The 72089-nt window shown below is 45.8% G+C and overlaps 1 protein-coding gene across 1 annotated transcript; it reads right to left on the bottom strand.

Annotated features, from left to right (window-relative positions):
* Nucleotides 1-25701: 25701 nt before the first annotated feature.
* LOC144264992 (urea transporter 2-like) lies at nucleotides 25702-66624 on the bottom strand. Its single transcript, XM_077817075.1, has 11 exons — nucleotides 66475-66624; nucleotides 47215-47374; nucleotides 46281-46470; nucleotides 39642-39770; nucleotides 37027-37061; nucleotides 36869-36930; nucleotides 32209-32356; nucleotides 31212-31346; nucleotides 29180-29229; nucleotides 27456-28231; nucleotides 25702-25741 (listed from the first exon to the last, which is right to left on the bottom strand). Exons 2-11 carry the CDS (start codon nucleotides 47357-47359, stop codon nucleotides 25702-25704), a joined length of 1710 nt encoding a protein of 569 aa, XP_077673201.1. The 5' UTR covers nucleotides 47360-47374; nucleotides 66475-66624.
* Nucleotides 66625-72089: the final 5465 nt, after the last annotated feature.

Raw genomic sequence — 72089 nt, 5'->3', positions numbered from 1 at the left:
TCTGGCTTTTCAAGGAAGAATAAGGTTAGAATCATAGAATATCAGGGTGGGAAGGGACCTCTGGAGGTCATCTAGTCCAACCTCCTGCTCAAAGCAGGACCAATCCCCAACTAAATCATCCCAGCCAGGGCTTTGTCAAGCTGGACCTTAAAAACCTCTAAGGAAGGAGATTCCACCACCTCCCTAGGCAACCCATTCCAGTGCTTCACCACCCTCCTTGTGAAAAAGTTTTTCCGAATATCCAACCTAGATCTCCCCCACTGCAACTTGAGACCATTGCCATTAGGGCAGATGTCACTAGAGGCCAGTAGGCGTAAGCACAGGAAACAGAAGTACGAGGAAGCTGTGTGAGAACAGCAGAGGTTGGATATGGGCAGCAGAGATTAGAAGGAGCGGGAGCTTGTAGAAACAGGGAAGAATAAGGAGAGATGGTGAGGATGGGGAACATGCAAGGGAAAAATATTTTTTAAGCTGACGTGTCTGGGACAAAATATAGTTGCCCCAATGGCTTTCCCCCCACTTCCATTGCAATACAGTAGCACGGTGTACATAATAATTCCATCCAAAACCACGTACTGTGGTCTGAATTCTGCCCTGAGGTGCACCCCTGCAATCCCACTGAAATCACCCAGGAGATGTGATTTGGAAGACTATCAGTTTCCTTATTGTCCAATCCTTCCCAAGAAGAATGAGATAAATTCAAACATACTGTGGAGAAAGATGTGAAACAAGCTATTTCATGTCCTCCCAGAAAGTCAATAATGAACCTGGGGTGAGGCAAGAATGTGTGAAGTGGAGTGGATCTAAGATTGCTCTCTCCCATAGCCAAACTCCTCAGGTGACCTGCATTCAAAAGTCCTACAGAAGGGGCATTTTTGGTGACTGCCGCTTTGGCCAATACTGGGGATTGAACCAGAGACCTGCAGAGCTAAAAGCACAATTTGCTGCAGCTTAAGAGGAAGGTAAAACTTTAGGTTGTAACAGTTCCAGTTCCTCTGCAGGTCAGGCACAGAACGGGAACACAACACTGACTGACTGACCAGAGACGTACGTTAAAGGTGGGTTTTTTCAAATGGGCTCAGCATTGGTTTTTTTTCTCCACTCCCAGTGAAGTCAATGGGAATTTTACCAATAACTTCCAGCTGGAACTGAGTTAGGCTAATGCTGAGTGATTCTGAAAGTCCCACCTGAAAACTGCTACCGAAAGGCTAAGCTGCAGTTCAAGGAGAGCGTGTGTACAATTGTGACAGCAAAATTTTGTCTCATGCACGCCTGTAGCTCCCACATGAAGTGCTTGGGGTGCTTTGTAGCAGTAAAAAACCAATGCAATAAAACATACACAATACAACATAATGCAATGCAAGGCCAGTAAAATATGACACACGGGTAAAAAGCCACTGAAACTGGCACCCAAAAAAAAAATAGAGTGAGGGCAGTGCCTCACAACCTTTGCAGGAAGAAGGAGTGGCAGCTTCAGCCAGAGTGCTTCAAGAAGAGACAAGATGCCCTATGCACAGACAATTGATGACTAGGCTAGTGGTTTGAGGTTCTTGGCCTTTGAAAGGGCTGTACAGAAGGCGGGGTTTATGTATTATGTGATGAGTAATGGCTCTTTATTAAAGCAACTATTTGCAGAGCTGCTGTAATTGGAGCTTAGTGTTTTAGTCATAGAATCATAGAATATCAGGGTTGGAAGGGACCACAGGAGGTCATCTAGTCCAACCCTCTGCTCAAAGCAGGACTCGGACTAGATGACCTCCTGAGGTCCCTTCCAACCCTGATATTCTATGACCCTTTATGAGGAATCAGCTGCCAGGTAAAACCATTGATCTGTATGTTACAGACCTACTGTACTTAATAAAGCTAAGTTAAAGAAAATGTTCCTTTCCCAAGTGACTTTCTTGCATGAACTACAGCAGTCTTGATTTTTGTGAATGACTTTGTCTAGTAACTAGCACTCCTTTTCTTTCTGCTAGAATGTATTGTAGATCTCAAATGTCTTTGGGCCTGCCATGTGTAGTAGCATGAATGATTTCCCATTTCTGGTTTCTCTGTCTGTATTTAATAGGACACACATGAAAGCCCTCATATGGCGGGCTTCAAATCACTCGATTTATGCAGCATTATCATGAGGGGCTGGGCAATAAATGCTTGTGGCAACGATTTTAAGGCATATTGAAAAGCAGTTGCTAGGGTGTTGTGTTATCAGCTAGAGAGGCCCATTCTCCAGACCATAAATTGTGAATAATTTAGATTGGAACCACAGAGATTACTATCCTCTGCCAACTTCATTCATTCTTTGATGTTTTGGTGCCACACTTCCCTTGTAAAATGCAAACAAATAGAGACTTTGGTTTGTTTCTATCGGAGAAGAGACAGCCTCAGATTGTAAGCAGGAGAGTAACCCCTGCCTGTACTCCCAGTGTATACAAAACATTAAAAAATAAACTCTTCCACCATAAAACTTACAATAGTCTGTAATGAAAACCCAAACACCCAGCCATAAAACCAGTGCATCTCCCAGGTATAGAAACCATTGAAATATTCCAGTTCTGTGGTCTATTTCCAGCCAACGTACATGGATATCAATCAGGGTATGTGCGCTCAGTGACAGAGGAGAAAGAGATGAAGCAATCCATGTCCTTTTTTGGTCAGTTCTTTGCTATTCCACTTGCAGGCCCTAGCATGATCTCCAATTCATGGCATCTTTCTGTTCACCTTGTTAGCTGTTTATATGCCTGTTCAAGTGTTAGCCCCGGAAATTGATATTCCTGTGTATACCTCAGAACTTGACAGTACTGCGGTCAGCCATTTTGTACGTTCAGCCACTGCTGGCTGAAAACCAGACATCACATAGCTAGGAATAATCTTAGGCCTTTGTGAGACAAGGTCAGAGAGCTGCATACTTGCAGTTTGTTAATCAGAATGGGAGGATGGGACAGAAAGTTATGGAAGAGAGTGAGTGAAGAGCAACCTTGATTTTAGGTGCCTCTGACCTATTGTTATGGCTAGAAATACTAGAAATGTTTTAACATAATGAATAGTTTATTGAAATTAAAAGAATTGGTGACCTAGTAAAGGTTATTATGTTGACCCATTAGGAGTCACTATAGGTTATGTGTTTTGTTAAAGTTAGTTATAAGAAATTAGGTAAAAGTAAATACCTCGGAGCAGTCTGAGGGAGCTTTCCTTCTGGCAAGGAGCTGACATTTAAACTTCCCATCTGCCGGACAGAAAGAGGGCCCCTGAAAGTCCAGCTGGTAATTACTCAAAAGTACCTCAGACTGTAAGTAACTATCTCTGGGATGTCCTAAACCTAATCCTTATGTCTGTGTGCGCTTAATATCTAATAAATTGTAGATTTAAATAAAAGCATGCTTACTTCTATTAATTATTTATCAGGCAAAATTGCTGTTTTCCCATAGATTTATTCCTGACACCACCTGGACTGAAACAGTTAAGTACCACTATTTTGGGTTCTAAAAACCCCAGGTAACACCAGGGCTAATCAGGAGAGCTGGTTGGGGGAGATTTTTGCTGTTTGCCAGAAGCTGGGAATGGGCGACAGGGGATGGATCACTTGATGATTACCTGTTCTGTTCATTTCCTCTTAGGGCGCCTGGCATTGGCCACTGTCAGAAGCCAGGATACTGGGCTAGCTGGACCTTTGGTCTGACCCAGGAGGTCTGACCTGAGGAGTTCATCTAGTCCCAACCCCGTGCTCAAAACAGGATCGATCCCGACTAAATCATCCCAGCCAGGGCTTTGTCAAGCCTGACCTTAAAAACTTCTAGGGAAGGAGATTCCTCCACCACCACCCTAGGTAACACATTCCAGTGTTTCACTACCCTCATAGTGAAAAAGTTTTTCCTAATATCCAACTTAAATCTCCCCCATGTGTACACAGACTAGTCATGTGTACACAGACTAACTTCCAGGTGCAATTCCATTTTGCAAGATATGCTGCTCCATCCCAAATGCCTGCCTTTTTCACAAGAGCTTGCTGACTTGCTGTGGCCAGAGGACCCCAGTGCATAGCTCACCATGGGGGCATAGCCTTTACCTCTATCCCATTACAGTCTCTTAGACCTCAGAGTCCTTCAAATGTGCTGGTCTGCGAATGAGTCTCCCATTCCTTATTTGTGTTACTGCTGTTGGTGGAGGAATTGCTGCCACCCTGTGGCTGCCTTCTTTCAGCTGAGCAGTTTCCTATGGTCTTTTGTGTTGTCCGTAAACCCCATGCTGCTGGCTTTCCTACACCAGGCCAGCTGATGGCTGAGGCTCATTCTGAGTCATCCTCGTCCTGACCTGAGTCCCAGGTGCCAGGTGTCTGCCATTAATCTGCAGTTGTCATTGTTTTTTCCTCCACTGAGGTTCTGAGTCTGCAACTACCTTGTATGCTGCAGTTTGGACTGCTGCCTTTTGACGTTTCTGTATGCGGCTAGTAATCTATGGTTGGACCAAGACTGCTCCCTTTTGTGTCGTGGCCTCAGGCAGGTCCCTGGCTACTTTTGCAGCTTAACTTGGCATTCTCACAACTGCTTCTGTGTATTGTCCCTCACTCTTCCGTTGGGTTGCAGCAGACACTCCTTCATGGGAAGTGGTGTCTTGGTTCTCCAGCCAGTCAGTCCCTGTACTGGGCTACTATCTAGTTCTCAGGAGGCTGTATTGCTATAGTCCAGCCTAGCCAGGTAAAGATCCCTTCCAGGCTTTTCTGTCTTTGCCTTGTGGGGTCCTGAGTGGAAGCCATGAGGAACTCAGTTTGTTACGGTTTTGACATGAAATCAGGTAAAACCTAGTAATTATGGCTGAGTTTCATAGTGGGTTTTGGGTTTCACAGATCAGATCAGCTGTTCCTCCATTCTCTAGTGGTTTCTTTTTTAATTAGAGATAGTCCCATCCCTGGAGAGATGAATTCTTTACTGCACGGTCTAGAGAGAGATGGATAGGAACCACAAAACCCACTCCAGGCTCACTACTGGAGGGGACAGAGATCACCAACAAATGCAGGGACTTCTCCACAGCTCGTGTAGGAATAATCACAGGGAAGAAATCAATCTGCAAGAGGGATTTTTTTCACTGTCATACCATGGAGGATGGAGCTGATTTTTATTGACGTGACATGAATCCTGTGGTGGGTGAAGAGGATAATCTAGTTCATGCAGAGGCTCATGGGAATTATTTTTAAAATAAAGGGAGCGGGGAAGGAGGGCAGATGGACTTGACCCAAAACCCCAGCCCCGAGCAGCCCCAAACTTCATGGAAATTGGGTTCTAGATCTGAGCAATTAGGCCTTTCCCAGTTTCTATGACAGTTTGGTCCAAAACCTAAATTCATAGGAATATAGGACTGGAATGAGGGAGTCATCGAGTCCAGTTCCCTTCTATCGCAGGCAACCCCATCATATAATCCTGTTCATATAGTTATCTAGTTCCATGAAGTTTGTGATAGACTCCATAATGGATAAATTATTCTATGCTAATTTGTGTAACTAATTACTGGTGGTGTTTAGGAAGCAGAAGGTTACATCAAAAGCCTATTGCAGTTTACCCAGGTATGTTCAGGTGGCTGCTAAAAAGCTGTATAAAAGGCCATTGGGTTCTGATCCTGATATCTCAGATCTGGTTAACATTCATCCGGGGAAGTTTGAGTCACAAGATGAGATCCCAGTTCAGCTAGTACACCCTGGATATGATATTGGACATTGGACTATAACGTATGGACTAAATTCTAAAAGAACTCTGCAATTACAAAGCTCACCATCTCTGCTATGTATCTGAACCTCAAGAATTGAACTCCTGTCTCTATGTAAATTGATCTTTTAACCATAGTCTCTCTCAAATTTTAGTTTAGTTAATAAGAATTGGCTGTAAGCATGAATTTGAGTAAGATCTGGAATATTCATTAATCTGAAAGGTAATGTGTCTGATCCTTTGGGATTGGTAGAACCTTTTGTTCTATATGATGAAATAAGATTTTCAGAAATCTTCATCTTATTTGACCTGGGTACCTGGATGGAGGCCTGAGGCTGGGTTACTTTAATGGTTGTTGGTTTCTGGGCAACCAGTGAGGTAATAAAGAAGCAGTTTTGTGCTGGCTTGGTAAATCGAAGTATTGAAAAATCCACCAGTTTTGGGGATTGTCTTTCCTATTCTTTGCAGTTCACCCTAATTGAGTGACCTCAGCTGGCCCCCACTGGGATCCTGGTCACGGGATGGAAACTTGGGAGCTTGGGTCCACCTCTTAAAAAAAGCATTTAGCTCATCATTTTGAAAACTATAGAAAACTTCCGTGGTGCCAGATATTAGAGGGGCAGCCGTGATAGTCTGTATCCACAAAAACAACGAGGAGTCCGGTGGCATCTTAAAGACTAACAGGTTTATTTGAGCATTAGCTTTCGTGGGTAAAAAACCCTACTTCTTCGGATGCGTGGAGTGAAAATTACAGATGCAGGCATAAATATACTGACATATGAAGAGAAGGGAGTTACCTTAACAAGTGGAGAACTAGTGTGAACAAGGCCAATTCAGTCAGGGTGGATGTGGTTCACTCCCAATAATTGATGCGGAGGTGTCAATACCCAGAGAGGGAAAATTGCTTTTGTCATGAGCCAGCCACTCCCAGTTCCTATTCAAGCCCAAATTAATGGTGTTAAATTAGGAAATGAATTGTAGCTCTGCAGGTTTTCTTTGAAGTCTGTCTTTGTAGTTCTGTTTTTCTGTAATTAAACATCTTAGACTTGCTGTCTCTAAAGAGTGCAATCCTCTAGAGAAACAAGTGAGAGAACCTTGTTCTAAAACATCTTTGCACACAAGCATGCACAGGAATTTAAATTGGACCACTTTTGGAGGGGCACGTTAGAGTAGCGGCCAGGGGCTGGATCAGTGGTTGGGGCTGAGTCAGCAGCTGGGGCTAGAGCAGTGGGTCGGGGTTGGGGATGGGCCTGAATCTGGGGGTAGAGCCAGAGAAGTGGCTGGGGCTGGGTACCCAGGAGTGGCCAGGGCTGGGGCCAGAGCAGTGGCCAGGGCTGGGGCTGAGGCTGGAGCAGCAGCCGGGACTCGGGCTAGAGACAGAACAGTGGCCAGGGCTGGGGCCAGGGTTGAGTCAGCAGCCAGGGCTAGGTCCAGTGCCAAAGCAGCAGCCAGGGCTAGGGCTGGAGCTGGAGCAGTGCATGGCCAGGGCTCGAGTCGGGGCTGAGTCAGCAGCCAGGGCTGGGTCCAGGGCCACAGTGACCAGTGATCAACGATCAGGGCTGGAATAGCAGCTGGAGCTGGGGCTGGGGCCAGGGCAGTGACCAGCGGTCAGCGATCAGGGCTGGAATAACAGCTGGGGCTGGGGTCTGCGGACCAGCTGGGGCAGGGTCTGTACCGGAGCAGAAATACATATTTTTAAATGCATATTGAGGTGTGCCCCTGCTTGCCCCCCTTGTGCATGCCCCTGTTTGCACATATAAGAGTTGGGAATAGGGCGCTATCAGCTGATATGTTAAAAATAGAGATGGATGAAAATCTTCTGTCAAAACGTTCTTAAACCAAAATTTCTTCTTCACTTCAATGGAATTTTTCATGGAAAACATCTCTTTGCAATAAAAAAAATCATGTTTTCATAGAAAACTTGAAAAAAAAAAAACGTTTTGGCTGAAAACAAAAATGTTTAGGTATTTGTGAAATATTTTCTCTAGTCTGGCTTTCAATTGAAACCTCAAAATTGTGAACAAAAAATGTTGATGAAAATGAAACCATTTTCATTTTCATTGACATTTTGGGCAAGAAAAGCATTGCTTGACCAGCTCTAGAGTAAACCCTGACCTCTACTTATCTCTGAGACCCAACCTGTACAAGTTTTCCAGAAAAACAAGGAAGAGTCTTGTGGCACCTTAAAGACTAACAGATTTATTTGGGCATTAGCTTTCGTGGGTAAAAAAACCCATTTCTTCAGATAACAGAACACCATTGGCCATCACGTACAGCCCCCAGCTAAAACCTCTCCAGCACATTATCAACGATCTACAGCCTATCCTGGAAAATGATCCCTCACTCTCACAGACCTTGGGAGGCAGGCCAGTCCTCGCTTACAGACAGCCCCCCAACCTGAAGCAAATACTCACCAGCAACTACAAACCGCACCATAGAAACACTAACCCAGGAACCTATCCCTGTAACAAATCCCGTTGCCTACTCTGTCCCCATATCTACTCTAGCAGCACCATCAGAGGACCGAACCACATCAGCCACACCATCAGGGGCTCATTCTCCTGCACATCTACTAACGTGACATATGCCATCATGTACCAGCAATGCCCCTCAGCCATGTACAGTGGCCAAACCGGACAGTCTCTACACAAAAGAATAAATGGACACAAATCAGACATCAGGAATGGTAACATACAAAAGCCAGTAGGAAAACACTTCAATCTCTCTGGACATTCAATAACAGATTTCAAGTAGCCACCCTGCAACAAAAAATTTCAAAAACAGACTTCAAAGAGAAACTGCAGAGCTACAATTCATTTGCAGATTTAACATCATTAATTTAGGCTTGAATAGGGACTGGGAGTGGCTGGCTCATGACAAAAGCAATTTTCCCCCCTGGGTATAAACACCTCCTCATCAATTATTGGGAGTGAACCACATCCACCCTGACTGAATTGGCCTTGTTCACGCTGATTCTCCACTTGTAAGATAACTCCCTTCTCTTCATATGCCAGAGTATTTATGCCTGCATCTGTAATTTTCACTCCACGCATCTGAAGAAGTAGGGTTTTTTACCCACGAAAGCTTATGCCCAAATAAATCTGTTAGTCTTTAAGGTGCCACCAGACTCTTCGTTGTTTTTCTGGAAAACTTGTACAGGTTGGGTCTCAGAGATAAGTGGAGGTCAGGGTTCACTCTAGAGCTGGTCAAGCAATGCTTTTCTTGCTCAAAATGTCGATGAAAATGGTTTCATTTTCATCGACATTTTTTGTTTACAATTTGAGGTTTCAATTGAAAACCAGACTACAGAAAATATTTCACAAATACCTAAACATTTTTGTTTTCAGCCAAAATGTTTTTTTTTCAAGTTTACTATGAAAACATGATTTTTTTATTGCAAAGAGATGTTTTCCATGAAAAATTCCATTGAAGTGAAGAAGAAATTTTGATTTAAGAACGTTTTGACAGAAGACTTTAATCCATCTCTATTTTTAACATATCAGCTGATAGCGCCCTATCCCCAACTCTTATATGTGCAAACGGGGGCGTGCACCGGGGGCAAGCAGGGGCACACCTCAATATGCATTTAAAAATATGTATTTCTGCTCTGGCACAGACCCTGCCCCAGCTGCTGCCCAGACCCCAGCTCCTGATCGCTGATCGCTGGTCACTGCCCGAGCCACTGCTGTGGCCCTGGACCCAGCCCTGGCTGCTGACTCAGCCCTGACTCCAGCCCTGGCCATGCACTGCTTCAGCTCCAGCCCCGGCTGCTGCTTTGGCACCGGACCCAGCCCTGGCTGCTGACTCAGCCCTGGCCACTGCTCCAGCCTCAGCCTGAGTCCCGGCTGCTGCTCCAGCCTCAGCCTGAGCCCTGGCTGCTGCTCTGGCCCCATCCCCGGCCACTGTTGGGGCCCCAGCCCCAGCTGTTTCTCTGGCTACACCCCCAGATTCAGGCTCATCCCCAACCCCTGCCTGCTGCTCCAGCCCCAGCTGCTGACTCAGCCCCAATCACTGATCCAGCCCCTGGCTGCTACTCCCCTCCAAAAGTGGTCTAATTTAAATTCCTGTGCACACTTGTGTGCAAAGATGTTTTAGAACCGGGTTCTCTTACTCCTTATTTCTCTAGAGGATTGCACTCTGAAGAGACAGCAAGTCTAAGACATCTAATTATAACTGAATGTTTAAAGCCAATACCTGCAAATGCATCCAGCTCCTGGACTGAGTCAGGGACAGAGAGTGCTTGTAAATATCTGAGTGATAGGGAGCAAAAAACCAGGTGGTCTCTCTCTACAATGAAAATAATAATGAAAAAGCATAGAGACATGCTTTACTGTTTGTTTGGTACTGGGAGAGGATCCTATGCACACTGGTTTTGTTTCCACTGAGTCATCTCACAGTATACTGCAGCATGGAACAGATATGCAGACACAAGAATACATAGGCAGCTTGGCCTTCATTATGAGATAATTGTCAGAGTAGCCATCTACTATTGGTTATTTTTGTTATATAGCACTCGTGTAAAAGGGTTCTACAGGCAATTAAATGACAGGCTCTCGCCCTGGGGAGTTAACAATCTCAGGACCTACAAACACTTGCTTTACCCATATGAATAGTCTTTACTCATGATGAAAGTAGGCCCATTGGCCCTAGTGTCACAATGGCAGCTGCTGCGGATGAAACTAGCAAGGGATGTGGCACATCCCCCATGCCATCTGCAGCCCACCGATCAGGTAACACAACCCTCATATCATCAGAGATCTTCTGGAAAAACTCAGCCTGGCTGCTGTGAATCTCAGGTGCTAGGTCTTACATCTGAAAGGGAAGAAATCAGCGTGGATTTATTCTCCCCCCATCTATAAAAACAGGTGACATTTTATTTTTATGAGCAGGTAATTTTGTTTGTTTGAAGGGCAATAAAGACACTGTTTCCATCACCTAATTCTATTTAGATGGGCAAACAGACTTCCCATCTTTTAATATATTTCTCTTGCTATATCCAAGGGAACATAATATTCTACCTCCCTTTTCTTTCCTTGCAGGAAGAGACCTGTGTTGTTCAACACATTCATCAATGATCTGGAACAGTGAGGTGGCAAAATCTGTAGCTGATGCAAACTTACTCAAGATAGTTAAGGGCTCTCATAAAACTGGGTAACTGGGCAATGAAATGACAGATGAACTTTAATGTTGATAAGTTCAAAAATAATGCACACTGGAAAAAATACTCCCAACTATACCTACAAAATGATGGGGTCTAAATTAGCTGTTACCACTCAAAAAAGAGATCTTGGAGTCATTGTGGATAATTCTCTGAAAACATCCACTCTAAGTGCAGTGGCAGTCAAAAAAGCGAACAGAATATTAGGAGCCATTAGTAAAGTGATAGATAATAGAAAATCTATGATATGCCCACACCTTGAATATTGTGTGCAGTTCTGGTCACCCTATCTCAAAAAAAAAAAAAGTGCCCGTAAACCTTAACCTGCCAGAAGCATCTGGCACTGTCCACTGTCAGAAGACAGGATACCAGGCTAGATGGACCATTTGCCTGACCCAATATGGCTGTTCTTAGGTCCTCAGAGAACCCAAATCCTGAGTCACAACAGGAAACAAGATAGGGAGCAACATCACTCCCATCATTTTTAGGAAACTACATGGTTCATGTTGTTTTTATTTTTTCCTTTAGCACCTAGCGGGCCCAACCGTGCTCAAGGCTCTATTGTGCTAGGCATTCGACAGTCCCTGCCCAGAGCTGTTTACAATCTAAACTGACAAGACAGGCAAATGTCAGGAGAAAGGAAGCATTATTATTTGCATTTTACAGATGAGAAATTGAATCAAAGAGAGATTTGTCCAAAGTCATGCAGGAATTCTGTGAAAGGGCCAGGAATTGAATCTGGATCTCCTGAGGCTCAGTCCAGAGTCTTAGCCACAAGAACATCCTTCAGTTCTCTCTCATCTGGGGATTAGTCTTTGGGCTTTAGATGTGGATGCCTATTAATTATTAGGTTGTTATATGCCAAGTTCTGTGCTTTTTTGCAAGTGAAGTTCCTATTTTCTTGGGAAATTTAAAGGTATCTGATTTTCCATACCTTTTGCATAGAAGTACCTAATTGTTTTGTTCTATAAATATGATTCTCCACTGTCTTGTACCTTACGTGGCCATCCACATCTGGGCAACACAGATGTCAGATGCCACCAGGTCAGACTAGGGGAGGTTTTACATTCTGCACAAGAGTGAGGGTCAACACAATGTGAAAGGCTGTGGGGAATCAGGCCCAGGTGTTAATGTTCTATTCATAGTATTTAATAATTCCCCGTCAGCTTCCTATGGGGTATTTTAAAGCTTGGTTGTATTTTACAGGCATCCTAGTGTTTCCCTATTAGGTCTCATTCCAAATAAGTGCATATGGAATGGTAAATCATCTTCATAGAGTAATCGATGCAAGCTTTGCAGAAAGCAGGATTCGGAGAGAGACCTCTTAAAGGGCTGCTTGGTAGCCCAAAGGTAAGAAAGAGGTGTTTTTGTTCCTCTTGACTTACCTGTTCTTAAAATCAGAAGGAATCTGCTTTTAGAAGATCATTAAAAGGAGTTATACAATTCACTTAGAAACCCACAAATCCCCTTGGTCTTCTCACTTTGCAGACTTACTGCTGTCTCCAATATTTTGGTATTAACAGTGTCTCCATTTACAAGGCCTTTCTGGAGTGAACTAGTCTTGAATGGCTGCTTTGTTGTAGCAAACCTTTCTTATAGGGCTACCGTACTCCCCCACAGAAAACTTGTGTCTGAAAACACGTTTTAGAACAAGTTGACAATTTCCTTTGGTTCTGAGGCACTGAAACTATTTGCAAAGAAGGTTGGAAAATTCCATTCGTAAACTTTGCTTTTCCTTTCCAGAGCAAGCTGCCAAGAGTATGCTTTTCTAGCATTATTTTTTCAGTTATACTAATCAACAAATCAGACCCTGAACCCTGCTGTTTTCCTACTTATCTGATTAAATTGAGGTCTGATCTGAGATTAATCTAAATCTAGGAGCTTTTTAGTGCCAATATGTATTTTTCTCATTAATTTTCCAATGTCTATATTTTTATTTGGTGGCAAAAGATGGGAAAATGCATTTTTTCACTGAGCATGTTTGGGTTTAAGACTCTGATCTTGCAGAATGTGTGCATGTGCTTTACTTTACGCACACGAGTAATCTCATTCAAGTTTGCAGGATCCAGGCCCACAAGTGCAAATAATTGCTCTGATGCTGAAATAACTACTCACTCTATTCTGTATAGGTTCTTATGCCATCATCATCACTGAACAATACTTCATTAAGCCACACGACTGACATCCCTCACATGCTATTTGTTCTCTCATCCTTTCCCCAGGGAGTATGTGTGTGCAGTATTTTGGTTTGGAATTTGATTTTTTTAATGTATATACACACAGGTTGCTCCATGTTTGATGGAGAAGGCAAGGGCAAAGAAATGCACGTTGCATTTGGAGTGGAAAGTGGTGAGGTTGTCATGGTCCCCAACTCCTGAGAAAGCTCTATCTCTTGCACAGATGAGTTGTATCATTATGGTAGGAAGTTCCATTATGGTTTAGGAGTGGAGTGGTTGAACACAATCTTTATCCCAGAATTTTAGGTGATCTTTTAGCCCCAGGCTATTGAGCACCTTGAAGAAAAGGCCTGAACCTAGAGTGTTTGTACTAGTTTTTAGGCTCTAGTGTTTGTACTTGTTTTTTCATAGACTTCTTTAATGTATCAAGGTGCCATTTAGGGACGCAAAGTAACATGAGATCAGGGCTTTTGAGCAGGGGATTGGACTAGATGACCTCTTGAGGTCCCTTCCAACCCTGATATTCTATGATTCAAAGAGGCTCTCCTCATGGTATTTCAGTTCCTGGCTGGTGTAGGTATCGTGAGCAGACCACATGGGTCTCGTGCTATTTTGGCTCCATCAGTGACTCCCTGTGGAATTAAAAATACCCCACAAAAACCATAACCACAAACAAATATAACCAAGATTTGGGTTAACTGACTACTGCTGTGATTGGTTTGAGTGAGATAGCAGTGATTTAGGCACTTATGAGTTTAAAGGCTGGATTGTTAAAGGTATTTAGGTTCCTAAAGATGAAGATAGATGCTTGATTTCAATGGGTGTTAAGCACCTAGGCGCTTTTGAAAATTTCACTAGCATCTATATGCATTTTAGGCTGCTAAATATCTTTAAAGTCTAGCTCTAAGTCTCTTTGAAAATAAATGGTTTCAGAGTAGCAGCCGTGTTAGTCTGTATCGGCAAAAAGAAAAGGAGGATTTGTGGCCACCTTAGAGACTAACAAATTTATTTGAGCATAAGCTTTCGTGAGCTACAGCTCATTTCATCGGATGCATTCAGTGGAAAATACAGTGGGGAGATTTATATATACAGAGAACATGAACAATGGGTGTTACCATACACACTGTAATGAGAGTGATCAGGTAAGGCGAGCTATTACGAGCAGGAGAGTGGGGGGGAGGGGGAGATCTTTTGTAGTGATAATCAAGGTGGGCCATTTCCAGCAGTTGACAAGAACATCTGAGGAACAGCGGGGTGGGGGTGGGGGTGGGGGGAGAAAATAAACATGGGGAAATAGTTTTACTTTATGTAATGACCCATCCACTCCCAGTCTTTATTCAAGCCTAAGTTAATTGTATCCAGTTTGCAAATTAATTCCAATTCAGCAGTCTCTCGTTGGAGTCTGTTTTTGAAGGGTTTTTTTTGAAGAATTGTCACTTTTAGGTCTGTAATCGAGTGACCAAAGAGATTGAAGTGTTCTCCGACTGGTTTTTGAATGTTATAATTCTTGACGTCTGATTTGTGTCCATTGATTCTTTTATGTAGAGACTGTCCAGTTTGGCCAATGTACATGGCAGAGGGGCATTGCTGGCACATGATGGCATATATCACACTGGTAGATGTGCAGGTGAATAAGCCTAACCCACAGAGACCTTCCTACCAAGACTGCAAAAAGAAGGATTCTGGGTGGTCTCCTCCTGAAGGTCGAAACAACAGACTGGACTTCTACATAGAGTGCTTCCGCCGACGTGCACGGGCTGAAATTGTGGAAAAGCAGCATCACGTACCCCATAACCTCAGCCGTGCGGAACACAATGCCATCCACAGCCTCAGAAACAACTCTGACATCATAATCAAACAGGCTGACAAAGGAGGTGCTGTTGTCATCATGAATAGGTTGGAATATGAACAAGAGGCTGCTAGGCAGCTCTCCAACACCACTTTCTACAAGCCATTACCCTCTGATCCCACTGAGAGTTACCAAAAGAAACTACAGCATTTGCTCAAGAAACTCTCTGAAAAAGCACAAGAACAAATCAGCACACCCCTGGAACCCCGACCTGGGGTATTCTATCTGCTACCCAAGATCCATAAACCTGGAAATCCTGGACACCCCATCATCTCAGGCATTGGCACCCTGACAGCAGAATTGTCTGGCTATGTAGACTCCCTCCTCAGGCCCTATGCTACCAGCACTCCCAGCTATCTTCGAGACACCACTGACTTCCTGAGGAAACTACAATCCACCAGTGATCTTCCTGAAAACACCATCCTAGCCATTTTGGATGTAGAAGCCCTCTACACCAACATTCCACACAAAGATGGACTACAAGCCATCAGGAACAGTATCCCCGATAATGTCATGGCAAACCTGGTGGCTGAACTTTGTGACTTTGTCCTCACCCATAACTATTTCACATTTGGGGACAATGTATACCTTCAAATCAGCAGCACTGCTATGGGTACCCGCATGGCCCCACAGTATGCCAACATTTTTATGACTGACTTAGAACAACGCTTCCTCAGCTCTCGTCCCCCAATGCCCCTACTCTACTTGCTCTACATTGATGACATCTTCATCATCTGGACCCATGGAAAAAGAAGCCCTTGAGGAATTCCACCATGATTTCAACAATTTCCATCCCACCATCAACCTCAGCCTGGACCAGTCCACACAAGAGTTCCACTTCCTGGACACTACTGTGCTAATAAGCGATGGTCACATAAACACCACCCTATACCGGAAACCTACTGACCGCTATGCCTACCTACATGCCTCCAACTTTCATCCAGACCACACCACACAATCCATTGTCTACAGCCAAGCTCTACGATACAACCGCATTTGCTCCAACCCCTCAGACAGAGACAAACACCTACAAGATCTCTATCAAGCGTTTCATCCTATTTACTTCAGACCATTTCTCCCGTTTGTCCAGATCATTTTGAATTTTCATCTGATCCTCCAAAGCCCTTGCAACCCCTCCCAGCTTGGCATTGTCTCCACACTTTTTAAAGTTTCTCTATGCCATTATTGAAATCATTGTTGAAGATATTGAACAGAACTGGACTGAGAACTGATACCTGTGGGACCCTGCTTGATATGCCCTTCCAGCTTGACTGTGAACCTCTGATAATTACTCTCTGGGAACAGTTTTCCAACCAGTTATGCACCCACCTTATAGTAGCTCCATCTAGGTTGTATTTCCTTAGTTTTTTAGGAGAAGGTCATGCGAGACAGTATCAAAAGCCTTACTAAAGTCAAGATAGACCACATCTACCGCTCCCCCCTGCATCCACGAGGCTTGTTACCTTATCAAAGAAAGCTATTGGGTGAGTTACCATTATTATTGTCTACTTCACAGGTGTGTGCCAGGCTTAGTTAAACAATAATTCTAAGGTAGTCTGAGATCTTTGTATGAAAATCACTCTAGAAGTCCACGTTATGGATCTGATCCTGCAGCCCTCACTCAGGGGAGTTGTGTGTCTCATCGGACCACCCCACCGATTTTCAGGGATACCAAGTTGATAGACATCTTACAAGTAGCTAAATTAGACCAAATTAGAGGGATTATTTTAGGTAGATAGATACAATGCCCCTAGGTCCCACCCACAATACCACAATTGTAGGAGATGGGCCTTGGATTGCTCCTCAGGGCAGAGAGTGGGACCATGTCTTCCTGTCTGTTTCTACAGCTGTTTTTATTGCACAGTGGAGACCTGATCCCGATGGTGGCTTTCTGTGTTGATGCCTTCCTCCTCCTCTTCCCTCACTCCATGTAGGAAGTAGCATCTGGAAGGAGACTTTACAGCCTCCTGACATCAGCATTTACTTAGCTCAAGCTTGGACTCCGGATTCCACACCCCCCTTCCCGCTTTGCTATATTATCATTGGTTGCTGGCTCCCTTCATCCCGCCCCTCTCCTACCTCCACATCCCATCAGCTGCCCAGCCTTGTTCTCCTGCCCATTTACCTCCTGCACATCAGTTTCTCTCTCCCTTTACCCACCCCATCTCTTACTCCAACAATCCTTTCCTCCTCATCACCTGATCCCTAAATATCCCCTCAATACCCCTCCCTCCCTTCCCAGCTCCCCAAACTACACAGCTTAACAAATATGTCTGAAACCACCAAGATGCATCTAAAACCACCAAGTGCCACCCCTTGGCACTGTGCTAGTTTGTTGTATCCTCTTCTGTCACCCCCTCCTCAGGGGTTTCTTTCCAGATTGCAAGCTCCTAGGGGTAGGGACCATGTCTTCCTATGTGTTTGTACAGCACCTATCACAGTGGGGCCTCAGCCCTGACATGGGCTTTCAGGAGCCTCGTTCCTCCTGCTCAACTCTGTCATCTCTTTACAGTATTCCTACCCCTTATTTCCCCATGCTTGTATCATCTACTTTTCCCCACTTCTGCTCTTTGCTCAGACCCATAGGGTTTTTTTTAAGGCCAGAAGGGACCATTCTGGTCATCATCTGGTCTGACCTCCTGAATAACACGGGCCATAAAACTTCCCTGAATTAATTCCTGTTTGGACTAGAGCAGATCTTTTTGTAAAAACATCCCATCTTGATTTTAAAATGTCCATGAATGGAATTCAAGCTAATCTATTTCGGTCACAGCCCTGTGTCCAGCCAGCAATTCCATGTGCCTTAAACAATGTCCCAGTTGGCAGCTTCTGGCTGGAGCCTGCCTGTTGTTTGTTTACCTAACTTTATTGCAAGAAGTAATGTGAAACAGCATGGGCTGCCAGTTCCCATGAACTTTCTGCAGCCATTCCCAGGAATGAACTGGGCCATCAGTACCTCGGTAACAGGTTTGAACTTCCCTGCAAGACTCTAACTCTGCAATAGGTTAAATCAGAGGTGACTGTGGGGGAGGGAGAAGAGGGCACATGGAGGAGGGGGGTCACATGCCCTACCCTGCCCCAAGTTGCTGGTTGGCTTGTACTGAGCATGCTTGCATGGACTGAGTGTGCTCAGTAACATCTGCCAAAGCCACTGCCCTCACTTTGCCCTCCCACCCCCTATTGGCAGGTACGTGTTGTCTCTGGGTCAAATCAAAATACCTGATACAAACAGCCACAAGTTCTAGGGAAGTTGTGATCTGGATTGAAAGTCAGTGACTCAGGCCTATCTCTAACAAATGCAGGATGTGCACTTTAGCACCCAAATCCTTGAAACAGCACAGAACCCAAACTAAGAGGAAGAGATGGGTCTTAAGCCATGTTTATGTTGCATCGATTCCCACACATCCGCCTTCTTACAGAGGTTCTGAACATGGGATTCCCGAGGATACCCTATTGGTTTAAAAGTTCTGGTGTCCAGGTCCTGTGAACTAATGCTCCTTCTGGATTAAATCCATCCACTGATGGGGAGTGTGTACAACAATCCTGTTTATGCTACAGAGCCTCCAGGGTACTTAGGCACCGGGTGGGTCTCCCTGGCTTAGTAGCCATGGAGGCAGTCCTCCATATTCTCTGCCTGCCAGACAGAGGGCTACACCCTGACTTTGACATGCTAGGACAGAGAGGACTAGAGAAGAAGTGCGTGTGGGAGGGAATATCCCAGTTGGAGCCTTCCTTACACAACTCCAGTTCTAGGAACTGCCTGATAACAGGAACAGCCATTCTGAGGGCTGCACTGCCCAAGAGGGGTGGGTGGGTGTGTGTGTGTGTGTGTGCGAACGTGCGCATGTTTCATCACTTCAGCTGTCTAATTCCTTGAGCTCTTTGTGAAAGTTGAGTGTTCCTCTCTTTTATAGCAGTGCCGCTGCGGCCCCTCTATGTCCTACGCCGGCCAGACTCCCTTTGATTTTACTGGGAGTTTTGCACCAGGAGGAGCTGCAAGATTAAGCCCACAAGGGCTGGGTAATAAACCTAGGGCAGTGTCTGGGCTGCAGGGTAAGAGCCCTGTTGAGCTTGTGCAAGGGAACTGGGTGGTAGACCTACCACTGCTTCCTCTGTAGGCTCATGTACGTCTGTTGGGAAGCCCATCCCGCTATGAGGAAATTGCTGCCCTCCCCCATAATCCTGCTGTGGAGTGGCTACATTAAAGAAGGGTCAGCTCTGTCCCCCAGAGCCCTGATTGGCGAGGGCATGGGCAGACAGGGGAGCTGGGCCTAGAGGACAAGGTGGAAACACCACCCACTGACTTCTTGCTGCCCATTAGAGGGCAGAAATCTCTCTCCAAAACAAGGACAGGGCACTGGCTACAGGGCATCCAATTGGCTCTGGGTTAATTGGCTGGATCAGGGAGAGGGCTAGCGAGTGAACACAGATGCTAAGGTCTGAGCATACAGGGTGGTTGTTTGCTGCTGTCTGGGGGGAGCAGTCCCAAACGCAGCCTGAACCTGCGGGGAGAGGATCGGCCAAGAGAACAGACCGGGGGCACGGCTGCAGCTGGGCTGAGGGAGGAGCCAAAGCCCAGCACAGGAGTCCTGACCAACAGGTGACCGTGGGGGTGGAAGCCAGTCACTGCAGCATGGACCAGGCCTCGGTGCGCTGCGCTCATGCCTCAGGCAAGTGCCACCCACACTGCACATGCCATTTTATCACAAGAAAGACAGTTTTGGCTAGGGCCGGTCTCGCGGTGACGTGAGATGTTCCAGTCCGCTGGAGACTCTGGGCCCTCTGATTGGTTGCCCTCCTGGGGCAGAGTAACCAGTCAGAGCTGCAGAAGGAAGGGCTCGCTCCCCATAGCAATTTGAAGTCATGCTCAGAGGGCGGAGCAGGAATTGCCCAGCAGCTCTGGGCAGTTCTGCTCCCCCCACATCCTTTGAGCAACAGGAACAGCTCACCTTACCCGACCACTCTCATTACAGTGTGTAAGGTAACACCCATTGTTTCATGTTCTCTGTGTATCTAAAATCTCCCTCTTGTATTTTCCACAGTATGCATCCGATGAAGTGAGCTGTAGCTCATGAAAGCTCATGCTCAAATAAATTCGATAGTCTCTAAGGTGTCAGAAGTCCTCCTTTTCTTTTTAGGGACAGGACAGTTCCTCTGCTCCTGCCCCCTCCCCTCGCTGCAACATCCACCTGGGAAGGGGAATGAAGAGCCCCTGGAGCTGCCCCACCCTGGAAGGGGAGAAGGGTGTGATGGGATCCCACGGGGTGCAGCCTGGGACTGTGAGACCACTGTGCTCCCTTATCTCTCCAGCCTGGGCTGTCTCTCACACTGCTTTACTAGTGACAAGCAGCAAACCCCTCCACGCCCTGTGATCACTCAGCCACCAGCGTGTGGAGCTCCACGCACAGCTAGATTGTATGAATGCTCCCAGAGCCATTCATGAATCGAAGAGAAAGGCGCCAGCCAAATCCCCCTAGCTCCCAGCCTTGTACCCCAAGAAGGTACCATCTTGCACTGCTCAAGACGAGCAGTGCAAATTTATTAATAAGTTCACCACTTCATCAATTGAAAGTGGATAAACACCAGCCTTTGCAAACCTGAGTAGATTTACCACACACTTCGGGCAAACTCACTGGTAAAGAAGTTTATTTACTACAAAAGATAGATCTTAAGTGATTATAAGTGATAGACAAAACGTCAGAGTTAGTTACCAAAAGAAAAATATAAGCGCGGAGTCTAAACTCTCAACCTATTAGACTGGGCAACATCTAGATTAAGCAGTTTTTCTCACCCCACTGGATATTGAAGTTCATAGTACACAGGTTTCACCCTTGAAACCTGGGCCAGTCCCCTCTGTTGGAGTCTTCAGAGTGTCCTCATTGCTTGCAGTGTAGGTGGGGGAAGGAGAAAAGCCAAGTATGTGGCCACTGTGTTCTGTTTTATACCCTCAGTTCCATATGCTTGTAGAATACAAGTCCAGGCATGTCTGGTGGGCATTGCTGAGTCCCCAGGCAAGGTTGAAAAATTTCCCTGATGTGGCCTTATGCAGGTGAGTCACTGAATTGTAGCTCCCTTGCTGGACAATGGCTGTTCAGCATCCACCCGGGTGTTGTTTACCTCCCTTGTCATTGTCTCTGGAGAGCTAGTATCTGGGTACCTTCCAAACTCACAGCATATTTTAGTGACAACCATACAACACATTCTCATAACTTCATATGCATTGATGATATACATATTTAGATAGAAAAATGAATTTCAGCAGATCATAACCTTTCCCCTGATACCTCACACAGCCTGCTTTATATGCAAGATCAATTATATATAAATGAGGAATATGGGGGTTACAGAGCGCTCCCCCAAGGTATAGAATGTCACAAGGGGACCCTGCTATACCTCCCCCCTGGCCTGGGAGAGGGGGGTGAAGAACCTCAGAAGGAGCAGAGGTGAGGCTGTGGGGGAGGGGAGGGCTGAATGGATGAGGGGCAGCAGGTAAGCTGATCAGAGAGAGCCTGGGCAGGAGATGGGCAGATGTGGGGGTGAGAGCTCCTGCAGCAGGAGCTGAAAATGCCTTGACTCAATACATCTGGGCCTGTGGGCACCAGTGACTGGCAGCCAAACCCTTTGGAGCTGGGCAGGGGGAAGCTGAAAATCAAAAGACAGACCAAAAGAAATGCAACTTCAAGTTTTCTTTATCTTTTAACCTAAATTCATGATTTGTGGGGTCTGGCTCATGCCTTTTGAGCACTTGAGGTTGTCAACACTGCTTCTGTGGCCAGTTCTGGGGCAGAAGATGCACTGATTGGGGCTGAGAGACTGCGGCTGATGGTAATATGGACTCCTGTGACAAAGAGGGTCCAGACATCCCAAAGGGAGAACCCCAGGAATTAACCTGGTGAGGGGAGTGTTAAACCCCAGGAATAATTAGTTACATCAGCAGATTACATGTAGTGATTTTGTATTATTAAAATACATCAAGTACGGTCTTTTATGAAAGCTTGCAGTGTTCTGACCTGGATGGCCATTCGAAGCTATGTCTATAGACTGTGGTTAGGAACGGTTTAGTGAGCATTAACTTGTGTATTTGGGCACTGGGGACTGGGTGCACTGTGCTACTGGAGGGGGTGTATGCGTGACTCCCTATAGGGGCCCCTGAATCGTCCCTCACCTGGTCTCTGTTTTGATGAAACTGTTCTGGAAGCCTTTGTTTCTGGGGCTTATTCATGCCTCCCCAAGCATAGGCACGGGAAAGGGGGGGTGCTGCAGCATGCCCAGGTTTTATGCAGGGCCAGTGGCCCAGTGCCCCGCTTCCCTGGCACTGGCTCTTCACATAAAACCTGGGGGTGTTTCCTGTGCCTATGCCCTGCTCCCAGCCTTCTGCGCACACTTTGCTCCCCAACCCCTCATCTCGTCTGGGGCTCGGATCATGGCTGCCGGCTCCACCCCTGCTCCCAGGCCTCCTCTCCCAGGGCCCACCCCACTCCTGGCCCTGTGCCTGGGCCCTGCACCTGGCCCCACATGTGGGGTCCTGGCTGTCGGCCCCTGCCTGGGGCTCCGCTCCTGGCCCCACACCTGCCTCCAACTGTGGCCTCGGCCTCCTTTCTCCTGTCTGGGTCCCCCTTTCCCGAAGGCACAGCCCTGCTCCCAGCCTTTGGGGAAGGGTAAGGGGGCTGGCTTTCAGCACCCCCACTACTAAAAGTGTTCCGGCACCACTGTGACCCCAAGGGCTGTGGAAGGGTCCCAATGGGGTTCAGGCCAAGTCAGAGGCAAGTGGAGTTCTCAGGCACGGGGCGTGGTATCTAGGAACTTAACCAGCCTGGGTGGTTCCTGCTCTTCCAGTACTTCCCAAGGGGTAGATTCCTGCCCCAGCAGGCAGAGCAGGCTATTGCCTCTCGCCTCTCATGGCACGCAAAGCACTGGAGTGCTACCAAAACCCTAATCTCTGTATTCTCTGAGCCATCTGTGTTCCTTGCTGGCTCTGTACCCACTCAGGCTCAATGATGTTCAGTGCCTTCACCTGCCTCTTGAAATTTGAGGTGTGACGTTCCCCTGTGGTGTTATCTGGACCGGTGATCTGCTAGGTCACGCCAATCCGTGACTCTGGGAGCCAGCCTTACCCTGCTCTGCTGTGAGAACCCCCACTCCTGGGCTGTTCACGCACAGCCTCTGGCATGTAAAAGCTGCTCCTTGGATTGTGCAACCAAATGACACTATCCAATATCTCCGGTCCCAGATGCAACCCTAGGAACCTCCGTCTGGCAGTATCCAGTTATGCCTGCTGGATGCTGCAAGCTTATATGAGTTCATCAATTTAACAAAGAAATTGATATGTAACCAGGCTTGTTATCCCAAGGGGAGTCTCTGAGGCACTTCAAACCAAACACACGGCTTCAGGTAGAATAAACAAACAGATTTATTAATTATAAGGATAGATTTTAAGTGATTATAAGTCAAAACATAACAAGTCAGATTTGGTCAAATGAAATAAAAGCAAAGTACATTCTAAGCTGATCTTAACACTTTCAGTGCCCTTACAAACTTAAATGCTTCTCACCACAGGCTGGCAGGTTGCCCTTCAGCCAGGCTCTCCCCTTTGATCAGAACTTCAGTCGCTTGGTGGTGTGTCTGTAGATGGAGGTGGAAGAGAGAGGAAGAGCATGGCAAATGTCTCTCCCTTTTATCATGTCCTTTCTTCCCTCTGGGTTTTGTCCCCTCCCCTTCCGAGTCAGGTGGGAATTACCTCATTGCAGTCCCAAACTGACCAAAGGAAGGGGGGCAATTCCCTAGAGACTAGCAGATCCTTTTGTTGTTGCCTAGGCCAGCTTCCTTTTTTCCTGTGAGGGTGGGCGGGGTTTGTCCCATACATGCCCGGGTGAGGTGTGAACTGCCTCTCTGTTCTTGGAGAGTTTTTGCCTGGGCTGTCTTTAAGCCATGAGGACACATTTTCAGCCTCTTAACTATATACATGAAATTATAACCTATAACATTATTGTAACAATTACTATAACATCACTATAACAACCATGCCTTCTGAAGACACCCAACATGACAAACTTTGCACTGAATCATAGAATATCAGGGTTGGAAGGGACCTCAGGAGGTCATCTAGTCATCCCGCTGCTCAAAGCAGGACCAATCCCCAACTAAATCAGATACCACACAATCATTTTACAAGGATGAACATGGGGGTGCTGGGTGTTTCCCCAAGGTACAGAGCATCACCACAAGTGGAGTTCTCAGGCCGGGGTGTGGGATTTGGGAATCACTTAACCAGCCTGATTGGTTCCTGCCGTTACGGTACTTCCCCAGGGTACATTCCTGCCTCAGCAGGCAGAGCAGGCTATTTCCTCTCACCTCCCACAGCGGGCAGGGATGCTGCCAAAGGGCAGGGATGCTGCCAAAACACTAATCTCTGTATTCTCAGAGCCAGCTGTGTTCCCTGCTGACTCAGTGCCCATTCACACTCAATGACTATCAGTGCCTTCACCTGCCTCTTGAGATTGGGGGCGAGGGATGAAGTGTCCCCCTTCTCCTGAGGGAGGTTGGATGGTTGTTGAAGAACTGGCAGCAGGAGTGGTGATGTGCAGATGCAGATACTGGTTGGGGGAGTCACAAATTTCATTGATGTGGGGTTATTGTCCAGGATGGGATGCAGAGGTCATTTATGTGGGTCTGGGAGCAGGGTGAGGTCGCAGGGGTAACTGATCTGACAGTGCAGGCGTGCAGAATTAAACTGATGTAGGACTAGACCGGGGGGAACATGTGAGACTGAATTAGGGGACACACAATTAATTAATTGGCATCCATGTTTTTCAGGAGGAGATGGAAATCCTTTGGTCATCAAGCAGAACTTGATGCAAACATTCTAATTTTATTCAAATGTAACTTTTTAATGTAGCTTTAAAAACTGCTGGAGGGGTTTTGTGACATGATATTGACAGTTATGGGGGCTATGTAAGAAGGAGTAGGACAGAAAACGCTCAGAGTGAACAGCTCCCTCATACTGGAGACATTTCTCATAATCCCAGAGTTGCTCATATTTGAGTGCCAAAAAAATGAGAATGCAAAAGACAGCTTGAAAACTCGCACAATTTGTGAACTCCGAGTATAGTTTATTTGGTATAAATGACAGAGAAATGCAACAACATAGCTTCAATAATAAGGTAAGTTATTTCTGTAAGCAAGGATGGAGCTGTTTGTTATCCTGCGAAACCGTAACAAAATAGATTCATGTAGATACAACAGTGAATGGCAGGGATTCCTGGACAACATTTCTGTGATAAATTAAAGTCTATCTAATATGCACAGTGTGGAGTAGACTATTTGTCATAGTGAGACAAATGCCAGTTCTGTATTTGATATATATCGTCTAAGGCACAGTTCACTGCCAGCGACATACAGGATCTTATGAATGATTTAAGAAGACACTTCATCTCTATTTTTTTCTGATTGACTTGCTTCAGTATTGCTATAACAACCCCGATTCTCAGTGGGTATAAACTGAAATAACTCCATTAAAGTCAGTGCAATGAGGCTGATTTCCACCACCTGAGGATCAGGCCCTTAAAATGTATACGCCATATAATGCTCTAGATTTTGCAATATCAGTGAAATCTGGTCTTCTCCTGTCCTCTGTGGTTTTTACCTTCTCTGTTGCAGATTCCCTTGACAAGGTAGATTTCAGTTCAGACAGTGAGAGCTAACACTTTCCACAGGAATACAGCTATACAGAGAAATATAAACATGCACATGCTCAGGACAAAATATGACCCAATCCAATACCCACTGAAGGGACCTGTTGACTTGCAAGAGAATTGGATTGGACTCTTATGCCTTGATATTAAAGACCTCATCCCGGCCTCCGGGTCTGCAGGCACAAAACTGGGCCTTCAGTTACCTGTGCTCACAGCTGCAGGTGCAAAAGCGAGCACTTGTGCATCTACTAATTGATTTGTGTGGCATTGTTCTAATGTAGAGGCAATTAATTGAAGATGTAAATTTGCATGAGCTAAAATAGGGGCTGAGTTGTAAAATCAAACCCTAAATATTGCATCAGGCTTTGGTTACAGTCTCCTAAAAATCTGAAAAGCCACTGATTTTCCTGTTGCTTGTCTTCACATAGAACTTACGTCTTCAAGCTCTTTTTGGTCTGTTTGCTACCTTTAAGATCACTTAAACAATATGTACCTTTGAGAAAACTCTGTGACTAAACAGAGCAAGAAAATGCATATCTGAAACCTAGATGTGCTATTTTTTATTAACACCACAAAATGCTCTGCAGAGCTTTAGCAAGTAAAGCATGGCAAACGGTATCATTTTTCAAGTGATTTTTGAAGCATTGTTCATATTTAAATATTCCAGTTTGAAAAATCAATAAAAAATTTTCAGAAAAATACTGCCTAGTCACCTTGAATATTTCTCTTTTGGCACTTGACTTACTTGCGTTCACTTTCAAGGCCCTTCACAGCTTATCCTCACCCTACCTCGCATCTTTCATTCAGTTTCAAGATGCTGACTCTTGCCCCCAGTAGGCCCAAGGTATCAGCCTCCATTGCCCACTTGTTACATTTTCAATATCTTTTTGCTCTCTCCCATGTGGCCCCCCTCATACCTCATAAACACCCACCAGGTGTGGGGGAGCAGGTTCAGCCTGGCAGCAGGATCCAAGTGCAGAGGGACTTTGTGTGGGGGGATCCAGGTGGGGGTAAGAGAGTTCTCTGTGGGGCAATCTGGGTGTCAGTGGCTTAGTGGGAGATCTGGATGCACAGAAGCTCATTGCGGGGGGGTTCCGAGTGCTGGGGCAACGGGACTCTGCAGGGGATCCAGGTGAAGGTGTTTGGGGCTCAGCAGGATCGGGGGGGTTGGTGCAGGGGAGGTGGGGTTCATTTGGATGAGGGTCCAGGTGCAGGTGATTGGGGCTCAGTAGCAAGGGTTTCTGGGGAGGGGTGCATTGGGGTGGTACAGCTGCAGGGGAGGTGGGGCTTGTCAGGGTGAGGGTTTGATGGGCCTGCTGAACAGGGGAGCCCAGCTTCTGCCAAGGGGATGCCGCATGCTGGGCTCTAGCTTCCCCCCTGCCCCTGCTTGCCCCACCCCCTTCTCTTCCCCCTCCCATGCCCCTTCCCCACTGCTCCATCTCCTCCCCACCCCAGCCCTTCCTTCCCCACTGCCTCTTCCCCCCTACCCCCGCTTCCCCTATCCTTTTCTCTTCCCCATCCCATGCCCCTTCCCCCCAGCTCCATCTCCTCCCCACCCCACCCCCTTCCTTCCCCCCTGCCTCTTTCCCCCCACCCCCACTTCCCCTATCCCCTTCTCTTCCCCATCCCATGCCTCTTCCCCATTGCTCCATCTCCTCCCCATCCCACCCCCTTCCTTCCCCCCTGCCTCTTCCCCCCCACCCCCTCTTCCCCTATCCCCTTCTCTTCCCCATCCCCACTGCCCCATCTCCTCCCCACCCCACCCCTTCCTTCCCCACTGCCTTTTCCCCCTGCCCCCGCTTCCCCTATCCCTTTCTCTTCCCCATCCCATGTCCCTTCCCCACGGCTCCATCTCCTCCCCATCCCATCCCCTTCGTTCCCCCCTGCCTCTTCCTCCCTGCCCCCGCTTCCCCTATCCCCTTCTCTTCCCCATCCCATGCCCCTTCCCCACTGCTCCATCTCCTCCCCAGGCTTGGGGGGCAGGGGAGAAACCGCCCCCCAGCACGAGCCAGCGGAGCAGAGCGGGTTGGGGTCGGGTCGCTCCACTTCCTGCCGGCCGGCGGTTGCAGGGCGGGCCCGACCCCACACTCATGGGGCGTCAGGAAGTGGAGTGACACGGCCCCAGCCTGATCCGCTCTGCTCCCCTGGCTCCCAGCCTTGGGACTTGGGGGGTAGGGGGGAACCTTCCCCCAGCACTCACCGGCGGCGCGGCTGGGAGCCGGCAGAGTGGAGCGGGCTGGGGCCGGGTCGCTCCACTTCCCGGTGCCCGGTGAGTGCAGGGTGGGCCTGACCCCTGCTGCAGTCCCCCATGATGCATAGCTCAGGGAAGGGGGTGGAGTGTGGGTGGGGCTGGGGCGGAGCAGGGGTGGGAAGTGGTGGGGCGAGGGTGGAGCATGGGTGGGTGCAGCTTTCCTGGCCGGCTCAGCTGGCTGGGGGATCAGGCTGGCTGGGGCCCCTTCTGAGTCTGGGCCCGGTGCCATGGTGCCACTGGAGCTATGGTAAACCCGGTACTGCTTCTTCATTGTGAGGTAATACACTCGGTTGGCTTCTGGGTAAGTGGCTTTGGCGAGAGGTAACTTGTAGATGGCAGAGTTGTTTGTGGTTAGTAACAGAAAGGTGAGTGCAGACAAGCAGAAAGGCCAGGTAAATGATGGTAATCCAAACTGAAAAGAAGAGAATATTCATCATTTTAATCATTCTATGATCCTCCTTAACTTAATCCTCCAGCCTTAAACATAATTCAAAGCTAGGTGGTCCGCAATGAGCCTTCTCAGGGGAGTCTTGTTTCCCAAGTGGGTAGCTGCCTTTTTCCTCTTTACCAAAGCATAGCCATTTGCTTGTGGGATGGTAACAACATTATGGGACCGGTCACATAAATGAGTACGGGCTGCACAGAGAATGGTATATGACTAAATCTTTCCCTCTGTCACATCTATGCAACTCCAGTGAGGTCAAGTGTGAAGCAGGGCAGAATGTGGCCAGCAGGCTATAGATATGAATGCAGGAGTAGAAGCCAGAAAATTAACTCTGCCCTGGTTCTTGAACCAACGCCTTTTGGGGACCGGGGCCAGTTGTTGTCCTCATCATCATCATCATGACAAATCCCAAAGGGACCTGGCTTCCTTGCAAATTGAGGGCCATCTGGATCAATCTCTGGCTCGGTCCTTAAGGTGGTCTACCTGGGCAAGTCACTTAGTCGTATGTCCTCAAAGGCATTCAGGTGCCTAATTCCCATTGTGGGAGTTAGGCGCCTACATACCTTTGATGAGTGGGACCTTAGTGTCTTCAGCTGTAAAATATGGCTAATGATCCCTCCCTTGTGGAGATATTGAGGGACGATTAGTTAATGTAGGGCCTGCACTTTGAAGATGAAAAGTTCGAAGTTATTTATAATATATTTTACTGAGCACTGCAACTGTCCCATGTGGCAAAACCTGTTCCAGCTCTGGCGGGCTTGAGGGATGCCTTCTCAATGGGATGGATTGGCTCTATTCATATAACCTGTTTATACCACACTGGAGATTAGGAAACTAAATATCAAGGATTTAAATCTGTCTTTGGAAACACATCTCACTTCCCTATTAGTTGGCCCCGAGCTATTAAAAACTTACCACAGAAAACATATTGGCCACAGTTGCTCCCAGGTAAGCACAAAAGAATGCTGTGAAAAGAGACAGACAGACAATTCCTGATAAATAAGATTACTCACAGCACTGAAGAAACGAGTAAGGACAGCGGTTTTGGGCAAGACCTACCACTGCACTGTACAATCCCCTCCTCGTATCATTCATGAGAGCATAAGGATTAGTCTCATTCTGAACTCTTCTTTTCACAGAAAGTGTGTGCTCCTTCCAACCGTGCAAAAGGCACAATAGTTCATGCCCAGCAATAGAAACGAAACAACGAAAAGATCTAATCTACCTGGATTTCAGGAAAGCAGTCCCACATGGGGTATTATTTGTTACATTGGAGAAGATGGGGATTAATAAGAGAATTGAAAGGTGGTTAAGGAACTGGTTAAATGGGAGTCTACAATGGGTCATGAACTATCAGGCTGGAGGGAGGTTACTAGTGGAGTTCCTCAGGGATCAGACTTGCCACCAATCTTATTTAACATGTTAATTAATGACCTTGTCTCAGGGTCTCAGCTGACTGCTATATTTGGGATTGGGAAGGAATTTTCCCTCAGGTCAGAGACACTGGGATTTTTTTCACCTTCCTCCATAGTGTGGGTCACTTGCTGGTTTGAGTTACTGTAAATAGTGGCTTCTCTGTAACTTGAAGTCTTTTAATCAAGATTTCAGGATTTCAGTAACTCAGCCAGAGGTTATGGGCATATTACAGGAGTGGGTGAGTGAGGTTCATGAGGTGAGCAGTAGGTCAGACTAAATGATCATGACGGCTCCTTCTGGCCTTAAAGTTTACAAGTATGATGGGATAACATGATTTTGGCAATTAACTGATCTTTAACTATTCATGGTAAATAGGCCCAATGGCCTGTGATGGGATGTTAGATGGGGTGGAATTTGAATTACTACAGAGAATTCTTTCCTGGGTATCTGGCTGGTGAATCTTGCCCACATGCTCAGGGTTTAGCTGGTCGCCATATTTGGGGTCGGGAAGGAATTTTCCTCCAGGGCAGATTGGAAGAGGCCCTGGGGGGTTTTCGCCTTCCTCCGCAGCATGGGGCACGGGTCACGGGTCACTTGCTGGAGGATTCTCTGCACCTTGAAATCTTTAAACCATGATTTGAGGACTTCAGTATCTGAGACATAGGTGAGAGGTCTATTGCAGGAATGGGTGGGTGAGATTCTGTGGCCTGCATTGTGCAGGAGGTCAGACTAGCTGATCATAATGGTCCCTTCTGACTTTAATATCTATGAGTCTAAGTCTCAGAGTGTGACTGTGGAGAGAGAATCATTGGAAACATGTCTGCTGAAAATGCAAGGATGCACCACGAAGGCTGGTATGGAAAACACTGTTCCCCCCTGTATCTCTTCTGTCTATAGGATACAGCCAGACTATAATGGGTGAAGCCAGTGAAGAAATCAAATCTCATTTGTTGAATGAGAAAAGGGTCCATTCCTGATGCGGATATACTGAAACCTGACATGGAATTGCTTTATAAAGGCATATCAAGAACTCTGTGCTAACTCACAATTCCACTCTCCATTTAAATAGGGATAGTAAGTTGTGCAATGTAGTTTCAGGTAGAGATGGATATGGAGCAGTCTGGTGCTGATTGTCTCCAGAGTTTAGGCATGTCCATATCTGGGGAAATAGTTTGGGTCCATCCCTAGTTTCAGCTATACCAGCATGACATGTTGAAGAGCACTGAATAGATACATTTTATACATCAGAACATCTAGTGATAAGTCATAGAGTCATTAGGTAAACAGCTCTTGAAGGATGTTTCCTTTGGCATGGCAGAAGGCAAAGGTATCATTTTTGTTTTGATAGCATAAATTATAGGGATGGTTCCTAATCAATACCTTTGACGGAAATAATCTTCAGCCTTGCCTAAGTTCATCTGCAGACCTAGCTGTGAACTTTGTGGCTTCACCCCTCTCTCGTACAAAAGCCTCCTGTATTTTCATTTTCAGAAGGAATCACCCCAGTAATAGACACCCATCAGGTACATACCACAGGCAATTGCTAGCAGGTGGGTCTGCCATGTCAGAGCATAGAACATGCCCCCGATAGCGATGCATGCGAGGCAACTGTTGTAATTCCACAAGCCAGCATAGATATTGCTAAAAGGTGCTGCTAGGCTCAGTGCTGTAAAGAAAGTCAGAAAAATGTCACTGCTGGGCTTAAGGAATAAAAGAAGCTAAGAATTAGAATGAATCAGACTTATAAAGGGTTCAGTTCTGCGCTCAGGGGTATCACTCCCATTGGGCCAAGCTCTGGTTTCATTCCCACTGGTGTAAATCCAGAGTTACACCAACAAAGCCAGTGGAGTTACTCTGGACTTCCTGGGTAACTGAGGACAGAATCCCTGTCTTCTATGACCTCACTGGCAGCCGATGAATTAAGGCAGATTTGGACCGTGAGGCCTAGATTCACAAAGGTATTTAGGCACCTAACTCCCAGGGGAAGTTAGCCATCTAGGTACCTTTGTGAATCTGGGCCTAGCAGCCCTACATTTCAGAACCACAGAAATCTCTTGTTCTTTGTAGAGCTGGTCAAAAAGATTGGTATATTTCTTGAACATTTTTTTGTTTTATTTGAACTTTACCACAAAATATATTTCAAGTTTTCAATGAAAAATTTCTAAACAAAATTTTAAAAAAGATATTTGAAAAATGTTGTTTCATTTTGGTCTGTAAAAATCACTTGCACTCTCTCTCTCTTGCTCTCTTTCTCTCACTTTTTTTTTTAAAACTGTTTGTCCATTGAGAAACAGGAGAGGAGAAGTGAAAGTGGCTTTCCCCTCTCACTGCAACAAAATGTTTTTTTTTTTTTCCAAAAAGCAAAACTTCAACCAAAACGCTTTTTGGAAAAGTTTTCATTTTTGTCAAAAAAGCCATTTTCCATGAGGAAAACCATGTATAGATTGCAAATGTTTCCACCGGCTTTAATTCTTTTCATATTAAGTGATCGTGTATGACATCTGTAAGAGAGAAATAGTCTGTAATACCTGCCAGCATCCCCACTGTTGATCCAATTGCAGCATGCAAGCAAATGAGAGGAGAGGAGAGTAATAAAGCAATCAGGAAGATGCCACCAGTCCAGGGGTTATCACAGCCGTACACCTGGCCGACACCGACTGGAATGGATTGTAGCAGCTATAGACATTTTAAAAGGAGCGGTTAGTATATATTATTTGCAGTGCTGTTGTAGCCATGTTGGTCCCAGAATATAAAAGAGACAAGATGGGTGAGGTAATATCTTTTATTGGACCTACTTCTGAGGTGTTAATGCCCACTTTATTTTGAATATTTTCTTGCCACATGTGTTAACTTCTTACGCTTAACAATCAGTTCCACCTTGTATTTCTCAGTGACACTTGAGGTATGTCTACACTGCAATTTAACTCCCATGGCTGGCCCAGATCTGATGACTTGGACTAGGGGTGCTTGGGCTATGGGGCTGTATAATTGCAGTGTAGACTTTCAGGCTTGGGCTGGAGTCTGAGCGCTGGGACCCCACAAATCAGGAGGATCTCAGAGCCCAAATGTCTACATGGCAATTAAACAGCCCCACAGCCCGAATCAGCTGACTGGGTCCGGCTGAAGGTGGTTAACTGCATTGTAGACGTACCCTCTGATTACCTTTCCTAGTTCTGAGGAAGAGCCCTGTGGTGCTTGAAAGCTTGTCTCTTTCACCAAGAGAAATTGGTCCAAAGATATTACCTCACCCATTTTGTGTCTCAGCTTGTTATAGAGTTCGTTATTTCATTTTTCTGAACATACAAACAAAACCAAATAAACGGGGATTTCCCATAGTAAGGACACAGGGATTAGGAGGAAGAAATCCTCACTTCTAGGGCCTTATGCATCTGAGAGGAGGGCACTACTAGTGCTTATGGATTGGAGTAGCAGATAGAGCCCACATTCGCCCCCCCCTCCACTCATTTTGTGGCCCCATGAATCTGCACTGGACTTGTACCCCCAATAATGGAAAGATCCTGTATAATTTAAACTAATGGGATTCAATAAAAAGCCCTCCAAATACCTATAGAATTTAATAAAAATGCCAACTTGTTTCTATGCAGTGTGGCTGTAGCCAGGTCGGTCCTAGGATATTAGAGAGATGTGGTGGGGGAGGAAGAAGCAGCTCTGTGTGGCTTGAAAACTTGTCTCTTTCACCAACAGAAGTTGGTCCAAGAAAAGATATTCCCTCACCCACCTTGTCACTCTAACAACTTGTTAATAGTTTATTTTTTAATCAGCCTACAAAATTCTATAGCCTGGATGTAGTTTTGGATCATCCTATAGAATTCAGTAGAAAATACTCACAGAAAATGTATCTATTAAATTCTACAGGGATTTTCCATAGGGAATGGCCACACTCCTCGCCACCCACTTCCTTTAACCCCTGTGATGAGCCATGTAATTTTTAACCATGATGCACAGAGGATAGGATTTTGACTTTATCTGTGCTGGGTCCTCCTTTATGGAGCAGATCTTCATAGAAACATAGATTTTAAGAGCGGAAGGAATCATTATATCATCTAGTGTGCTTTCCTCTCTATCACAGACCATAGAATTTCATCCAATTACTGCTGAATTGAGCACAGTAACTTGTGTTTGACTAAACACTATCTTTAGGAAAGGCCTCCAGTCTTGATGTGAAGACATCAAGATACGGAGAATCCACCACTTTCCTTAGTAGTTTGTTCCAGTAATTAATCAACCTGACTGTTAAGAATTTGTAAGTGGAATTTGTCTGGGTTTAACTTCCAGCCATTGATTCCTATTATGCCTTTCTCCACTAGGTTAAAGAATCCTTCACTATCTGGTATTTTCTTCCCATGAAGACAGGTTTCAGAGTAACAGCCGTGTTAGTCTGTATTCGCAAAAAGAAAAGGAGTACTTGTGGCACCTTATATTTGTATAAGCACCTTATATACTTGTGGCACCTTATATATATTCTCTGTGTATATATAAAGTCTGCTGCAGTTTCCACGGTATGTATCTGATGAAGTGAGCTGTAGCTCACGAAAGCTCATGCTCAAATAAACTGGTTAGTCTCTAAGGTGCCACAAGTACTCCTTTTCTTCCCATGAAGTGACTTATACACCACGATCAAGACATTTCTTGATTTTCTTTTTAGATCAGCTAAACAGATTGAGTTCCTTAAGTCTCTTACTGCAACTGCTGCTCTCAGTCCTAATGCAACTGCTTCACTGCACACTGTTGAGGTAGAAAAAACACCAGAAAGGCCCCCTTCTTCCCCTCAAATTCCATAAGAAAGTCTATGGGAGAGTTTAATCAGAGTGAAGTCCTGGCAGCAAAGCTGAAGCTTAAACAGTGGAAAGAAAAGGAGGACTTGGGGCACCTTAGAGACTAACAAATTTATTTGAGCATAAGCTTTCGTGAGCTACAGCTCACTTCATCGGATACATTCAGTGGAAAATACAGTGGGGAGATTTATATACATAGAGAACATGAAACAATGGGTGTTACCATACACACTGTATCTCCCCACTTTATTTTCCACTGAATGCATCCGATGAAGTTAGCTGTAGCTCACGAAAGCTTATGCTCAAATAAATTGGTTAGTCTCTAAGGTGCCACAAGTACTCCTTTTCTTTTTGCGAATACAGACTAACACGGCTGCTACTCTGAAACCTGTCGTTAAACAGTGAAGTATTTCAAAGCCAGGCCTCAGGCTTTCCCAGTGATTACTGCCAGTCTGTGTTCTGTGGCTGCCACCACCTGGATCTCTTGGGGATTTTACATTTCATCTGATAGCACAAGGCCTGATCTAATTCCCATTATAGACCATAGGAGTCTTTCCACTGACCACAATGAGCGTTGGATCAGGCCCATGGTCCCTGGAGTTGAAGAAGGTTGTTTGTTGTTAGTCCCTCCCCTGCCCTTGCATTTCAGCATTCTAGATCAGCACCTCAACATTCTCTTTGGCCTTTTGTTTCATCTACACAGGAGAGAAATTAGCCTTGTGTAAATAGGCCAAAGCTCCTTCAGACCTCCTGTCAAATTCAGGCGCTGCGATTTCATACGTATCAGCCTCCTTTCACTTTGCGACAAAGCAGTTATTCTGAAAATTCTATTCAGGGTGTGCCGGGGGCTGACACTACTGACCGTGCCTCTCTGTGACTTACTCTCTGATTGTCCTGCAGGGTTTTTCGCTCTGTGCAAACCTAACCAAGGGATGTGTTAATAAGTAATCCAGAAACGAGCCACGTGGATGGTGAGCCTTGGTAGTCACCTGTTCAAAAGCACTGACAGCTTTCACCTTTTCCTGCTTCAGGCTGCAGACTTCCTTTGAAGTATTAGATATTGCAAGGCGAAGTCACCAACCGGACATTTTTTTCCCATGACTGATGTTGTGTTCAAATATCGATACCAGAATAAATGGAAAGCTGATGCTTTGGCCTCCCCCGCCCGCCAAAAGGCCTCATTTTAGTGAACATTAGTTCCATGGAAACGGCTCTTTCTGTCAGCAGATAGTTCTTACAGGTTTGGGTAGCCAGCTGGCATTTCTAGATGATCTTCTCTTTCACCTTTCAAGTCATTTGTGAAGATAAGAAGATGTTTCTAATTCTTTCCTTTAATATTAATAAATCTCCACTGAAGCAGCGTTTATGTGGTCTCTAATAAAGATATTTTCCAAGTAAAGGCCAGGCCACATTCTTTGCTGTCATAAATGGGCCTCCTTCCATTCACTTCAAAGGAGCTTTGCTCATTTCCCTCAGCAGAGAATCTGTTCCTTCCTTTGCACCCCAAATTCTCTTTGGAATCAATAGGCATTTGAGGAGTGCACGGACTGCAGTGTTGGGGAGGTCACCAGCCACATATAGAGTCATTTGCAGTTTTGACTTAGTTCTATGGCTCTCATTTGATGATGTGCCCTGTGGAGTTGTACTTTGTTTTATTGCTCTACATATATTTTAAATTCTTGTTAGAAGCTTATAAATAACATCTATTATCATTGGGGTTTTTTGGTTTTTATTGTTCTCCACTTGGCAAAGGTTGATTTCCTTTTCCTATCTGTCTTAACAAGTTTAAAATGGAAATACCCATTTCTACAAGCTTTTTTTATACATTGGCATTAATTAATGATGGCAGCACAACTGGTTGGTTAATAGTAGAGGGACCACTAGAGTATAAAAGATTGTTTTTGTGTAGGTCCAGCATAAATATTGGCTATAAAAAAATCTGGATGTCCTCCTGTATATGAGTTTCTAATGATCCCATCCTGGTAGTGTCTGTGCCAATTTCTTAACAGAAAGGTGGTTTTAAAAAAGAACTTAATGGACTATATTAATCATATGTGATACAAAGGTGTAATCCCGGCATTACATGAAAATTTGAACAAAACTATGGAGCTATGTCTCCATGGTAATGGATTACTAGAAGCCAAAGAAATTCACTGAGGATTATAGCATGTATTTAGGTCCAGTTGTGTGCTTAAGATACTTGGCAACTCTAAAACTGAAGTCACCAAAACAGACAGTTGCCATAGTAAAGTATTACATATTGTTTACTTGTTACCATGTAAATACAGAATTGTATTTTGGGGCTCTGTCTTTGTCATGCAAAATAAAAGGACATGACTGTTTATTGGCCTACTGTGTAAATGGCGTGGAATGTTTCTTTAGTGACTCTTACCTTTGGCACATCAATGTTGGACCAGGTGATATTGGGCACTGATGTTATAGGTTTAATGAGGACTGTAGGGAAGAAAAGGTTGTAATGTCCAGTGGCCGCAGAGTATAATGTCAGTGCTGCATTGAAAGGCAGGGTGAAAACAGGAATATCCCACTTACTGAAGATTGAGCCTAAAGCACTGGAGAAAACAGGGCTGAAAGAGAAAAACAAAATTATATCATTAGAAGCTCGTGAAGATTAATTCCTCAGATCGCTCAGCCAGGCAAAAACTGTCCATTATCCTGACAAATAATTTAGGAAACGCATACTCTTCATGCCTTTTGGTTTTTGTTAGGAGCTGTTTGAGTTCCAAAGGTCCTTCTGATACAATCAGATTTATTTCAGGTTATCTTGAAAGTCCTGCATCCATACTTGTGCATTGCAATCAGCAATATACAGATTTCCTCCCTGCTTTAATTACCCTAAAAATATTTAGGGACAGATTTTCAGTTGGTGTGAACTAGTGAAGCTTTATTGACTTCAATGAAGCTGATTTACACCAGCTGAGGATCTGGCCTTAATTTATTATTGCTAGAGAGGGGCCCAAATCAGACCAGAGCCAAGCCTTGAGCTAGGAGAAAGCTTGGAGTCTATCCAAGCTTATGGGTTGGGACCCTGGATAATTAAAACAATAGACAAAACCTATGACCATTTGAGTTACAGCAACAAAACTGGTTATAATTCGCCACCTGATCTTCAGGCAGACAAGAGAATCTATGAGTTTCAGCCCTTTCCAGCAAAATGTCCTGAGTTCAGAAGATGACTGCCAATCTGCCTGGGCACATCGTTGTTTGATAGGCCAGTAAAATATCATTAGTTGTTTTCATTATCATCCATCATCATGGTTAAGGGCAGGTGAGTAGGTTTTGTGCCTGGGCTGGTAAATTTTTATAACATTTTTACAATACCCATTTATACAAGTAAAAGAATAAATGAAAAAAATATGGTTTACAAGGGCAGGGAAATGGTGAAAATAATGTTGTTCTTCACATTACAATGGGCAACTGACATACAGCCATATGGCTAACATTGAGGACATTGAATTAATTTCAGTTAAACATGGAATTTACATGTAAACTGGGAATTTATTTGAGAAAGGATTAATCTAAAATGTATAAAGGTAAATGACAGCAAAAAATCACAGCTTTAGAAGCCAATACCTGTGTGGTATACTCCTGAGGGAATTCTGCATCCCTTCCCCCAAAATTCTGAATACAATATTTTAAAATGTTGCAAATTTTTTCAATAAATAAATGTGGAGGCTCCCACGTGGCCATGGGGAACAGAGGCCACTGGCTGCACAGAGGTGGGAGATCACCCTGCAGCCCCCGGCCCTGGCCCCGGACTTGGCGGTGAGGCTGCACCTGCCCCACCTGCCCCACCTACCCCAGGGCTCTGCTTCTCCACCCAGGCACACCAGGTGTGGCTGGGGAGGCTCAGCCTGGCAGGAGCCAAGTGTGGAGGGGTTTATTGTGGGGGATCCAGGTGTAGGGTGAGAGGGCTCTGTGCAGGGCAATCTGGGTGTGGGCAGCTCTGTGGGCGGTCTGGGTGCGGGGGACGGATCTGGATGCACAGGGGCTCATTGGGGGACAATTGGACTCTGCAGGGGGATTCAGGCGAAGGTGGTTGGGGCTCAGCAGAGGGGGTCTGGGTGTGGGGGACTTAGGGAGGGAGTGGGACTTGGTGGATGCAGCTGGTTGGGGCTCAGTGAGGTGAGGGTCCGGGTGGTCCAGGTGCAGGTGGGATGGGGCTCACCAGGATGGGTGTTTGAGTGCAGGGAGTTCAGTGGGGGATGGTCTGGGTGCAGGGGTAGGGGTCCAGATGCAGGGAGGGTGGGGATCAGGGGAGTCCGGGTGGGGAGGTGGGGCTTGGCGGGGGAGTCTGGGTGCAGGGAGGTGAGTCTTGGTGGAGTGGGCGATTGGTGGTAAAGGTTCTGGATGCTGGGGGAGTGAGGCTTGGCGGGGGATCTGGGTATGGGGGGATCCGGACGCGCAGGCTTTGGGCAGACTGGGGAGCAGCTCCCTATACAGTGATCCATCTCCCCATGACTGAGGAGCGATGGGGGCAGGAAGTGCATGTGTGTGTGCGTGACAGCTTTCTGCAGCCTGAGGAGGTTTCTGGGGGTGTGGCTGACCCAGTCCTAGCCGCTCCTTTCAGGAGAAGAGGAGTTATGCCTGGCACAGGTTAGGAGCCACCAACCAGGGCGTTCCCATCCCCCAACCCCCGCGCTGGTGCAGTGATTTCCCTCTCTGCTAGCTGCGCCAGGTGCCTGAAACGACTTGCCTGCGCTCCTGGGGAGGGGCGCATGACCGCTCTTGCGGCTTCCCTTTACTTCCCTGTCAAAAAGTCATTTTTCTGCAGAGAAGCAAAGAAATCTGTGGGGGACATAAATTCTGCATGTGCACAGTGGCCCAGAATTCCCCCAGGAGTAAGAGTAGCATGATTTTATTAGATATTATTAAAATAAATGAAAGACAACATATGACAACCAATGTCTCAGGAACAGAAGGAATCAGAATCCAAGCACCGGTGCACCTCAGTTCCTCTTATTCTCTGCCTGTGACACATAGGAGTCTAGTCTGTGGGGGCTGTAATATTTTGGTCTCATTTCAGTTGTTGGGTTTAGTGGGTGGGTGTTGTGGTCTATGATATGCAGGAGATCAGACTAGATGATCTGGTGGTCCCTTCTGCCCTTAAATTCTACAACACAGAAGCCTAAAAGTGTGCGACTTACCATGTCATGGATACAAGAGCAACAGGCAGTAGAAGCCACCAATAGAAATCTCCCTTGTCAGAGAATACAGCTATGAGCAGTCCCACCAGGACCCCATTATAGCCATGCAGTCCCGCTGCTATGGATGATCTGTGGGAGAAAGACAATTGACTTGAAGGTTTTGTTGTTGTTGAAAGGCATCATCACTTAACACTGTCCCTTCACCTGTTGTGAATCGCTGCTTCCTGTGCTGGAATGTAATTTCCAGGTGTGCTGCGTACCAGTGGAATTATACCAGTGTAAAACCAGTGTGAGAGAAGAATCAAGCTCTAAAAGTCCTGGCTGCCAGGTCCTTGGTCTTGTGGTTAAGGTACTGGACTACTCATTGAGAGATCTGGATTCAAGTCTCACCTATGATACAGGCTTCTTGATGACAAGGAGCAAGTCATTTAACTTCCCTGGGCTTCTGTTCCCCATTTGTAATGGGGAAAGTGATACTTTCTTTCTCCCACCCTCTGCCTGTCATGTCGATTGAGACTGTAAGCTCTTTGGGGCATGGATTGTCTCTTACTATGTGTATGTACAGTGCCTAGCACAGTTAGGGTGACCAGGTGTCTGGTTTTCGACCGGAACACCCAGTTGACAAGGGATCCTGGTGGCTCTGGTCAGCACAGCTGACCGGACTGTTGACTGTCTGGTTGGCAGCACCATACAGCAGGGCTGGCAGGCTCCCTGCTAGCTTCTGCACCATGCGTGTCCCGGGAAGCAGCCGGTATGTCTCCCCTCCGGCTTCTATGCATAGGGGAAGCCAGGAGGCACTGCACTCTGCCCCCGCCCCAAGTGCTTCCCCCGTAGCTCCCATTGGCCAGGAACCAGAGCCAATGGGAGCTGCAGGCATGGCACATGTGGAGGGGGCAGCATGCAGAGCCTCTGCATAGGAGCCAGAGGGGTGACATGCTGGCTACTTCTGGGAGCTGCTTGAGGTAAGTGCCACCCAGAGCCTGCACCCTTGACCTCCTCCCGGGCCCCAACCCCCTGCCCCAGCCCCAGCCCTGATCCCCCTCCCGCCCTCCGAACCCCTCAATCCCAGCCTGAAGCACCCTCTTGCACCCCAAACCCCTCATCCCCAGCCCCGCCCCAGAGCCTGCACCCCCAGCCAGAGCCCTCACTCCCCCCTGCACCCCAGGCTCCTGCCTCAGCCCTGATCTCCCTCCTGCCCTCTGAACCCCTGAATCCCAGCCTGAAGCACCCTCTTGCACCCCAAACCCTTCATCACCAGCCCCACCCTGGAGCTTGGACCCCCAGCAGGAGTCCTCACTCCCCCCCCCCCCCCACACCCCAGCCTAGAGCCTCCTCCCGCACCCTGAACCCCTCATATCTGCTGAACAAGACTGTGGAACATAGATGTTTGCTCTCCCTAATACTGTCTGTTTCCCCCCCATAGAAAATAAAAGATGCCCCCAAAGAAGCCTTCAGGAGCTCAGTATAGGAAGTGAAAAGCTCAGGTGCAATCTCATTTGCAGCAAGGGGCAAAGGGAACATATCTGAAACAGAACAACACATACTGGGCTTTAGGCACTAGTGATCATCCCAGTGCAGAAGAAATTGAAGAGCAAAGCATAAATGATGGAAGTCCTGTTACTAAGGAATTAGCAGATTTACTTAAAGATAAGGAATGGAAATGTGAGGAAAGTGGTGAAGAATTGTCCAGTTTTCCTGGCGGTGTAAAGGAGAGCGATGATAAAGAAAAATCTGGTTTACATGAAAAGGAGAGAAACAATAGAGAAGAATCAGCCTTGCATGATGACAGAAACAGCAGTGAGAAAAATTGCACCCCACAAATTGATACATCAGATCCCGCTTTATGGCCAGTAATCCTAAACTCTGCCGATACTGATCGTACAATTTTGAATGGGCTGGGCAAAATCAAGGACATGACATTTCCAGTCAGTGAGCAGAAGCGACACTTCTCAAAGTCACACTGCAAAAGAGTGCTAAAGAATGGTGAGAAGCTGACTCGGTGTTGGCTAGTTTACTTGAAATCAACTGACAACATATTCTGTTTTTGTTGCAAAATATTTGACCAGAATACTAAATCGTTGCTTGCGCTTTCCGGGTACAGCTCCTGGCATAACTTAGCTGATGATCAGAAGCACAATGAAAAGTCACCAGGTAATTTTACAGCCTACTCCCAACGGATGGAAATCAAGTCCAGGCTCAAGTTGAATAAATGCATAGACACGGAAAACCAGCAGAAGACCATTTTCTGGTTTGTGGATGACACTACTGGAAAAGGCCTAACAGAACTGTTTATGAACCTTTTGAATGAGAATAAAATAAAGCTTCAGGACTGCCACGACCAAGACTATGACAGTGATGCAAACATGAAGGGAAGAAACAGTGGTGTCCAGGCAAGGATCCGTGCGCTGAATCCAAGAGCTTTCTTCGTGTCTTGTGGCTGCCATTCCCTCAGCCTGGTTCTGTCAGATGCAGTGTCATCTTCATTAGATTCAATATCTCTCTCCAGAGTACTGCAAAGGAGATACATCCTGTCTTCAGCGTCAACTATCAGATGGAAGATCCTCACAGACAATGTTACAAATCAGTGATACTCACTGGGAGAGTCGCACTGACAGTGTAAGGCCAGTGAGATAGCTCAGTGACTGAGGTTTACAATGCCCTGATGGAACTGGCACAATTGAGTAAAGCGGAAGCTGGAATCTGACATGAGGCGTAAAGCCTGGCAAACCACATCACCGACTTCAAATTTCTGGTCTCAGTTGTGGTTTGGCACGATATCTTGTTCCAGGTAAATGTTGTAAGCCAGGGATTACAAACCTCAGTCAGTGGACATCGCGACTGCTACTACTTTGATGAGAAGCTGCCGTGATTTCACAGTGGCCTACAGAGACAATGGATTTGAAGATGCTACCACTACTGCCAAAGAAATGGCAGAAAACTTAAGAGTTGAGCCTGTCTTCAAGGAAATTCGTATTCATTGGAAGCAGAGACAGTTTGCTTATGAGGGAAGAGATGAGGTGATCGGAAGCTTGGAAATAAAATTCAAGAGGAGTTTTTCTGCATGCTCATAGACACTGCTCAAGTGTCTATCAAAGAAAGGTTTGGACAAATGAAGCACCATGAAATGACCTGGGGGGGGTTGTATGACCTTAGTAAGCTGCTGGCGGACAGGAAAACACTCTTGAACAATTGCATGGACCTTCGCCGGACACTGACACATGGGTAATGTTAGGATGTCAATGATAAAGACCTCTATGTTGAATTGGACAACATCCGCCACATTTTGCAACACGGTAAGCACTCTCCATTCCAAGTTCTCCAGTTCATTCATGAGGCAGAGCTGAAGGACACTTTTCCTAACCTGGGGGTAGCTTTGAGGCTTCTGCTCACGGTGCCGGTCACAGTTGCGAGTGATGAGTGCAGCTTTTCGAAGCTGAGGCTTGTGAAACCTATCTTTGACTGATGATGATGACTGGTGCCTCCCTATATTTGGGGGGGGCACCAGCTAAAGTGGAGGACATGTGTCCTCCCCACATGTCTCCTCCCTGCCCAAACCCCAGCCCGGGGCCCTGCACTGTCCCCGCCCCCTCACCCCACCGTACGTTACCTGTGGGGCGGGGGGAGAGGCTCTGTCCTCCTGCTGTGCCAGCTTCCCCTTCCACTCCCGGCTATGTTCAGCTGCTCTCCCTGGCAGCCTGCCCAGGGCTGGGAGAGGGCCGGAGCTGCTCCCAGTCGCTGCTGCTCGGTGCAGCCTAGTCAGTTGTCTGGGAGACAGCCTGGCTAGAGAGGGGCGGTAGCGGCAGCCCACTCCCTGCTGCAGCTCAGCTTCCGGGACACAGGCTGAGCAAGCTGGACCCCCCCCTCCTTCTCCCCCCCACCGGCATGCTCTGTGCGCAGCAGCACCTGCCTGGGAGAGAACCTGGTCAGGGAGGCGCGGCGGCAAAACCTTCTCCCTGCCCAGGCTTGGCTTCTGGGGACTTTAGGGGGGCTCCAGCTTGCTTGGCCACTGTCCGTGGAAGCCCAGCCTGGGCAAGGGGCAGCCACCGCAACCAGGTGCTCTCCTAGGTAGCTGCTGTGCTCCGGCCCCACCTCTTCTAAGGCTGTCACCTACTGTAACACTATTTGATACCGGTCCACCCAGTGCTGGTGCACACTTCCATTTCTTGATGTTAGTACATTTCAGTTATACTTAAAATTAAAAAGTTTCTATAAGCTTAGAGGAAATCAATTTTTTAAATTTGCTTATATATGGCAAGAATAAATACAGATGTACAGATCCTAGCGTGCAAATTTATCGTCTTGTGTGACAGGGATAAATCATGTATGCAAATCGTGCATCAAAGTCATGCAATGAGCTACAATGCAATAAAAAATAAGGTATTCAAAAGTTTAATGGAGGGGGAGGAGCGCCAAACACGCTCCTCACCTGGGGTGCCATTCGGTATAGGGCCAGCTCTGGGGAGGGGTTGCAAGGGCTTTGGAGGATAGGATGAAAATTCAAAATGGTCTGGACAAACTGGAGAAATGGTCTGTAGCAAACAGGATGAAATTCAATAAGGACAAATGCAAAGTAGTCCACTTAGGAAGGAACAATCACCTGCACACATACAAAATGGGAAATGACTGCCTAGGCAGGAGTACTGCAGAAAGGGATCTGGGGGTCCTAGTGGATCACAAGCTAAATATGAGTCAACAGTGTAACACTGTTGCAAAAAAAGCAAACATCATTCTGGGAGTGTTGTAAGCAAGACACTGTAGCTCACGAAAGCTTATGCTCAAATAAATTGGTTAGTATCTAAGATGCCACAAGTACTCCTTTTCTTTTTGCGAATACAGACTAACACGGCTGCTACTCTGAAGACACGAGAAGTAATTCTTCCGCTCTACTCTGTGCTGATTAGGCCTCAACTGGAGTATTGTGTCCAGTTCTGGGTGCCACATTTCAGGAAAGATGTGGACAAATTGGAGAAAGTCAGGAGGAGAGCAACAAAAATGATTAAACGTCTAGAAAACCTGACTTATAAGGGAAATTTGAAAAAATTGGATTTGTTTAGTCTAGGGAAGAGAAGACTGAGAGGGGACATGATAACAGTTTTCAAGTACATAAATGGTTGTTACAAGGAGGGGAAAAATTTGCTCTCCTTAACTTCTGAGGACAGCCATGGGTGGTGTGTGACTCCTGCATTTGGGGATGCTGTGTGCAAGTGCCGGACACTCCCTAGAAGTGGGGGACCATGCCCCTTGCTCTGCTTCGAGGCCCACACCTGCTTGGCCTTCTCTCCCTAAGGCCCCACCCATTCTCCATCCCCGCGAATGCGGATATAAATTGGATGTCCGTGGAGCTGCAGGGCTTTACTGGGAACCGCTGTCCCTAGTCATGCAAGTGGCTGCCCACTCCTGGACAAGACTAGTGCGACCAGGGACAGCTGCTGGTGAGCCTGGAGCCTTTCAGCCACACTGGAAGAGCTGCCGGCACAGGGCATGGGTTCCTGGTAGCAGCGGCCCGATGTGCTGCTGGTTTTGCTGTTGCGGTTCCCGGTACAGCCCTGCAGCTTCACGGATATCCGATTTATATCTGCAGATATCTGCATCCATGGATATACATTTGGATCCATGCAGGGCTTGACTCTTCACCCTTTCCCCCAAGATCCCCTCCTGCCCATTGCTGGCCCCTTTTCACCCCCTTTCCAGACCTGCCCCGCCTGCCGGGGGCGGAGAGGTGCGAGTGGCAGGTGGGTGGGGTCTCTGGGTAAGGGGAGGAGTGGGGACAGGAAGAGGGGGAGCGACGGCGGGCCCTCAGGAGGAAGAGGCGGAACATGGGTGTAAGAGGAGCAGCGTGGGCAGGGCCATAGCCCCAGCACCCTTTCAGCAGTGGCTCTCCAAAGGTGGCAGTTCGGCGCTCCTCCATAGGAAGGTGGCTTAGCCTCCCCTGGCCTATTTTACCCACCGCTCATGAGGGTAGGACAAGAAGCAATGGGCTTAAATTGCAGCAATGGCGGTTTAGGTTGGACATTAGGAAAAATTTCCGAACTGCCAGGGTGGTTAAGCACTGGAATAAATTGCCTAGAGAGGTTGTGGAATCTCCCTCATTGGATATTTCAAAGAGCAGATTAGACAAGCACCTGTCAGGGATGATCTAGATAATACTTAGTCCTGCCATGAGTGCAGGGGACTAGAGTAGACGACCTCTCCAGGTCCCTTCCAGTCCTACGATTCTATAATTCTATGATATAGCTAGCTCAGACTACAACCGCAGTGAAGCCATAGCAGCCTGGGTTGTACAGCCCCGCCCAGCACTCTGGTATGTACTTCAGCAGCTATGGCTTCACTGTTATTGTTATTCCAGTTGGCTAGGCCAAAGCTAGCTCAGGTTTGTCTATTGCAGCGTGCACCTATCCTAACTCCTGGGCTTGTTTTGCCTCAGTTAGGATTTCAGGAGCTCGGGCCTTGAAGGTGTAGGAAAAATGTATTTCTTAGTGAAGACAGCATTCCCCAGAGGTTATGTTTCAGAGTATAACAACCTATATAAGCACTTTTTCTTTCTATTAATATGTTAAGCTAAGGCAGTACTAGCTACTCAGCACATCAGGATCCTATTTCTCACTTATCACAATATTTTAAATCACAAGACCAACCTACCTGTCCTGACTCAGAATAAGTGCTGTTAACGTTGAGACAACAGTTCCTAAACAGCCTGTGAGCGTCCACCAACGATTCTGGACAAGGAACCCAACAATCATGATAAGCCCACTGATAGGGTTATTGACGAACATCACCTGGGATGTCCCTCGCAGGACCCAGTCAACAAACTGAAACGGGAGCGGTTTATCTGAAATAGATCACATTGTAAACACTTGGTAAATGAGATGGTCTGTCCAGGATGGTTTTCTGGAAACGCATGGAGAAATGCAAGGATGCCGCACTGCTTGGCAGCAAAACCAAGGCATGTATCAACGAGGCTGTAAAATTCAACTCAGATTTTATGATTGCCTGGATAATGGTCTGCAGCTGGAAAACTAACTGAGATGAATAGCACAGCTGTTAGAATTCCCTATTCTAAAGAATACGGTGCCAGATTTATACAAACTGCTGACGTATGATGTCTGCATCTTGGATGGCAGGTTAGGTGAGTATCTTGATGCTGATTTATTGAGAGATCAAAACCCATGGATGAATGATTTAACTTCACACTGGTGTTTGGGCATGATAAACATTAGTCTGTGGGAAAGAAAGGGGCACATGATAAGGAATGAGCCAGCATTGAAATAAACATCCTCTGTTACGCTCACAAGATGAAATTCACTCCTCTGCAGAGGGGCCGACACAATGGGGTGAATTTCAGCTTATGCACCCTCTGGACTTGGATGGTGGATGAGCCTTGGTTTGGCTCTTTGCACAAGGGGGCATTTCCCCTACAATGTAGGAATGGTTCAGTATTATCATTTCTGTTCTGCAGTTTATTGAACCAGCTCATCCTTGAATTAGTTAACACAGATCGAACGTGCTGGTCGCTATTTATTAGCCACAGTGCTTTTCTGATGTATTCAAATTGGCTCAGTTGAAATGGGCTTACCTTGAAGCCAGTCTCCAAACTCTTTCATGTCTCCTGTGATATAGCAAATGGCTTTGCAGACTTGTTTCCCACATTTTCTCACTGGAGTCTGGTTTTGTGTCTTCTTTTCCCCTTTCATTTCTATCTTGACTTCAGCACCCTCCATGGTTGCTTTCAGAGCCTTTGAAGGAATTCAGGAAAGGAGACAATGCATTACGATGCCCCAATATGTCTGTTATTTATTCCCTCTGCCACTTAGTATGTATTGCACACTGGAACTGGGAGCAATTAGAGAGAAGGTGGTCTATTATGGAACTATCTGCTTTTCTTTAAAGTATCGCTCTTCACTGGAAGAGAAGGTCATATCTTTAATCTCTCTCAGGTTCTCTGTATTGCCCCTCACCACAATACCCAAGGTCAAGATTTTCATAGTTTCATAAATCTGAAGGCCAGAAGGAACCATGGTCATCTAGAATTACCTGAGGCATAACCTGGGCCATAGTTTATCTCAGTAATAACATGTGGTTCAGCTACAACCTAGAAATAAATCAATCCTTGATTTAAAGGGTGAAACCATGGCCCTATTGAAGCCAATGAGAGTTTTGCCACTGATGTCAGTGGAGCCAAGATTTTGTCCCAAAATTCCATGTTATGGAGAATCCACCACATCCCTTGGGAAGCTGTTCCAATGGATATGTACACTCACTGTTAACATTTTTTTCACCTTATTTTTGGCTTGAATTTGTCTAGCTGTTTCTTCCAGCCTTCAAAAGTGAGTGCTTAAAGTTAGGACCACGTGTCCATATTTAATCACTTAAATGAAGTCAAATACAGCAAAGCACAAAAATACCCAGGCTTAACTTTAAACATGTGCATTGTCCCTCACACCACTACTCCCTTGGGTAAAGATAAGCGTGTGCTTATATGTTTGGCTGAATTAGGGTCGTAGGTGCAGATCCTCAAAGATATGTAGGTGCCTAGTTCCCATGGAGATCAATGTGAGTTAGGCATCTAAATGTCCTTGCGGTTATAGGCCTGAATGCCTGATTTTCAAAAGTGCTCAGCACTTATTTAAGAGACTAGGGGCCCGATCTGAGACCTGTTGAAGTCATTGGAAAGACTTTATGAATGTAGGATCCTAATCACACACACAATTTTTGAAACTCTCGTCTCAAGTGCTTAGGGAGCAATTCCCAATTTAGCACCACGAGCTCAAAATCCCCAAAGCTTTCACTGGAATTCACTCACTATTTGGAGTGATAGGACCCATCCAGGCCAATTGTTGAGGAAAAGCAGACATTGCAGTGAACGGCAAACTAAAGCTACATCTGTTCTGATTGGTGGACTATTGCCTACACAGGAAGCAAAATGTACTAGGGCACCCCTACTGGTTAAGACTGTGAGTAGATAATTTAAATATGACACTATTTCACACACAAAGATTATAATAAATCTATAGCTGGTTAGGACTTAACAGTTATCACTATGCTGCACATTATGGTCATTTGGAGCTTCATGGCAGCAGTAGGGATAGAAATCATGCTCCAAAAGTACAGGCCCTATTATTTACACTAAAGGAAACTCTCCCTTAGCTGTAGCAGTTTAGGGCCTATAACACACAGCCGAGCAGTTCTGACTCAGTCTGGAGGAACACATGGTTACATGCACACACTGGTCACCAGTTTACTGCCATAGACTATGGCACAACTTTGAAAAAAATATAAAAATCAATTTTTGCCCAAACATACAAAAATCACATTTTTTTTTGAAAAACCAAAACTCTGCTAGTGTAGGTGCCTCACCAAAACCAGTGCAGATGTGATCCCTGCTTGGAAGAGCGTACAATCTTACTTCAGGTGTGTGACCCAATCAATAGGCGGTATCAACAGACCAGTAAGGGGAGCGAAAAGGAAGAAAATGATGACAATAATAAGATCATGTGGTTACTCAGTGCAGCACGGGCTGTGCGTACATATCTCCATGGTTCTGTTACTCATTTTTGTTTTTTGTTTAATCTTCCCACGTTCTTCACTTTCCTAGGCATAATCGCTGCACCAGATGCATTGTACTTTTATTATTTTTTAAATCTTTCATTTCAGAATGGGGTTCTACTTGGCCATTCCAGTATCAAAAATCAAGTATCAGAATTTTCCCATCCGAGAAAAGTGCTTGCAGGCAATGGATGAATGTACAAACAAATGACTCAGCACTTAAACAAAAGAATGATTCCCCCCCACCCCCCGTTAATTATTATGCAGAAAAAAACTGGCTACTTCATAAAACCAATAGAAAGTGTGTTTTGGGTTTGGCAGAAAAATGCAATCTGTATGCAGCATTTAGCATTCCTCACATGCTTCCTTGCATTCTAATTGAGTAACTAGGTATTTGTGTACACGATAAGCCTACTGATAGGGTTATTGACGAAGATCACCTGGGATGTCCCTCGCAGGACCCAATTGACAAACTGAAACACGAGTGGTTTATCTGAAAGAGATCATGCAGTAAACACTTTGTAAATGAGATGGTCTGTCCAGGACGGGTTTTTTAAAACACACAAAGAAATACAATGACGCCACACTGCTTGGCAGCAAAACCAAGGCATCTACCCATAAGGCCGTAAAACTCAGATTTTATGATTGCCTGTACAATGGTTTGCAGCTGGAAAGCTAACTGAGATTGTTTACATCAAAGTAATTTGGAAATGTTACACAGTAGGGAACATAATGTCCCTACTAAGAAGGGTCTGCATACCTGGTCAGGTAAGTTGTATAGTAGAGATGAAAATGGTATATGCTTAAGGCCTAAATTCAAGACAGCACATACTTAACTGTCTGTATATGCACGAGTCCATTCCTATTCAGTAAGGAATTTAAGAATAGGCTTATTCCATTGAAGCCAACAAGGGATTTAAGTGTTCTGTTGAACAGGAGCCTACATTAATAGTGAAATTTAAACTTTATTGGTGCGTACTGTCTATGCAGAACCTGCCCTGTGATGAAAAACATGGTTAGGGCAGCTTCCAATAGTTTCCGCTCTTTGTTCAAAGGAACACTTGCCCTGGGATATAGATTAATGCTGGCACATTAGTGCTTTAAGCTTCAGTGAAATGTGGAGTTCTTAATGTAAGAGAAAGGGTGAATGCCAAGAGGACCTAGTCATTATGTTATTCATCAGGTCACGTGTTCTGAAACGCTTAAGGGGACAGTCAATTAGTTTAAATACAATTATCTTAAGGGACAAATTCTGCTCTCCACTATGCAGGTGTAAATCTGGGGAACTCCACTGAATTGAGTGGAATTGCCCTGGATTTTCATGGGCATAACTGAGGGCAGAAATTGCTCCAGTTCTCTGTGAGGGGCAGCGAGGCAGAGTGAGAGGAGAGTGTGACATTTGTTTGGATGTGTCCCTCCACTGTCCTGGCCTGAACTTCATCCTCAGAAGAAGCTGCATTAAAGCTATGCCTATCTGTTCTTCCAGCATATCCAAAAGCGGCACTCTTGCAGGGAGGTCTGGAGAGTGTGCTGGCCAGAGGTGGTGCTTTCACTCAGATTCGTTAGGCCTGCGTCCATCAAGAGACGAGTCAGCCGAGAGTGGCCTACTGGAGATGTCACAAATATGGCTCAGAGAACATCCATTCATGCCTCCTAGCGTGTCATGTGTGATAAAGGGCAAGCATAAGAAAAACAGTAGGAAACATGCCCACAGCAGCATGGCATGTAGTAGGCAGAGTTCATGATTAATCTCAGGAAGGGTCATGGGATTATTAAGGGCCAAATCCTGTTTTCATTGACTTAAATGATGCAGGATCAAAGCTTGGATTCCAAATTACTGGGTTATTCTTGTATGAAATGGCTCATCTATCAAAATAGCTATGTAATGTGTCCTGGCTTTCTTGCCATGATATTAGCAGTATGCTTGCTGCTGGAGGATGGGGAAATCACCTTATTTTGCCCAAAAGTCTTGTATGATTTGGTCTTTATATTGTTATAAACAAATATATTAATAAAGAACAAGATGAGTATCTCTCCTACCCCAACCCTGCCCCTACCCAAAAGGACAGAGAACTCTGTACAACCTGCAAGGTGTAAACTAAATATTTATGGCTCCATCTCGTGCTCAAAGGAAAGCTGAAGTGAGATCTGACCCATTGAAAAATTGAGTCTGACAGAGGAGGTTTTTGAATGTTTTTAATGAAACTGCAGACTTACAGAGGTTTTCATTGCAGTCTAAGATACTATAAGGTAATAACATGAAATCTTAAGTTGAAAAATGTGCTCACAGGGCCACATTCTGATGTAGGTTACATGGGAGTAAAGTTGGAGTAAGTCTCTTGAATTCATGGTAGTTACTCAGGCCAGCAAGTCGTCCTTTAATAAATAAATATGCTATTAAAGTAAAATTAACATTGATTTTTACTCTTCTAAAGAGTATTTTAAAGGAGAGGTGAGGAGGAACTGGAAAATATACATCAGGGGACAATTCTGCAGTGACATGTGACTGGAATAATTGGCTTCAATTTCTTTTGTTTCTCTCTGAGTTTCGTGATCCTGTAAAAAAAATGTTTTTTTTTGTTCTAAGATTCCAGTGAAGGGTTAAATTCTGTTCTTGATTATGACAGGTTTCAGAGTAACAGCCGTGTTAGTCTGTATTCGCAAAAAGAAAAGGAATACTTGTGGCACCTTAGAGACTAACCGATTTATTTGAGCATAAGCTTTCGTGAGCTACAGCTCACTTCAGATCCGATGAAGTGAGCTGTAGCTCACGAAAGCTTATGCTCAAATAAATTGGTTAGTCTCTAAGGTGCCACAAGTACTCCTGTTCTTGATTATGCCTCTGTAAATCCAGAGTAACTCCATTGGTCTCTATGGATTTACAGTGATAATGTATAACATGTGCTCCCTACTGGTTTGGTATGAAATCATTAAAAAAACAAAAACAAAATCTGCTGGTTGATCGATAGAACCTACAATAAAAGTAGATGAGCTAAGGAATATTCCTTATTTTGTGGGAGTTTCATTTGGAACACGATACAACTCAATGTATGGGTCTGCTCCAACTCCTATTTTATACAGCTCAAGAGTGAGAGATAAACACCCAAGAACTGCATTTAGAAAGTGATCAGGATGCAAGGAATTTATCTGACCAAATTCTGACCTGTCACATCACAGAGTTACTCTATTTACTGCTGATTTACACAAAGTGGGTGCATTACTTACATTATCCAAAGATTCCAACTACTTTTTTAGACTCCCCTTGCCTTGAGAATTTTGAGTTGTCAGATAAAATATCTCACTGGAGCCGTAAGTAAATTATAGCCTTTCGAAGAACAATACTGTTTAGTTAAAATATTTCATAGTTATAATGAAATAGCCCTATCGGAAGAAAAAAAACCTACATGAATTTCTGATGTACAAAAATTAAGCTACGGAAGTGATTCTTCTGCAGTGAATGAGAAGCCAATTGATTGTTCTCTCTCATCTATTCAGAACCAATATGTCTTAAATGGAGCTCTGGGTATTGCATAAGTTTATCCTCTCCCCAAATCAAGTCAATTCCATTCTGCTGTACATTGCAACCATAAAGCATTCTGCTGCCACCACACCTACAGGAGTGACCTACTAAAGCTGAAGAGAGGTGAAGTGGATGGTGGGGTTTGAATCCTGGAACATCTGGCATGGGCTGTAAATATTATTTCACATATTGAAATAAAATTGTACATCTAGTAGTCCATTCATTAGAAAATATACATTATAATACACGAGTACAAGCTCTACTTGTAGCTGGTAAAGGACCAGAGACTGTCATTAGAATTATTAGCTCAATACTCACAGATAATGCTGATTTCCAACTTCTCTCCTGTGCGTTTTGGGGGGAGGAGGGAGTTGATCTTTGCCTACTGATCTGCAGATAGAAAAGGTATTCTCTTCTCTACACTAGAATTTCTCTTGTTGCCAATGTGACCCTGAGGATTTTCAAGTTTCTCTATAATTTTAAGAGGATTTAAAGCCCCAGGTGGTCCTTCTTTATTCCAGTGGATTCCAGCATGCAGTTACATTCATTATATCTCACTTCCTTCAGGATTGTTATTGTGAAAGATTTTGAGCTGGCGTAAGTCAATGTGGCTCCATTGATGTTGATTAAGATCTGTTCCCATATATCTAAGTTCATGTTGCTCAATATTAAGTACAAAATGCATAGTTTGTGATGTGCATGTGTGCGCACGCACACACAATCCCAAATGTTGGCAAGCTTCTAATGCATTTATTATGCTTGCTAGACATGCTCCATTGCATAGGGTAAATGTGCAATTAGAAAAGTAGAGTTAGCTTACATTTGGTTAAGAAAATAACATATTTGGTTTATCGTTTGTGACTAGTAGGAAGAAGGCCCCAACCAGCAAGTAAAAGAAGGCTGTGAGAATAATAATTAATCTTACTTGTAGTGTGGGAAGGATGTATAGGAGTATAACAGGGTTTAAAAGAGAACTGGATAAATGCATGGAGGTTAAGTCCATTCATGCCTATTAGCCAGGATGGGTAAGGAATGGTGTCCCTAGCCTCTGTTTGTAAGACGGTGGAGATGGATGGTAGGAGAGAGATCACTTGATCATTAACTGTTAAGTTCACTCCCTCTGGGGCAATTGGCATTGGCCACTGTCGGTAGACAGGATACTGGACTGGATGGACCTTTGGTCTGACCCACTATGGCCATTCTTATGTTCTTATGTATCATTCCAAAACTAACGAATAAAATAAAGAGCTGCAGTAACAAGACAAAGGGAAATTGTCTTCAAAGAAACAAGCCCAAAGAAACAAGCCTGTTCTGCTGGCAAGCAAGGATGGGGAGAAAAATAAGAAAGGAAGGCCTTGGAGGAAGGAATGAGCAAAGATAAAGTGCTTCAAACTGGGTTTTTGCTAAAACTAACAAGATAGCTGAAGAGTATAAAGACAGACATGAAACTATAGGTTCTTGGTCAGACCCTACCTGATCATACTGAAAGACGCCAGAATGAGATGGTCATCCCTAGGTTTGGCCTATTTGTAAGTATACTGCTCACAAATTTAAGAATACTCTGTTACTATATTGGGTGTGGTGACTGCTTATTTTTAGGCTGACATGTTTACAGCAACTGCATAAAATACCATTTGGGCTTTGGATTTAATGAAGAAATTTATGGTTAAATTAGTGTTTGGTGATTTCTCATATTATTATTCATTATTCCAACATTTTGATGACCCATGAAGGGACCGCAGAAATGAACGTCAGTTGCTGTAAACCCCCCAGAATGAAGGGGTAGCAATCTATCCTCGGGGGCCAGTATACAATTCTCTCCTCAAGAGAAATTCAGTAACACCAGGGGAACCGAGGGAGGTACTTTGGATACCGCTGTAAAAGAATGCCTGACAGAGCATGACCAAGGTCTGCTGAATGCCATAAAGAAATTCGTGACAGAGCCCTGCAAAGGCCTGGTGAATGCTGGGAAAAAGGCTGGGGAAAAGGCTAACGTAGTGCCCATCTTTAAAAAAGGGATGGAGGAGGATCCAGGGAACTACAGGCCAGTCAGCCTCACCTCAGTCCCTGGAAAAATCATGGAGCAGGTCCTCATGGAATCAATTCTGAAGCACTTAGAGGAGAGGAAAGCAATCAGGAACAGTCAGCATGGATTCACCAAGGGCAAGTCATGCCTGACTAATCTAATTGCCTTCTATGAGGAGAAAACTGGCTCTGTGGATGAGGGGAAAGCAGTGGATGTGTTGTTCCTTGACTTTAGCAAAGCTTTTGACACGGTCTCCCACAGTATTCTTGCCAGCAAGTTAAAGAAGTATGGACTGGATGAATGGACTATAAGGTGGATAGAAAGCTGGCTAGATTGTGGGACTCAACGGGTAGTGATCAATGGATCCATGTCTAGCTGGCATGCGGTATCAAGCGTAGTGCCCCAAGGGTCGGTCCTGGGGCCGGTTTTGTTCAATATCTTCATTAATGATCTGGAGGATGGCGTGGATTGTACCTTCAGCAAGTTTGCAGATGACACTAAACTGGGAAGAGAGGTAGATACACTGGAGGTAGGGATAGGATACAGAGGGACCTAGACAAATTGGAGGATTGGGCTAAAAGAAATCTGATGAGGTTCAACAAGGACAAGTGCAGAGTCCTGCACTTAGGATGGAAGAATCCCATGCACTGCTACAGACCAGGGACCAATTCTGGAGAAAAGGACATAGGGGTTACAGTGGACGAGAAGCTGGATATGAGTCAACAGTATACCCTTGTTGCCAAGAAGGCCAATGGCATTTTGGGATGTATAAGTAGGGGCATCGCCAGCAGATCGAGGGACATGATCGTTCCCCTCTATTCGATGTTGGTGTGGCCTCGTCTGGAGTACTGTGTCCAGTTTTGGGCCCCACACTGCAAGAAGGATGTGAAAAAATTGGAAAGAGTCCAGCGGGGGGCAACAAAAATGATTAGGGGGCTGGAGCACATGACTTATGAGGAGAGGCTGAGGGACCTGGGATTGTTTAGTCTGTGGAAGAGAAGAATGAGGGGGGGATTTGATAGCTGCTTTCAACTACCTGAAAGGGGGTTCCAACGAGGATGGATCTAGACTGTTCTCAGTGGTAGCAGATGACAGAATGAGGAGTAATGATCTCAAGTTGCAGTGAGGGAGGTTTAGGTTGTGTATTAGGAAAAACTTTTTCACCAGGAGGGTGGTGAAGCACTGGAATGCGTTACCTGGTGGAATCTCCTTCCTTTGAAGTTTTTAAGATCAGGCTTGACAAAGCCCTGGCTGGGATGATTTAGTTGGGGATTGGTCCTGCTTTGAGCAGGGGGTTGGACTTGATGACCTCCTGAGGTCCGTTCCAACCCTGATATTCTATGATTCTGTGATTCTATGCTGTAAATAGATACATTATTGGCAAAGCATGACAGTGGGCCATTAAATGCCGCTAAAATTTTAAAGAATTTTAAAAGAAATTTGATGACCCTGGAGACAAATATCAATACTGCCTTCTTAAGCAATCCGAAGGTTAAAGAAAGCACAGACTAAGGCAGCCGTGTTTCAGGCACTGGACGCGGTGGTGAAGTCTGTCCGGGCAAAGAGCACCACCTTGATGTAGGAGTGCAAAAAACCCCAGAAATAAGTTCTGTGCCACTGAGAGAAATCAGCTGGTGAATGTATGTCTCTTTGGGAGATAAGTAAGTGATTTAAGGAAAGAGAGTGAGGAGTTCAAAGGAGCATTTGCACAAATTAACGCTACAGAGTTTGGAGGGTGTTGTGGAAATGGTAGCGTGAAAGTGTTATAAGAAGAGAATGCTTGGTTTGATAATAAAACCCACTTATGGCAGTACAGCTTGGTACACTCATGCCGGGTGGAACCCTGGCAGTCAAACAAATTATACAGGAGGGCGGGGAGGGGAGGGGTCAAGGGGCAGCAATTACTACCACTATGCTTTTGTCCCCAGGAATCTTTCCAGCCGTCCTGAAGGAAAATTGGGCCTTTTCTGAAAGGAATCACCTGAAAATAAACAATTATAAATGACAGCTGCAGGCAGAGAGACAGCGTGATTTGAATAATTTCACTATGAACGATTTAGTCAAAATTACTAAAAGGAAATCAGGGTTTTCCATTGGAACTTGACTGGGGAGTGTAATCTGGGTACAACTGTGTAAAAATAATTAGACCAGTGCCAGGGACGTTAAGAAAAGATTTCTTTTTAATGTAAAACTCTATTTGTGTAATTAGGTAAGGGTTTAAGGACCTAAAGAAACACTTCTGGTTTATAAAACCCTATTTTGTATGTTTAAAATGAACTGGCTTTTTAAAAATGCCACTAAAAATCCATTTGAATTGTTCATTCAAAGTTGCAACAACAATAGACACATTTTGCCAAACACAGCTAGCTAGTGTTGTTTGGCTTTGTTATTTAGCATTTAATCCTTTGGGTGTCTCAGTGTTTTTATAAAGTTCAGCATCCTGGTCGTGGCTGTGGTGGCAGGGGCAGCCAGACCCAGGAGAGCGGGGAGAGACTCTGGATCCTTTTTCAGTAATAAAACAGCAGCTCAGAGCTGCTGGAGAAGAATGAGAAATTAAAATGACAGTGCCCCTCTGGAGCAATGGCAGGGGTGAGGTACATAAGAGATGCAGTTAGGAACACTGGGCCTTAAGGTGGCTCTGAGTAATCAGACAGTCACGTTGATAATTGTGCATGGAAATTCTGACAGGTTTCAGAGTAGCCGTCATGTTAGTCTGTATCTGTAAAAAGAAAAGGAGGACTTGTGGCACCTTAGAGACTAACCAATTTATTAGAGCATAAGCTTTCGTGAAGTGAGAGGTAGCTCACGAAAGCTTATGCTCTAATAAATTGGTTAGTCTCTAAGGTGCTACAAGTCCTCCTGTTCTTTTTATGGAAATTCTGTGAGCACAAAATAAATGGTTATACTTCATGTGAAAACTGATATGGCTATTATAATGTTGTAGCAAATAAAAAGTGCATGGTGAATTATGGAGGAATGTGCACATCCCCATAGCATATGCAGGCGTAAAAGGAATGTAAACAAAACATGCTCCTTAATTAAAATCCTATGAGGGCTCCAGAGAGGAGCCATGGTAGGTTGTGCTTTCTTTTTCAGATTGCTGTGTGCTTTGGAACCACAACCCCGCGCCAAGAAAGATCAGTAAATATAAAAAAATGGTGCTTAACCATGAAAAATCGTATCTAAAAAATATGATTAACTGTGGTGTAAAGTAAATGTTATTAGGGAGCGAAAAATCTGTCTGGTGGTCTTTTGTAAGTGAAAAAGAATAACTGTATTGAAACTAAAGCAATAGTAGAAAAGATTAAAATGCCCGAGATAGAAAACAACTTCAACTAATTAGTGTTAAACCTATGAAGAAAACGTTGTGCAATTTGTAGACGATATTCTTGTGCATCTTACTGACGGGGAAAGCCATTTAAAAGTATTGGAAGCCCTGTTTAAGGTTTCGATGAAAGCTGGACTCAAGCTAAACTCAGAAAAAGGCCCAGCTAGTGAAACAGGAGGTTTCCTTCCTGGGACTAACCCTGCAACCCAGTCAGCAGGCTCCAGACAAACAAAATATTAAAGTGATTTTGGAGCTGCCCCTCCCTACCTCAGAAACAACACTTGGCATGAGAAGCTTTTGCTGGGATTTTGTCCCTGACTACCTCCGCCACTGCGGCACACTGCTGTCTCGCCGCTGCAGCGGAAAAAGGTAGAGTGGGAATGGAACCTCCAGCATATCCAGGTAGTGTATTATTTCAAAGAGGTTTGGACTCCAGTCCCAAATTATACAAAACCTTTTGGACTATTTGTAGCAACCAGGGACACAGCCATTTCAGCTGTGTTAACTCAGGGCTATCACGGGAGAGGAAAACCTATTGCTTATGCTTCCAGAGTACTGAACGGAGTTGAAAAGCAGTAAAGCCTTGGTGAAAAACACGTATTAGCTTTGTGGTGGTCCGGGACACATTTCAGATGTCGGGTGGGTTGGGACACGTAAAACTGTAATGACAGTACAGTGTCTAGTCCTAGTTTAACACAACCGCTGGCTGCTGAGAGCAGCAAACTGCTGTCTGTCCTCTTAAACAACCCTCACCTTTGCCAGGGTGGGAGTCTTAATTGATGGTGCTCCAGAGGAGTGTCCTGGAGGAATTCCCTCTCAAGAGGGGCCCCCTCACCCTTTTATCCCAGGTGCAGTACAGAATCTAACTTCTGAAGGGCTGCAACCTGAGCGGCTTATGTTAGGCTGACCCCTCTCCCTATATCACCAAAAAGGGACCCACTCACAGGATTTGCTCAATGCTTAATTTGTAATGAAAGAAGGGCGGGGGCTCAGGCAATTAGGGGCTGGGCCCAAGCAATTCTTTTGCTTTCATAACTGACGTCACAAGCCCAGAGGCACGAGGGCTATGACCTGCCAAGCTGAGAGGTGCCGGGGCTCAGCCCTGGCACAAATTAAGCTCAGGATTTGCTGTTTGGGTGGGTCCAGCCCCTAATTATCCAATCCTTGCTGGTACCACCTGAGCGCAAGCAGAAAACGGTGATTTAGTAACACTGCAAGAGTCTGATCCAGGGCTATCTGCTTTTACACCCAAAGTAACACACGGGGAGCTAAACCAGCTGAAGGGTAAATGGCTCCTTGCCAGGGGAAACTTGTTGCTTAGTGAAGGGGATGATTTAGATGACCCGGTCTGGATTCCCCTTAAAAGGGAAATGTTAAGACTGGTGCATGATGTGCCATCAGGGGCCCACCAAAACGCTGATGCCACTTATCAGCGACTAAGTAAGGTGGCCTGGCGGCCCAATAGTAAAACAAACGTAAAACTTCATGTTTTGTGCTAAAAACAATCCACCAGGGAAAACAAAACGTGGATTTAGCCAGGCCCAACACTGCAGGGGGTCCTGGGAAAGCTTGCCAAGTGCCAATGCAGGGGAGTTACCACTTACAAGAAGAGGCAACCAATATTTACTTGTGGCTATGTACACACAGCAGCTTAAGTGGGTATAAGCTATGTCACTCAGGAGTGTGAATAACACCCCCACCCCCACCCCCACCCCGAGCGATGTAAGCTGACCTGAGCGCCGGTGTGGACAGCACTATGCTGGCAGAAGTGTTATCTTTTGTTGGCTTAGCGCCTCTGTAGGGGCAGTGTACAGTGGCAGAGCTGTAAGCGCTGTAGGGTAGCCATAGCCTGTGATTGCTGATGCCTTTTACTAAATGGATAGAGGCCTTGCCTACTTGAAAAGCCACTGCACCTGTTACAGCAAGATTGTAGAATGTCTCTTCTAGGTGGGAATGCCCCAGGGCGTAGACAGTGCTCGAGGAACAACTTTCACAGGGAAGGCAATGAAAGGTGCTTTCATCATTCTGGGAAAAGAGCAAAAATGTCACATACCCTATCAGCCCTAGGCTTCTGGCTTGGTGGAAAGGACAAACAGAACAAGTGAAACAACGCGGTGTGTGAATCAGGCAAAGACTGGGATGAAAAGTGGCCTTTGATTCTTATGGATTTAAGGGGGAAGCCAAAGTAAACCAGCCGGTGTCACTCCTTTTATTGCCATGATGGGCGGAGAGATGAGACTCCCAGAATATTTGTTTGCTGTCCTCATTGCCAAACCTAATGAAGGAAGGGTTGGTCACAGCTCAGCCGGTAAGACTGCTGGGAGAAAATTTATGAGACATGTAAGTGTCTATTGCACAGCAGCAGGGGCAGGATCATGCCAAAATGAGGGCATACTTTAACAAACAAGCCCAAACTGTAGATTGGCAAGTTGGGGACAGAGTGATGGTGCAGCTGATCCCAGACAACCCCCCATTTTTGGCATCTAGGTGGGGAGGCCCATACTATATAATATAAAACCTCAGCCCTGCCGTTTATTTGGTACAAATAGAAGCATGACCTAAAAGCAAGGATCGATGGCTCCTGCTACTCAGTGAAAGTTGCACAAAGGTTCCCGTAAAGGGAACACCAAAAATTGGGTTTGATTTTTCAGACTACTGTCAGTGTATGAAGAAGCTGGTGTCATTGCGCATAAGAAGTCTACCACTGCGGTACATGGAAAATGCAACTCAATAAACACAGAAATAACAATCTAAGTTTGGAGATATGAAGAAGTCTCTGTCACTGAGGTGAGAGCCAGAAGCCCTGGTCAGTTGTGGGGTGAAACAGACAATGCCTCTGGATATTGCATTCAATTCTGTAAGTGGTCTAAGAACAAGCAAAGCCATGATACTTGTGTAAGAATTGACAGGCATCGCACCAATCCCTATTTAGGGAACAGTACCTTGAATATTCCATATGGGTATGCTAGGCCTGAGGGGCATTATACAGAGTTTGTGTTTCCTGTAAAAGTTTATGCAAACAGGGCTTATCAATATGTACCCTTCTGGGGATCAGGAAGGGTAGAAATAAGAGTGGCACAAAAGTACATTGAAAAGAAAAACTCAGAGTGCTTCAGGGTAGAGGCAGGACCCGGTAATGGATTGGTATTAAGGCCCCTTAAAGAAGAGCTATACAACAATGTTCAATGTAGACATGTACCTGTGTTGTTTAATTTGATTTCGTTGCCTTTGCCAAAAGGATTCTGTCTGCCGGAGCTTGGCTAATTGTATGGCAAAATGATAAAGGACTATTGGGAAGACTTTGTTGGTACAAATGCAGAAGTAAAGGCACCCAAATCAATTCAAAGGCAAAGCCAATGGAGCCTATCTGCCAGTGATGTAGCAGGTGGTTTGGAGCCAGAGCATCAATCTGAAACCAGGCAGACATTGAGCCCTTGTGGGAACATGACCATGCATTCCAACGCCAGGACATCCTGAGCCCAGTGACTGAGCACAGGAAAGAACTCATTAATCAATAACTTTTGAATGTATATAATATGCAGTTTGTTTAAGGAAGTACAGCACAAAGTCAACGAACAAGTTAACCAAACCAATTAAGGTTATCAAAGTGGGGCAATGGCCAGGGCCATACCCTGTTCTATGCCTGGAGAGAATGTATTAGCCAAAATCAAGGCCACTCTCACTGATATGGAATAAGGTAAATTGCCCTCTTGTATAACCCCAGAGAAACTGAAAATGTGATGAGGCTGATTGGTGTAAAACTATAACAACAAAACCTCTCCATGCTCCAATATCATGAAAAGAATACAGGACTCCTTATCCCACCTACGCTATCTGTCCCAGTAATTGCAGATCAGGTCATTCAAACCCCTGTTAAACCTCTCAAAGTACTGGAAGATACGGCAACTAATAAAGTTGGAAAAGAGTTTGTTTCTCCTCCTCAAATACTGTTGCAAGATGAGGACAAGGTCTTGAAAGCACTGAGCTTGTCCTGTTGCTCACACCTGGGAGACACCAATAGATGCCCATGTAATGTCTTACAGACAGAGCTGCTGGCATGTGAGTTAACTCTGCGGGAGCAATCTCCAAACTGCACAGTACAGTAGAGATGCTGGGGAACTGGTGAAATGAAAACTGCTTATGCTGGGATTGGTAAATATTGCTTGGTGGATGGCAATAGCCACTTTCAGTGGCTAGATCCAAAAAATGTTATTCTGATTGGCCAATTTTTTGTACCCCACCAAAATTCACTGTAGTGATAAATGGAAAGACTTTACATTCCATACCCATTTTCCATAATGTAACTGAATGATGGGCTGAATTCAGATGACAGGAGAATGCTTGAAAAGCAATACCCAAATTTGGGCATGCTATCCTCACTTGAACCTGGATCTTAAAAGCTTAATAGCCATGCACAGAGAATTCGGCAGTTAACTAGCTCCACCTGGTGGGAACAAGGGTACAAAGTGGAATTACATCCATGGTGAAGATTTGCAAAAAGAAACGGAGTACTTGTGGCACCTTAGAGACTAACACATTTATTTGAGCATAAGCTTTCATGAGCTACAGAAGTGAGGTGTAGCTCACGAAAGCTTACGCGCAAATAAATTTGTTAGTCTCTAAGGTGCCACAAGTCCGCCTTTTCTTTTTGCGAATACAGACTAACACGGCTGCTACTCTGAAACCTGTCATGGTGAAGATTGTCATTCAGAGCTTTGATAGTTATCAGTGTGATTATGGTGATTGTAGTTTTGATTTTGTATTGTCAAGTTTATTAGTTGTACAAGATGTTGCAAAATTATAGATGTATGTTTAAAATGCTTAATGTAGTAAAGCCCATGTAGTATGTAGGGTTCTAAGGTGGTGAATGTAGGATAATTATGAAATTAAACAATTAGTGTTAGCATAAGTTTGGTTAAGAAAATAATGTATTTGCTTTATGGATTGTGGCTAATACGGAGAGGGCCTCAAAAATCAAATAAAAGAAGGCCGTGAGAATAATAAGTAATATAACTCGTAATGTGGGGAAAATGTATGATTCCAAAACTAACAAAGAGCTGCACCAACAAGACAAAGAAAAATTGTCTTAAAAGAAACAAGCACAAAAGTTTCCACTGTTCTGCTGGCAAGCAAGGATGTGGGGAGAAGACAAGAAAGGGAAGCTTGGAGGAAGGAAAGGGGCAAGGATAAACTGCCTCAGACTGGGTTTTTGTTAAAGCTGTCAAGTTACCTGAAGAGTATAAAGAGAGCCATGAATCTGAAAGTTCTTGGTCAGACTCTACCTGATTATGCTGGAGACTCAGGGCTGGATTAACCTTTTGTGGGCCCAGCCCCAAACATATTTGTGGGCCCCCACGGGGGCAAAGGAGCATGGCGTGGGGAGTTTGGTCCCCAGAGCAAGGGACCAGCCAGGGGCAATGGGGCATAGCACGGTGGGGCTGGCCCTGCTCCACCCAGCCCAGTCCAAGGGCACTGTATTCAAACCGGCAGTTGTCAGACGCACACTAGCCCGCCCAGCCCTGTGCTGCCAGTGTGCCCCTTCCTCTCGGGGGTGGGCCCAGGCTGTGCCACACAGCCCCCAACTCCCTATGCCCAGCATCTCCCGGAACTGCTATGCCCAGCAGCCCCACACACAGACCCTCCACCACAAACGCACAGCGGCCTGCACTCCCCCCCAACCCAGCACCCCCCTACACACACAGCCGCACCACTACTGCCCAATGCACTTCCCCACAGCCCACCATCACAACTACACAGCATCCCACTCAGACCCCCCACTTCCCAGCATCCCAACACACAGACCTCCCTCCCCACCCCAAGACTCCCTCAGGATCCACTTGCCTGGAGATAGGGTGACCATACGTCCCCGTTTGGCTGGGACTGTTCCCTTTTTAAGCTTTGTCCCGGCCAGCCTGACTATTTTGACAAAACCGGGCATTTATCCTGTTTGCTCTTGCACCGATCAGTTGGCAAGAGCAAATGAACAAATGCCCAGTTTACCAAAAAAGTTCAGTGTGCCCCCCCATAGCGGGGTGTGGAGGAATGTGCGTGCGGGGAGCGGCGATGCGAGGTGTCAGGCAGCAGGGCTTGAGGGGTCAGCCCCGGACCCAGCCAGAATGCAGCTTGTGGGGGGGGGGAGGTTTAGGGGCCAACGTCAGCCCCTGGCAGCGGTGTGGGGAGCTGGGGCAAGGGAGGGGTCAGCCCCAGTTCTAGCAGCAGCATGCAGAGCTTGGGGAGTGGGGGGGGGGGAGGGTCAGCCCCTGGCTGCGGTGTGGGGAGCTGTGGGGGAGGGGTCAGCCCCAGTGGTAGATTTAGGGTTAGTGGGGCCCTGGGCTCAGCTTCATTTTTGGGGCCCCTCCTTGGGACCCAGCCGAGAAAAAGAACGTTCTCTTTTAGTTCCCCCCCCCCGCCCCCATTTTTCATTCTTTTTTTCTTCACCCTCCTCCTGTAAGTAATAGCGAGTACACGAAAATAGAGTGAGATAGCTTGATTGTTTTTCTAGTCTAACTTATTTTTCCACAGGCCACCTGAAAATCACTGCGGGGGGGTGGGGGGAGGTGTCTCGGCGGACCACTTAATGATCTTTCCAAATATTGTTTGTACCTTTAGCTACCTACTGTAAAGCGCTTTGGATAAGAGCACTTTATATAAAAAAGAAAGTAAGAAAACCATCGGGGTGTGGGGTCTGGCCAGGAGTTAGGGTGTGGGAGGGGGCTCAGGCCTGGAGCAGGAAGTTGGGGTGTGGAGCGCTTACCTGGGGCAGCTCCTGTTTGGTGCGAGGGGTGGAGGTGGGAATGTGGTTGGGGGGAGGGGTGTTGGAGTCAGGGCAGGGAGCACCCCCATGACTCCAGCCCACACCCCAGCCCCCTGCCCTGAGTGGCTCATGGCGGGGGGTGGGGAGGATGGGATGGGGGAGTGCTGGGGCCCCGCCTTTGCTCCGCCCTGCCCTGATTCCACCCCCTTCCCCAAGGCCCTGCCCCTGCCTCTTTTCTGCCTCTTCCCCCAAGCATGCTGTGGCCCCACTCCTCGCTCCCCCTCCCGGAGCACTGGCAAACAGCTGTTTGGCGGTGGGGGAAGCGCTGGGAGGGAGGGGAAGGGGTGGGAATGTGGCGCACTCTGGAGAAGAGGCGGGGGAGCTTGGCTGCTGGTGGGTGCGGGAGGAGCCAGCCTTGCAGCAGGAGCCCAGGAGCCGGCAGGACCAAGCTTCTGCCTCCCCCGCAGGAGAGAGTGGTGGGCAGGGGCAGAGAGGAGCTTTGGGGGCCTTGCAGCCCAAGCAGAGCGGATTGGGGGCAGGGCCCCTTTGGAGCCTGGGCCCGGCGCTGTGGCGCCATGGGAAACCTGGTACTAGCTGGAGTACACCAGAATGAGAGGGTTAGCCCAAGGTCTGGCCTATTTGTAAGTATACTGATCACATACTTAAGAATACTCTGTTACTGTATTGGGTGTAGTGACTGCTCATTTTTAGGGTCTTAGCTATATTTAGAGCTACTGCATAAAGTATCATTTGGTTTTTGGATTTAATAAAGGAATTTATGGTTAAATTGGTGTTTGGTGCTTTCCCATAAGAATGGCCATACTGGGTCAGACCAATGGTCCATTTAGCCCAGTATTCTGTCTTCCGACAGTGGCCAATCCAATTGCTTCAGAGCGAATGAACAGAACAAGCAATCATCCAGTGATACATCCCCTGTCAATCCCACCCAGCTTTTGGTAATCAGAGGCTAGGAACACTCAGCACATCAGTTTGTATCCCTGACCATCTTGGCTAGTAACCATTGATGGACCTATCCTCCATGAACTTATGTAATTCTTTTTTGAACCTAGTTATAGTTTTGGCATTCACAACATCCCCTGGCAATGAGTTCCACAGGTTGACTGTGTATTGTGTGAAGTAGTACATCCTTTTCTTTGTTTTAAACCTGCTGCCTATTCATAATTCCAGCACATTGCTCATAGATAAATGCCTTCTTAAAACACTCATTTCAAATATAGCTCAACTGTGACAATCAAACACGCATTAAATCCATCCATAGTTCAACTTTCAAAGATCTGTCCAATATTAGAATATCTCTGGCTTTGCTATCACAGTTGATCCTGATCAGTTTTGACTGGTCATTTTTCATTTGCAAAATTAAAAGGCAGTAAACAGAACAGATAAGAGAGAAGCAGTGCATGTATCAAAGGTACAGTCAGTCGGGTTAATAAATGTAATTAGAGTGCCTAGCAGAAAAGTGCTGGGAATGAATATGATTGAGGCAGTCCCCGGGTGCTGTTTCACTTACTCTAATCTGCTTTATTTACTTTCATTTACTTCCATTCAAGAGTTTTGTTAACTGTCTGTATTTTCCTATTCATGGGGGAAAAGGCACAGATACATAAGAAATTCAAGCTCTGCATTAAAACAAACTCTTCTTACCTTCCAGCTGAGTCAAGCAAGGCAGCTGTTGCTATGCAGTATCTGACTATCTATTAAAGAATGTGTGCCGAGCCAGAGATAGTAGACCAAGTGCCCCACCAGTTTATATAGCGAGAACAGCTCCTATCGTAACGCAACAAATTGAGCACTCCTCCTACCATTTCATGTTACATGGCAGATTGGAAAGAAATGCTAGAAGGTAGCCACCTGCTCCACCTTTTGTCTTGGTTTCTTGCCAAGTATCTTACTAAACCCCATCTTTCCTGCTGCTGTTTTGCATTTTCATCAAGCCTACACTTTTCCACTCCACATTAAAATTCAATTATTTAATTGTGTAACTTTGCCTGTTAGGTCACCAAAGAAGAATCCGGAGGAGTCTGAACTTATTTCTATGGTATGTCTTTGTCCATTTTAATGCATCTATACACACATCAGTGTAGATGGCTTCTTAGCAGAGAGGGGAGTCAGCTGCAAGAATTTGAACCATCCAACACCCCCAAACCTGAGGAGGGAATCGGAGCCAGGATTTTGCTTTGGTCAAGTCCTGTGATATGAACCAGTTACGATATATGGATTTGGCTTTTGAAACTTCCCACCCTAACCCCAAATTCTAAGGCTGTATGAAACTGCTTTGGGCTCATATTTGCTTCTCAGCAGCATTCCGTGAGCCCAATCCTGTAATGTGCTTCTGCTCCAGGTGCTTAGCACACTTATGACCTTTACTTTGTGAACTGGGTTTTTCCTAGTCACTTGAGAAATTCAAGTTATTTTTTTCACCGGGACCCCCTGGCCTGTGGGAGGAATCTAGCATAGTAGAACATTGGCATTTTTGAGAAGTTTATAAGGCAAACATACATAGCTGTGAAAGGTAGAAAGAGGGTACCAGAGGGGAATCTAAGAAGGGTGAATAGTGCAAGAAAGGACAGTGAAAACCCCATGAACTTAGCTCTAGAGCTGGCCAAAACGCAGGATTTGCAGTTCACAGGAAATTTTGCTTTGGTTCAGTTCCAAAGGGAATAAATCTATTATTTTAATGTTGTTGTTGTTTTTTTTTTTTTTAACATTTCCTGCAAACTGGAAATCTTAAAAACAAATTCATTTAAGAAACACTGACACACGGTGCTTCTGACACAAAATCCACTCCCCACAGCTGCTGCGTGGAACTTACATTCTTGTAAAGTAACTAATTTGTTAGTCTCTAAGGTGCCACAAGTACTCCTTTTCTTTTTACATTCTTGTGAATGTCATGGTTGCTGTTAGCCCGGGGCAGTCTGCATGGTGGATTTGCCCTAGAAGAGCTGATTCTGGGAGACCACTCCAGGGCTTTCGGTTCCTAACTCTATGGCAGGGAGAGTGGAAGCATCGGAAGTCCCCCCAGAGCTGCATTCCCTGGAAAACTGTGGTTTTGGCAGGCACGCTGCCGTTGCGGCGTATGCTGAGCACGAATGACCAAATCTTTGACAAGCTCCTGAAGGACCCCGCCTTTGATTAGCTGAAGGTTTCATGTTCCATGAATCAGCATTCTCTGAAAGCCCTCTGTTTTGGATGTAAAATTCCAACCAGCTCTGCTTAGATATCTTTCACATGAATTAAAGACCCAGTTTCATAGATTTTAAGGCCACAAAAGACCATCGTGATTATCTCGTCAGAAGAACACAGACCATAGTATCTCTCCCAGGAATTCCTGCATCAAGTCCACCAGCTTGTAGTTGAAGTACAGACCACATCTGGTTTTGTGGCTTTGCTTCCTACCCTGTAGAAATACAAGCTCTTGCTCTGCAGTAACTGAAAGGAGGATATTCTATTTATATATATTGTAGATGCCCATCCCTGCCTATGAATCACATGCACCGTATTCTGATCAAGATATTTTTAATGGAAGAATGTTCTTACTTTTTCTTAGCTGGGTCTGTGCTCGCAGTTTTCAGCTTCAATTCATTAGTGTGAGCTGGTCCCCGCTTAATCTCCCAGGCACCATCCTTGGGACATCGCCAGACTGTGCGATAAACTGAAGCTGTGGCTCATAGCACATGTGTTATATAAGATAGCGTGATGTTATTCTAGGAAGTGCTCAGTAATAATGTTTGCCTTTTCTCATTGTTTGTTACTCTTGGGGAGCCCTTTACTTTTCTTTCCTGTTCAAGAAACACCAGCCGCTCAGAGGAAGGAAAAGGATTTGGGCGGACGGTCCTAATATAAAGAGTTTGACCGCAAAACCTCTGTTCCAGGACCTTACCTCTAAGCCACCTTTATACTTCCCACATTCTGGGGCTGTTCAAATGCAACCCTGGCTCCTGGTGTAAGGTAAAGCAGGCTTTCTATTACTCTATATTGTATTTGCACTGCCGCAGGCCTCCTAGGTACTACATGCTAGAGTAGATTCATAGATATTAAGGTCAGAAGGGACCATTATGATCATCTAGTCTGACCTTCTGCACAACGCAAGCCACCGAATCTCACCCACCCACTCCTGCAATAAACCTCTCACCTATGTCTGAGCTATTGAAGTCCTCAAATCATGGTTTAAAGACTTCAAGGTGCAGAGAATCCTTCAGCAAGTGACCCGTGCCCCATGCTGAAGAAGAAGGCGAAAACCCCCCAGGGCCTCTTCCAATCTGCCCTGGAGGAAAATTCCTTCCTGACCCCAAATATGGCGATCAGCTAAACCCTGAGCATGTGGGCAAGATTTACCAGCCAGGTACCCAGGAAAGAATTCTCTGTAGTAACTCAGATCCCACCCCATCTAACATCCCATCACAGGCCATTGGGCCTATTTACCATGAATAGTTAAAGATCAATTAATTACCAAAATCATGTTATCCCATCATACCATCTCCTCCATAAACTTATCAAGTTTAATCTTAAAGCCAGATAGGTCTTTTGCCCCCACTTCTTCCCTTGGAAGGCTGTTCCAGAACTTCACTCCTCTGATGGTTAGAAACCTTCATCTAATTTCAAGTCTAAAGTTCCTGATGGCCAGTTTATATCCATTTGTTCTTGTGTCCACATTGGTACTGAGCTTAAATAATTCTTCTCCCTCTCCGGTATTTATCCCTCTGATATATTTACAGAGAGCAAGCATATCTCCCCTCAGCCTTCTTTTGGTTAGGCTAAACAAGTACGAAGGTGCTGCAACCCCCGCCCTCATTCCTTGGGACTGCCCCCACAGAATGCCCCCAGAACAACCCCCTATGACACTAGATAGCTAATTAGCATTAAGGCGACTCAAGGAGGAAATGCATTTCTCAGCAAAATGTTCACAAGCATCCCTGTCAAGTTCATCTGAACAAAAAATCTCTCGGGCTAATTCAGGCATACCATGTTCAGGTCTTGCGGGGCAGAGGCACGCTTCAAAAGGGAGAGTGACAAACTGGAAAGGGTTCAGAAAAGAGCTGCAAGAATGATCAGATGCCTGGAATACATGTCTTTGCAAGACTCTAGCTGTTTATCTTGTCAAATAGAAGATCTTATCAAAGAGTAGCTTGATCATGTTCTATAAATTCCTTCAGGGGGAAGAGATTTCCGACAGTAGCTGGCTCTTCAATCTCACAGACTAAGCTATAACAAGACCCAGTGGCTGGAAGCTGAAGTTTAACAAATTTAGACTAGCAATATGGTGCACAATAAGAGTAATTAACCATTGGAACAACTTACCTAGTTGTCACATGAGGGCTTTAAAGAAAGACTGGACGTTGTCTGAAAAGATCCATTTTTGCTCAGCCAGACAGCCTAGACTTGATGCAGGAAACACTAGTGGCCCGATCCAGAAAGGCTCTATGTGCCTAACTCCACCCTTTCAGTATCACCGGCATTGTCAGAGCCATTGACTAACTCCTTAAATACCTAAGCCCCCTAACTGGCTGCTGGTCAGCATTTTTGAATTGCTGCTGCCACCCCAATGAGCTGCTCAGAGCCTTCACTCTAGCTGAAGTCCCAGAGAAACGAAGCATGGAACACCTGTCTGAGATCATGCCTAGCACTTGGTACCAGTCAGACCTGGCAGCAGGACTCAAGCTGCTGATTGATGGTGGAGGGAAAGAGCCCGGCACCCACACAAAAGACAGCTGTAGGAAGGGGGAAATGGAGGATGTGCATGATAGAGGTGAGAGGAGGGGTGGGTTGGGGTGGGGGGGAGACAGAGAGAGAGGGAGACATTTCTGCTGGTAGGACATGGGCTATCTAGGTGGCTGACCTGGCTTAGGTCCTAACTCCGGGAGACGGTTCACAACTCAGGATCCTGAGCAGAGGGAGATCCCTATCTCCGGCCCATCAGCCAGATGCACCAGCTCAGCCAGCTAAGCCCTTCTTCTTGGTATTGCATTCCTGGCTACCGTAGGTGGCTCCCCATTCAGCTGGTTGGCTTCTGAGGAGCCCTGCCTAGCTGGCTACCTCTCCCCATGGAGAGCCTGGACACCTAGCTCTGGCTGAAAATGCCAGAGGGCAGCAGGCTGCCTATGTGTTAGGTGTTGTAATGCCTTAATACCTTTAAGGCCCCGGGCCTTGGTGAAAGTCTGTGGCCTGGGTCATGTAGGAGGTCAGACTAGATAATGATAATGGTCCCTGCTGGCTTTAAAAAGCCATACGTCGGTGACTGCAGATCTCACTTGTGCCAGCTTTACACCATTGTAACTCATCTGACTCCTGCGTTAGACCAGTGTAAGGGAGCTCAAAACCAGTCTGGAGCTGCCCATTCTAACCTCCAATCCCATGAGCTGTCAAGAGACGGTACCAAGTACATTCCGCACTCCCAGAGTCACCAAGTTAACTGGCACCGGCGGAATAATCAGGGGCATAGGGGTGACTAGCTTTACTTGAAATTACTAGCGCTCAGATGCTTTTTGGAAGGAGGAGGAGGTGGAATGCCCTGTTCGCAAAGACCCATTACAACAGTGCCCTACTATAAGTTAATAAAGCCTGGACTGCTCTCCCCCAGATGCTCTCAAAGCTGTTCCTTCAAGTGTGCCATGAGCTCTTCCCTTGGGGCAGAGTGCTCTGCCACCACATCCCACCTAGCTACCAACAGCTCGGAGAGGTGCATGCAGCAGTAGATTGCTGGTGGACTGGGCTGACGTCACATTTTGGCTGTATAACTATGCTCAGTGTAAGCCGACTTAGCCTAATGCGTTGCCCCCTGAGACTCAGATGGAGTCAGACCTCTAAAAAGTGGAACGCTGAGGAACGCCACGAGATAGCTGCATGGATGGTCGTTTTCAGCAGCCTTGTGGTATGATCAGATCTGAGGGAGCAGGTCAGGCTGCCACAACCAGTGATGCAACATGACGCAAGAGGAGAGTCCATCAGCAACTCTGTGGCTCTCCATGTCCTAAGCCACGTTACCACAAGCCATTTCCACTTAGGAACACATCAGAGGCTGAGTGGAAAAGCGCACACAACAGGTCTGTCACCATCCTTCACGTGTTTGTTGAGGTGACTATTTTTTTATTTCTATACAGTGGGAATGCCCATAATCTGGTGTAAGTGGGGGTGAGAATCCATCCCTTGAAACTGGCCCATAATAAACTTCTCTTTGGCAACCTGCTGGATCATTTGATGTCCTCAGTGCACAGGCAGCCACCCCACTATATTGATCTCCGTGGAGGCAGTTTCAGAAGAGG

The sequence above is a fragment of the Eretmochelys imbricata genome, chromosome 5 (assembly GCF_965152235.1).
Source record: "Eretmochelys imbricata isolate rEreImb1 chromosome 5, rEreImb1.hap1, whole genome shotgun sequence".
NCBI classification, from domain to species: domain Eukaryota; kingdom Metazoa; phylum Chordata; order Testudines; family Cheloniidae; genus Eretmochelys; species Eretmochelys imbricata.
The sequence above is the reverse complement of the archived record's forward strand: the minus strand, read 5'-3'. Positions and strand labels throughout refer to the sequence as shown.

Bases quoted from the DNA above. Each gene is read 5' to 3' on its own strand.
- LOC144264992 (XM_077817075.1), bottom strand. From the start codon at position 47,359: ATGGAGGGTGCTGAAGTCAAGATAGAAATGAAAGGGGAAAAGAAGACA. The intron at 32,357-36,868 runs GTAAGAGTCACT...AAATGTCTATAG, and splicing joins CCAACATTGATGTGCCAAAG to CTGCTACAATCCATTCCAGT. The intron at 25,742-27,455 runs GCAGGGGGGAAC...TTGTGCCTGCAG, and splicing joins GCGGGGGCAGGGAGGAAGAG to ACCCGGAGGCCGGGATGAGG.